The 65,756-nt window shown below is 56.5% G+C and overlaps 9 protein-coding genes across 9 annotated transcripts; 3 read left to right on the forward strand and 6 right to left on the reverse strand.

The window, feature by feature from the left end:
* Window positions 1-3,080: 3,080 nt before the first annotated feature.
* LOC128980400 (class I histocompatibility antigen, F10 alpha chain-like) lies at window positions 3,081-6,729 on the reverse strand. Its single transcript, XM_054398872.1, has 7 exons — window positions 6,615-6,729; window positions 5,951-6,214; window positions 4,856-5,131; window positions 3,971-4,243; window positions 3,773-3,877; window positions 3,491-3,534; window positions 3,081-3,249 (listed from the first exon to the last, which is right to left on the reverse strand). Exons 1-6 carry the CDS (start codon window positions 6,664-6,666, stop codon window positions 3,491-3,493), a joined length of 1,014 nt encoding a protein of 337 aa, XP_054254847.1. The 5' UTR covers window positions 6,667-6,729; the 3' UTR covers window positions 3,081-3,249.
* A 428-nt stretch (window positions 6,730-7,157) lies between these two features.
* LOC128980392 (zinc finger protein 660-like) lies at window positions 7,158-9,979 on the forward strand. The gene is given in 5 exon segments (XM_054398862.1): window positions 7,158-7,325; window positions 8,402-8,821; window positions 8,969-9,568; window positions 9,571-9,774; window positions 9,776-9,979. Coding segments are annotated over 5 exon segments (1,596 nt in total).
* Window positions 9,980-15,692: 5,713 nt separating this feature from the next.
* LOC128980393 (class I histocompatibility antigen, F10 alpha chain-like) lies at window positions 15,693-21,507 on the forward strand. Its single transcript, XM_054398863.1, has 8 exons — window positions 15,693-16,010; window positions 18,990-19,073; window positions 19,356-19,392; window positions 19,529-19,804; window positions 20,417-20,689; window positions 20,783-20,887; window positions 21,138-21,181; window positions 21,424-21,507. Exons 1-7 carry the CDS (start codon window positions 15,693-15,695, stop codon window positions 21,179-21,181), a joined length of 1,137 nt encoding a protein of 378 aa, XP_054254838.1. The 3' UTR covers window positions 21,424-21,507.
* An 8,808-nt stretch (window positions 21,508-30,315) lies between these two features.
* LOC128980394 (zinc finger protein 271-like) lies at window positions 30,316-33,859 on the reverse strand. The gene is made up of 3 exons (XM_054398865.1): window positions 33,807-33,859; window positions 33,328-33,703; window positions 30,316-33,207 (listed from the first exon to the last, which is right to left on the reverse strand). The coding sequence occupies exons 1-3, from the start codon at window positions 33,857-33,859 to the stop codon at window positions 30,316-30,318; spliced, it is 3,321 nt and encodes a 1,106-aa protein (XP_054254840.1).
* Window positions 33,860-33,891: 32 nt separating this feature from the next.
* On the reverse strand, window positions 33,892-34,948 carry LOC128980395 (mamu class II histocompatibility antigen, DR alpha chain-like). The gene is given in 4 exon segments (XM_054398866.1): window positions 33,892-34,034; window positions 34,123-34,219; window positions 34,222-34,385; window positions 34,933-34,948. Coding segments are annotated over 4 exon segments (420 nt in total).
* A 4,073-nt stretch (window positions 34,949-39,021) lies between these two features.
* Window positions 39,022-45,975, reverse strand: LOC128980396 (class I histocompatibility antigen, F10 alpha chain-like). Its single transcript, XM_054398867.1, has 4 exons — window positions 45,923-45,975; window positions 45,260-45,523; window positions 39,205-39,374; window positions 39,022-39,060 (listed from the first exon to the last, which is right to left on the reverse strand). The coding sequence occupies exons 1-4, from the start codon at window positions 45,972-45,974 to the stop codon at window positions 39,022-39,024; spliced, it is 525 nt and encodes a 174-aa protein (XP_054254842.1). The 5' UTR covers window position 45,975.
* Window positions 45,976-49,172: 3,197 nt separating this feature from the next.
* On the reverse strand, window positions 49,173-51,752 carry LOC128980397 (zinc finger protein 345-like). The gene is given in 4 exon segments (XM_054398868.1): window positions 49,173-49,782; window positions 49,864-51,056; window positions 51,257-51,596; window positions 51,700-51,752. Coding segments are annotated over 4 exon segments (2,196 nt in total).
* Window positions 51,753-51,784: 32 nt separating this feature from the next.
* On the reverse strand, window positions 51,785-53,255 carry LOC128980398 (mamu class II histocompatibility antigen, DR alpha chain-like). The gene is given in 4 exon segments (XM_054398869.1): window positions 51,785-51,927; window positions 52,016-52,112; window positions 52,115-52,278; window positions 53,240-53,255. Coding segments are annotated over 4 exon segments (420 nt in total).
* Window positions 53,256-53,824: 569 nt separating this feature from the next.
* Window positions 53,825-60,718, forward strand: LOC128980399 (class II histocompatibility antigen, B-L beta chain-like). The gene is made up of 5 exons (XM_054398870.1): window positions 53,825-53,918; window positions 54,231-54,497; window positions 55,508-55,789; window positions 55,978-56,084; window positions 60,593-60,718. The coding sequence occupies exons 1-5, from the start codon at window positions 53,825-53,827 to the stop codon at window positions 60,716-60,718; spliced, it is 876 nt and encodes a 291-aa protein (XP_054254845.1).
* The last annotated feature ends 5,038 nt before the right edge of the window (window positions 60,719-65,756 follow it).

Below are 65,756 nucleotides of genomic sequence, written 5' to 3' on the forward strand. Positions count from 1 at the left end.
TAAAAGATTTTTTCAAGCCTCTTGCAAGTTCTTCCAACTCAATCCAGACAACATTCAACTCCCAGGAACCTCTCCGAGGTTTGGCATTTGCCAAGCAGTGAACTTGGAGAGTGACTCAGGTTGGGGACAATGACCCCCGAAAATCCCTCAAAAACTTTCTAAGACCCACCCCCAACCTCTCTAAAACACCTCACAACGTCCCTAACCCCCCCCTCCAACCTCCCTAAACACCTCACAACCTCCCCAAAACCCTCCCTAAATCCCCCTAAACCCCATTCCAAACTCCCTTAAACACCTCAAACCCTCCCTAAATCCCCCAAAATTTAAGGCCCTCTGCAACCTCCCTTAAACCCCCAAAATCTCCCTGAAACCTTTCCAAACCTCCCTAAACTCCCCAAAACCTCCCTAACCCCCTCCCCAACCTACGTAAAACACCTCCCATACCTCCCTAACCCCTCACAACCTCTCTAACCCCCTCCAAATCTCCCTAAAACTCTCCCTAAACCCTCCAAAACCTCCCCCCAAACCCCTGAAGTTTCCCTTAAAGTCTCCTTAAAGCTCCTAAAAATACCCCAAAAATGTAGAGTGTGAATCTACAAGGATCCAGTGTGGATTTGCATGGATCCTGCAGGGATCATCAAGGATCCAGTGTAGAATTGCAGGGATCCTGCAGGGATCTGCAAAGATCTAGTGTGGATTTGCAAGTATGTGGTGTGAATCCTCAACCATCCAGCCTCTGAAAGCCGGTGTGGGACTGGGAAATGGGGCCCCAAACTGGGGGTTGGGGAAGAGAGGTCCCAAAACTGGGGGGAGGTGGAGAGGCTCCAAACCTGGGGAGGAAAAAGAGAGGCCCAAAACTGGGGGGGCGGCACAGGAGGAGGGATCACCTAAAAGTGGGGTGAATGAATTGATCTTAAATGACCTCAGATTAAGCTACAGGTGAGAGCCAGGTTGGTGCTCACCCAGACCTTCCCCTCTTGAACCTCTTCCCTGGGGCTGTGTTGAGGTTTCTCAACTGCACCCTCCACCAGCTCCTCCTTCACTTGGTTTTAGTCCACCAGCTCCTTCTCCTCCATTTGATTGTCCTCCTCCATGTGGGTTTCTTCCACCAGCTTCTCCTCCTCCACTTGGTTGTCCTCTACCAGCTTTTCCTCTTCCACTTGATTCTTCTCCACCAGCTTCTCCTCCTCCACTTCGTTGTTGTCCACCATCTTCTCCTCCAACTGCTTTTTCTTCCCCCAGCTTCTTCTCCTCCACTTAGTTCTCCTCCACCACCTTGTCCTCCAGCTGCTTGTTCCGTCTTTTGGGGCGGCTGGTTTTGGGGGGGTCCCCTTACCCTGACACAGGATCAGCTCAAGCTCAGCCCAGTCTCTGCCTCTGTAGGGGTCTGGTACCTGGGATCTAGGATTCAGGGATCTGGTAGCTGGGATCTAGGATTCAGAGATGTTGGATCCACTGCACGTTGTTTGATCTCCAGGGTGCTGGGAACGTCCCAGAGTGCTGGAAAGTGTTGGATCCACTTCATCTCCAGTGCAGAATGATTATGAAGAGCAATGGTTTGAAACTGGAGCAGGGCAGAGTTAGGTTGGACATTAGGAGAAGTTCCTCACTAGGAGAGTGGTGAAACACTTGAACAGGCTGCCCAGGGCCATGGTGGAGGCCACATCCCTTGAGACATTCAAGATCAGACTCGATGTGGCCCTGTGCAGCCTGCTCTAGTTGAGGGTTTCCCTGCTGCCTGCAGGGGGTTGGACAAGATGACCTTGGAGGGTCCCTTCCAACCCACTGGGATCTGTGGATCTGTATCGGTAAATCTCCCTTATCACAGGTCGCAGGATGTCAGGGGTTGGAAGGGACCTCCAGAGATCACTGAGTCCAACTCCCTGCCAGAGCAGGACCATAGAATCCAGCACAGGTCACACAGGAACACATCCCGATGGGGCTGGAGCATCAGCACCAATCACTTCCAATTCATCTCCAGCTCCCCCATGTGCTGCTGCAATTTCTGCTCCCCTCACAGTGGACTTGGCCTTGGATCCTTTGGATCCCCAACTCCCAAACCTTCAGGGATGGCCTTGGGTCTTGTGCTGGTTAGAGGCCAGACAGATCCTCTCCTGCCCCGACAGGGACAGAAGAAGGACTCTCACAAATGGATTGGAGAGTGCTGGAAAGTGTCAATGGAAAAGCAATTGGTGAGACTACAGAAACTACAAAGCACAGTGGCAAAGATATTCCAAAGTGTACAGAGTCCCTTACAGCGCTCCCAAAGGCCTCCCAACACTTCCTTTCTCCCCACCTGAGGGTCTACCCAAAACCCCCAGGGCTCTTTCTTCCCCTCCTTCCCCCACTGCTAGGCTAGTCTCAGGCTGGCCAGGTCTGAGACTGCTACCCCCCTTCTCCTCCTGGCATTAGCCCTAGACAGGCCTAAGAGCCCTTGAGATACTCCCCCCCCCCCATCACCTGATAGAGAGCACCTCCCATGAGAGCAGAGAGAGAAGAAAGAGGAAGGGAAGGACTTTGCAGATGGATTGATAGGGTGCAGGATTTGTGGGTAGAAAGATTCTAATTCCTGTGTGCACCTCCTGGGTTGGAGACTCAGGACCCCGGAGGTGTAACTTCTGTGGCAGGAGCAGGAGGCACCCAGGGTTTCTCTGCCAGAAGCTCCAGGCAGGACCTTTCTCTGTTCTTTTCATCACCATGGCAGGACCTGGAACCTTTCTCTCCTTGCTCCTCCTCAAGCTCACCCCACACATGTCCACCATGGAGAAGCCTTCCCCTCAGTGCCCAGCCCCACGGCCCCCAGCTCATGATGCCCACCACAGGGACACTGATGCCTAGCCAGGTGGGGACAAGCTGGGCAGTCCCCTCCAGCTGCCTCTTCTCATCATCACCATGACAGGACCTGGAGGCCCTCTCCTTGCTCCTCCTCAGCCCCACACTGGTCCACGCTGGAGAACATCAACTCTGCCCCCAAGCAAAACCAGTACAGCCCTCAGGCCAAGGCTGTGGGACCAGTTCAGGCACTGGGAGAGGTGACAAAGTCCACTGGGGCAGGACTGGGGACACACAGCAACATTTATTGACCAGCCAGGAGAACCCCAAGCAGAAGGCAGCAGGTGGCAGCTGGAGGTGATCCCAAAATGGAGACCAAACATATTGCTGAGGGTGGTGGAGGTGTGGTGGGACCTGGGAGAAGCTGCTGGAGGCAGGGCGAGGCTGGTCCTTGTGGCAGTGCTCAGGCAGCGGCAGCTGCAGGGCCAAGAGAAAGAGGCAGAGTCAGGCAGGGTCCTCTCCATGTCCCCGAGACACTGGGGGGGCTCTGGGTGTGCCCCTCCTGCAGTGGCTGTGGGCAGTGGGCAAGGGGCAGGAGGTGGAGTGGGAGCCACAGGCATGGGGGCGGAGGGAGGGAAGGGGAACGGGAAGGGTAAAGGAAAAAAGGAAAAGGGAAGAGGAAGTGGGGAGGGGAAGGGGGAGGAGAGGCACTACTCACCTACTCACCCGGTGCGGTCAGGTTGTAGCCCTTCAGCTGCTGCCCTGAACAGGGAAGGAGCCATCAGCCCGCACCCTGCTCCCTGCCAGGCTCGGGGGCTGCCCAGAGCACAGCGGCTCCTGCCCACAGCCCCTCCCGGTGCTGCCCCTCCCCTCCCATCCCATCCCATCCATCCATCCCATCCCATCCCATCCCATCCCATCCCATCCCATCCCCTCCCCTCTACTTCCCCTCCCAGCCTTCCTCCCACCCGCCTCTCCCTCCCCTCCCCCTCCCCGTTACCTGATCTCCGCTTCCAGACGCCGATCCCGATCCCGACGACAGCCAAGGCGGCGAACATCGCCGCGACCACCGCCAGCACCATGGACAGCGGCGGCGCCTGCGGCTCTTGGGGGGGAAGAGCAGGGCGGGGGTGAGGAGGGGAAGGGGAAACCTCCTCCCCAGTCCCTCCCAGCCCCCCTGCAGCCCCCCCAGGCTCACCCCAGGAATAGAGGCCGGGCTGGGGCAGGCTGGAGTGCTCCACTCGGCAGCGGTAGAGGTCCCGCTCCTGCGGCAGGACCTCGATGGAGGCCCAGGTGAAGAAGGTGCCGTCGCTGTTGGGGGCGATGCTGCCCCGCTGGGTGTCCTGGTCCCGCACCTCGGTGCCCTTCAGCCAGCTGACGGCGATGGGCCGCGGGTAGAAGCCATAAACGCGGCAGGACAAGGTCAGGGTCCCCTGGGTCTCCTTCCTGATCACTCGAACCGTGGGAGGCTCTGGGGACAGAGTGGGTGGCACCAAAGGGTGGTTACATGCAGCCAGCACTGTCTGCTGCTGCCAGGGTTTGGCCACCCCAGCTCAGCTCCTCAGCATCCTCACCACGCTGGGACCCCAGCCCCAGAAGCAGAGAGGGCACCTCGAGTCCTGGGAGGAGCAGCTGATGGAGCTGGGGGTGGTCAGGGTGGGGAAGAGGAGGCTGAGGGGAGACCCCAGTCACAGAGGAGGTTGGAGTGAGGTGGGTTGGTTCTTCTGGCAAGGAACAAAGGATGGGATGGGATGGGAGATGGCCTCAAGTTGAACCTTCTCAGTGTCCGTCTATATGGCCCCAGATCAGGAGAACTACTCAGTGTCCACCTACCCAGCCTAGAGTAGGAGACCTTCTCCTCGGTGCCCAGGTTTAGGTTGGATGTTGGCACCAATCAATTTCTTCACCAAAAGGCTCATTGGGCACTGGAAGAGGCTGCCCAGGGAGGTGGTGGAGTCACCACCCCTGGAGGGGGTTTGAGCTTGAGGAGCTGAGGGTCAGGGGCTCAGAGCTGAGTGCAGCCAGAGGTTGCTTCCTGGTTGGACTCCCAAGCAGGAGCTGCCTCTAGGACTCCCTCCCTCACCTTTCCTCTCCAGCTCAGCCTGCCCATAGCTCAGGTATCTCCTCAGCCACTCCATGCAGGTGTTCTCCAGGTAGTGCTTCATCTCCTCAGCCACTGTCCCATCCTCCTCCCACTTCCTCTTGGTGACCACAGCTGCCGCGTCCGCCGCGCTGAAGCTCATGGAGTCCTTGTCCAAGGCAATGAAGTCCTTCCCATCATAGGCACTCTGATAGTACCCTCTGGTGCTGCCATCCTCCAGCAGGTCACAGCCAATCATTTCCTGCAGCGTGTGAGCCCCTGGAACATCAGCAGGGCACTGGGGCTGAGCAGCTGCTGCAGCCCTGGGCCTTCAGTGGGGCAGAGACCCCCCAGCAGCACCCTGGGAGGGCAAGGGGCTGGGAGGGGTCCCAACTGCTTCTCAGATTCCACCTACCCAGCCCAGAGTAAGAGACCTTCTCCTCAGACTCCATCTACACAGCAAGGGGCTGGGAGGGGTCCCAAATGCTTTGGGCAGTGAAGGAGATAGGAGGGGCTGGGGGAAGTCTCAGTGGCTCTGTGACAGGGGGGAAAGGATCTGAGCACTATGGGGAGGGAGCAAAGGGGTCTGGGGGTCTTGACTGCCATGGGAATGGGGAGGGGATGTGATGGGGTGGCCAATCCTGGGATGGGGGACTGGACATTGGGGGCGTCAGGGGGAAGGTGGGATGCAGTGGGCTGGAGTGACAGAAACTTCACCTTGATTCAAGACAGGACCCCCCTGGGCTGGGGACAGGCTCTCTGGGAGTTTGTGACAATGACCCCAGGCATAGAAAAGCCTACAGGAGCTGGGGCAGGAGTGTGGGACAGGGCAGGAGATTGGGGTGTGGGGGGAACTCTCCTGTCCCACAGATCCCCATCCCAGTCCCACAGATCCCCGTCCCAGTCCCACAGAGCCCAGTCCCAGTCCCACAGATCCCAGTCCCACAGATCCCCATCCTAGTCCCACAGATCCCTGTCCCAGTCCCACAGATCCCAGTCCCAGTCCCACAGATCCCTGTCCCAGTCCCACAGATCCCCGTCCCAGTCCCACAGATCCCCGTCCCAGTCCCACAGAGCCCAGTCCCACCCCACACTCACTCCCACTCTGGTTGTAGCGTCCCTGCACTCTCCCCAGGCTCAGGAGGGCAATCTCTTGGTTGCTGTGCCCTAGCTGGGTTTGGCCATCCCAGTACTGCTGGTCCAGGTTGGCCTTCATCCACTGCACCAGGGGCTCCATCCTCCTCCTCTCACTGTCGTAGCGAGTGATGGGGCTCCCGTCCATGCACCCCACAGACACAAACTGGGGCAGCCCCCGGCTGGGCTCTGACACTGCCAGGTGGAAATAGCGCAGGGAGTGGAGCCCTGCAGGGACACAGAGGGGTGCTGAGAGGTGGAGGGGGGCAGTGGGGCTGGGGGAGGGGACAGGGGTGGGCAAGGAGGCTGGGTCGGGGTCCTACGGGAGTAGATTGGGAGGGTGGGAGGCAGCTTCAGAGAGGAAGTGACGAGTGGGGGGATGTTGGGGCTGGGAAGTGGGGTGCTGGGTCCAGGAAAGCAGAGGCTAGGCCCAGGAAAGGGAGTCTAGGGGGTGCTGCTGATCCTGTGGAGCAGGAAAGGGGGAGGGGAGGGTCAGGTACAGGGGTGTCGCAGTGTCAGGGGAAGGGTCCCGGTGACCAGGAAAGGCGGAGGGGGGGCGGGGAGGGGAGGAGGTTTGGAGGAGTCTCTGTGCCCGGCTGGGCCGTAGGGCTCCCGGATCCCCACTCACCACTCGTGACCCCACAGAGGAGCCCCAGCAGCAGCCCCAGCGCCAGTGTCATGGAACTGCTTCAGTCCCGCGGGCAGGCACAGTGTGCTCAGAGCCCCCCAAAGCCTCCGGAGGTGCCTTGGCTGCGCGGCAGAAGAGCGAAAGTGAAAGCAGAGAGAGGCTGCGCAGCGAGAAGCAAAAGTGAGCTGGCAAGGGGCCAGAGCTGAGCTGGGTAAGGGAGCGGAGCTGAGCTGGCAGGGGCCTGGGGCTGCTCCCCCTCGCAGCACTGCAAACCCTCGGCGAGTGGCAGCACCGTTTGGGTTCCTCTCCTAAGCCTTGTCCACAGTTGGCACCGTTTGGGTTCCTCTCCTAAGCCTTGTCCGCAGCTGGCACCGTTTGGGTTCCTGTCCTAACCCTTGTCCACAACTGGCACGGTTTGGTTCCTCTCCTAACCAGAAGAGCAGTGCAAGCTCTTCATGGATTCGATGGACATCCTGGTCTCCTGGGAAAACCTCGTAACTTCTCAACAGAACCTTTATCTCCATCTCCATCTGCTCCAGCGGCATGTTTCCACCCCCCGGGGCAATTGAGTCAGAACAATCAGGCTCATCGACTCTTTCCACCCGTCCAGGAATTCCAGAAGCCGCACGGACCTTTCCCAAGTCCAGTGCTGACCGCCCAGGCTACACGCATGCACAGCACGCCCAGGCACACCGCCCCCCGAGCCATAGCGTACCGAGGCGTAGCCGCATCCGGCTGCACAGCTCTCCCCCAGGAGAGGGAGTGGCTGCACTGCAACTCGCCGTTGCGGGAAAGACTCTCACACAAATGGATTGGAGAGTGCTGGAAAATTTAAATGGAAAAGCAATTGGTGAAACTACAGAAACTACAAAGCACAGTGGCAAAGATATTCCAAAGTGTACAGAGTCCCTTACAGCACTCCCAAAGGCCTCCCAACACTTCCTTTCTCCCCACCTGAGGGTCTACCCAAAACCCCCAGGGCTCTTTCTTCCCCTCCTTCCCCCACTGCTAGGCTAGTCTCAGGCTGGCCAGGTCTGAGACTGCTACCCCCCTTCTCCTCCTGGCATTAGCCCTAGACAGGCCTAAGAGCCCTTGAGATACTCCCCCACTGTTACCTGATAGGGAAGCACCTCCCACGGGAGCAGAGAGGGAGGAAAGAGGAAGGGAAGGACTCTGCAGATGGATTGATAGGGTGCAGGATTTGTGGGTAGAAAGATTCTAATTCCTGTGTGCACCTCCTGGGTTGGACACTCAGGACCCCGGAGGTGTAACTTCTGTGGCAGCAGCAGGAGGCACCCAGCCTGAACTGCCACAGTGGTCACTGGAGACGATGTAAGAGTCTTCCTCAAAGTGTATTTTTCACCTTTGGTCCCTTTACTTGTTTCTCATTGTGTTCCAGCTCTTCTTATCTCTTGGACTGACGATTTCTGCTTTTTTTGTCACAAGTAGGATGCAAACCTTGACCCTTTATGTTAAATGTTTAACTATGTCCTATAGGTAGCCCTGTGATGGAGAACCTGGGTCTGGTCTGGTGTAGCACAATGAGTGTGAAGCAGAGCTGCACCTCCTGTGATCAATAAGGGCTCTCTGGTACATGCTTAGAAAATTGAAGGTCCCTTCTCAAAAACAGGATTAGACAACTACAGCTCCTTCCACCAATGTTCTTTGATTTGGTATTTCTCCTTCCTCACAGTGGCACCAGTAACACCAGTAACATCAGTAAACAGTGGCACCACTAGCATAGGAGACACCAGTAAACAGTGGCACCAGTAACACCAGTACCACAGGAAACACCAGTAAACAGTGGCATCAGTAGCACCAGTAGCCCTGGTGATAGCAATAGCCTCAGTAGCACCAGTGCCACCAGTAACCCCAGTGCCACCAGCAGCCGCAGCGCTGTCCCGCCCCCGTTGCCAGGCACAGCTCCGAACGAGCCTTTGTTGCAGGAAGCAGTGGGGCCCGGAGCTGAGAGCAGGGCGGCGATCGGAACTATCGCGACAGTGCCGAGAGCTGGCGCCGGGATCTCGGCCGTGCAGCTTCCGGGCTCCGTGCTTGGGCGGTCCAAGGCTCCTGCCCGCCCTGTCCGGCCGCGGGCAGTTGGGACCTGGGGCTGGCAGCGGGCTGAGCTCTCCAGCATGGAGCCTCGGAAGGAACCGGGCGAGAGCCCCCCCGAGACCGAAATGCAGCAGGAGGACGAGAAGGAGAAAGTGGAGGAAGAGGAGCGGGAGGAAGAAAAAGAGGAGGAGGGGGAGGAGGAACTGGAGGAGGAACAGCAGGAGGAAGAGGCGGAGGAAGAGAAGAAGGATGAAGATGAGGGTGAAGCTGCCGCGGACCCCCCTGTGCCAGCCGAGCAGTGCTCCGAGTGCGGGCAGAGCCTCCCGGCCGGCTGGCAGCCAGGGACGCAGCGGTGCCCCCAGCCTGGTACCCAGCAGCGCTTCTTCTGCACCCACTGCGGCCAGAAGCTCTCCAGCTTCCCCCGGCGGCAGCGGGGAGGCACCCAGCCGGGCACCAAGCTGCGGTTGGGCTGCGCTGAGTGCGGCAAGAGCTTTGGGAGCAGCTCTGCTCTCAACTGTCACCGTCGCCTCCACACTGGGGAGAAGCCCTACAGCTGTGGTGAGTGTGGCAAGTGCTTTGCCAGCAGGTCTGCTCTCAGCTGTCACCAAGCCATCCACACCAGGGAGAAGCTGCACAGCTGCAGTGATTGCGGCAAGAGCTTCACCAGCAGTACGACTCTGATGTGTCACCGTCGCCTCCGCACTGGGGAGAAGCTGCACAGCTGTGGTGAGTGTGGCAAGAGCTTCACCAACAGTTACCACCTTAACAGGCACCGTCGCCTCCACACTGGGGAGAAGCCCTACAGCTGTGGTGAGTGTGGCAGGAACTTTGCCCGCAGCTCCACTCTCAGGGAGCACTGCCAAATGCATGGCGGTAAAAAGCAGTTCCCCTGTGAGGCGTCTGTGACAAGAGCTTCACCAAGAGCACTGCTCTAATCCAGCACTGGCACCTCCACACCAGGGAGAAGCCGTATGGCTGTGCTGAGTATGGCAAGAGCTTTGCCCGCAGGTCTACTCTCTGGCATCACCATCACATCCACAGTGAGGAGAAGCCCTACAGCTGCGGTGACTGCGGCAAGAGCTTTGCCTACAGCTGTGCTCTCAGGGGGTCACCGTCACCTCCACACTGGGGAGAAGCCCTACAGCTGCAGTGGCTGTGGCAAGAGCTTTGCCTACAGCTCTGCTCTCCGCAGTCACCATCGCCTCCACACCAGGGTGAAGCTGTTCAGTTGTGGTGATTGTGGCAAGAGCTTTGCCTACAGCTCTGGTCTCCACAGGCACAAATGCCTCCACACCAGTGAGAAGCTGTAGGGCTGCACTCACTGCCATGAGGGCTTCCAGTGCAGCAGTGACCTGGCCCAGCACCAGCCCAGCTGCAGCCACCTGAAGATTCCAAGGGTCACTGCTCCCAGTGCCACCAGGAGGTGCCCAGCAGCCATGGGCCCCTCCTGCCCTGCTGACAGTGCCACTGCCAGGGCATCCTGCTGGTAGAGCTGCCCCAACCCTAACCCTTCCACTGGGTTTTGCTGCCCTGGGATGTGGGGAGGCTGCACCAGTGGCACCAGTTGCTGCTGTGCCATCCCATTCTCAGGTAGAGTCCTTAAATATGCCTTGTCTGGGAGGAGGAGGGTCAAAGGGCAGGGCAGGGTCACAACCAGGGTGGGGTCTCCATGCCGTGCTGGGCACCAAGGTGGTCTCTGTAAGCCCTGCCCATCATCATCATCCCAAATCATCACCAACCCCAGGACTGGCTTGGTACACTCAGGGCAAAAGCAACTGTTCCATGTTGCTGCAAGTCAGGGATTCCATGGAAAATGTGCCTGGAGCAGTGAACAATCCCAATAAAAGATTTTTTCAAGCCTCTTACAAGTTCTTCCAACTCAATCCAGACAAAATTTAACTCCCAGGAACCTCTCTGAGGTTTGGCATTTGCCAAGCAGTGAACATGGAGAGTGATTCAGGTTGGGGACAATGACCCCCGAAAATCCCTCAAAAACTTTCCAAGACCACATCACAACCTCCCTAACCCCCACCCCCACCTCCCTAAACACTTCACAACCTCCCTAAACCCCTCCCAAATTTCCCTAAACCCCACTCCAACCTTTCCAAAACACTTCAAACCGTCCCCAAAACCCCTCAAAATCAAAAGCCCTCTCCAAATTCCATAAGCCCCAAAAATCTTCCTAAAGACCTCCCAAACCTTCCTAAAACCCCCAAAATCTCCCTAACCCCCTCTGCAACACCCCTAAACACCTCCAAACCTCCCTAAAATGCTCCCATACCTCCCTAACCACCCAAAATCTCTCTAAGCCCATGCAAAACTCGCTAAAACTCATCAAAATCTCCCTAAACACCCCAAATCCCCTCCCCAAGTCCCTGAAGTTTCCCTTAAAGTCTCCTTAAAGCTCCTAAAAAATACCTCAAAAATATGGAGTGTGAATCTGCAAGGATCCAGTGTGGATTTGCATGGATCCTGCAGGGATTGACAAGGATCCAGAGTGGATCTGCAAAGATCCTGCCTGGATTTGCAGGATCCTGCAGAGATCTGCAATGATCCCTTGTGAATGTGCATGGATCCTGCAGGGATCTGAAGGATCCAATGTGGATATACGTGGATCCTGCAGGGATCTGCAAGGATGTGGTGTGAAGGCTCAACCATCCAGGCAGGATCTGCAAGGACCCAGCCCAGATCTGTAAGGATCTGGCCCGGTGCTGGGGCTTTCTTGGGGGTTTTTGTGGCTCCAGGGAAGCTGTTGGGGTCCCAGGCAGGGCAGCTCTGATTAGGTTTGGGGACCCCAAGGAGATGTTGGGGGTGGCTGGGGTAGCCTTTAGGGTCCCACGTGGGTCAGTCCTGGTGGATTCTTGGTGGTCTTGGAGGCCCAAGGAGGCTGTTGGGAGGCCAAGGAAGGCTGGGTGGGGGCTTTGTGGGTGTGGCAGTTTAGGCTGGATGCCCCCTGCCACTGCTACATGAGATACACCTCTGGTGTCCTGGGTGCCCACCCAGAGGGGTGGACACAGGAAACGGCGTATTTCTACCCATAAATCCTACGCCCTATAAGGCCATCTGCAGAGTCATTCTCTTCCTCTTTCTTCCCTCTGCTCCCATGGGAGATGTCCTCTCTTATCGGGTAATGCCGGGGGAGTATCCTCAAGGCCTCTTAGGCCTGTCTAGGCCTAATGCCAGGAGGAGAATGGAGGGGGGGGCAGTCTCAGACCTGGCCAGCCTGAGACTTGCCTAGCAGTAGGAGGGGGGGAAAGGAAGAGCCCTGAGGGGTTGGGTAGACCCTCAGGTGGGAGGAAGGGAGGACTGGGAAGCTTTTGGGAATCCTGTGAGGGGATTCTGTATGCTTTAGGATGTTCTTTTCCACTATGCTTTGTAGTTTGTAGTTTTCTGTAGCTTCACCAATTCACTTTTCCATTTAAACTTTTCCATCACGCTCCAATCTGTTTGCGTGTGTCATTCTTTTGTCCCTTTCGGGGCCAGAGATGTTCTGGCTGGCCTCAAACCAGCACAGTGGGGCTGGGGTGGTGGGTGGGGAGTCAGTCACAGCCACTTGTTACTAATTAATTGATTTCTAATTAATCAGACTCCAATTCCCCCTCCCCTGGCTAGAGCCCCAAATGGAGACGTCCAAGATGGAGGTAGGAGCATGAGCTGAGGTGGAAAAGACTCCATGAGCTGAGGTGGAGATGACTCCAAGCCCTGGAGACAGAAGAGCTGAGGAGCATTTCCAACCACCATAGAGAGAGCAACCAGCACTGGGGAAGGACCCTGCTGGTGCCATCAAGCTTTGGGGGACAGTTTGATGGTGGAGAGGAGGACACAGAAGTAGGGGAAGACCTTCTCCCTGCTGAAGGAGGCCACAGGAAAGGTGAAGATGTGTTGCCGGCTGCCCATGGCGCAGAGGGAGCCTTGGCCAAGCTCATAGTCCAGGTAGACGCCGATCTCCCCATTGAGGATGGGGACTGAGGTGTTGGAAGGAGCCGTGAGGGCCACGCAGAGCTCATTGTACTTCTGCAAGCCCCAGATCTCGGTGCTGGGCTTGAAGAGGACTCCACCCTTCCTCTGAACTGACTCCAGGGCCACCCCCATGGCCCAGAAGCGTCCAGAAACCTCCAGCTCCCAGTAGTGACGACCCGAGGTGAAGCCCTGGCTGCCCAACACGCATGGATCGGTGTCAAAGCAGCCTGGTCCTGCAGGCCACCGGTGGCCAGGCCTACCCCAGGTGGCCTCTTTGAGGTTGTCAGAGAGGATCACCTCAGGACCTGCTGTGGTGGATCCAAGTGATGTCAACTGGAGAGCAGAAAGGGAGAAGGTGAAAAGTTGAGCGGCGAGGAAACAGCTCCAAAATTATCTTTGGTGGGGAAAGGGAGAGGAGTGGTGGAGTTGGAGGTGGAGGATCTCCAGGTGAGCTTGGACACAGAGAAGCTAAGAGATGAAGGATCTCCAGGTGAGCTTGGACACAGAGAAGCTAAGAGATGAAGGATCTCCAGGTGAGCTTGGACACAGAGAAGCTAAGAGATGAAGGATCTCCAGGTGAGCTTGGACACAAGCTAAGAGAAGGATCCAGGTGAGCTTGGACACAGAGAAGCTAAGAGATGAAGGATCTCCAGGTGAGCTTGGACACAGAGAAGCTAAGAGATGAAGGATCTCCAGGTGAGCTTGGACACAGAGAAGCTAAGAGATGAAGGATCTCCCGGTGAGCTTGGACACAGAGAAGCTAAGAGATGAAGGATCTCCAGGTGAGCTTGGACACAGAGAAGCTAAGAGATGAAGGATCTCCAGGTGAGCTTGGACACAGAGAAGCTAAGAGATGAAGGATCTCCCGGTGAGCTTGGACACAAAGAAGCTAAGAGATGGAGAAGCCAAGAGATAGAGGTTGGAGGTGGAGGATCTCCAGGTGAGCTTAGACACCAAGCCAAGATGGAGAAGCCAGGAGATGAAGAGTGGCATCTGGGGCATGGACCCTAACAGTGTCCAGGAGGCAATAGGCAGAGAGAGAGGCTGGAGCCCAGGGACAGCTCAGTTCTGCAGGCTCCAGTTTTATTGTAAGGACCCAGGGGGGTTATACCTTCCAGCAGCTCTAGGAATCCAGCAGAAGTGGTCCCCAGGACTTATCCGCTACCCATAACGTACTTTCTCTAAGGAAAACAATCTGCACTTCCTCACACAGAGCAAGAAGCAAAGTGAAAAGCATCAAAAGTGAGAGCCAGCAGCTGCAGACTTCTCTAGGCTGTCTGGGCTCTGCCTCCTGCTTCTCAGGCCTCCCAAGGCTTCTGAGCAATCAGTGTGTGTGGATCCTTATCAGGGAGGAGAGCCTCGAGCACTCTTAACTCTTTTCCTTCAGACCTGACAATGGAGGATCTCCAGGTGAGGTTGGACATGGAGAAGCCAAGAGATTGGGATTGGAGGTGGAAGAGCTCCAGGTGAAGTTGGACATGGAGAAGCCCGGAGCTGGAGGACCTCCAGCTGAGGTGGGACACACAGATTCCGAGAGGTGGAGGCTGGAGATGGAAGTGGCCTGGAGACAGAAGGTGGAGCTGGAGGATCTCCATCTCTGATGGACATCCAGACTTGATGCAGCACAGAAAACCTCAGGAAGAGGAACTTGGTTCCTCTCCACCTTTGGTTACCTTCAACTGCTTCACCGTGTGGTAGTCCAGGGCCAGATGTCAGGTGGGCAGCTGAGGTTGGAGGCAAAAGGTCATGGTGCCCCTAACGTCCTCCCCTCAGAGCTGGAGCTGCGAGGAAGGAGAGAGACCAAAACATCGGATGAGTGTCCTCCTGGTGGAGGCATCTCAGCTCTTCACTCCTTTTTGGGTGGGAAAAATGAGGCTCAACCACCACATTCCATCATCAAAGATGTCCACTGGCAGCTGTGAAGGAGCTTCCTGGGTCTGGGAGAAGATCCAAGGAGATGTGGATTGAGTTCCATGAGGACCATGAGGAGCACTTTGGGATGGACTTATTAAAGCTCATAAATACACCCTCCAAATCCTCAGGGATGAATCCCAAAGCTCAGCTTAAATCCATCCCTGGTCCCACCACTCATCTTCTTGGATCCAACCATGTTTGGTTGAGGAGAGAAGCCCCTAAACTGAGCCCAACTCGGACTAATTTGAGCCCAACTCAGGCCCAAACCGAGCTTAGGCTGAGTCCAAACTCAGCTAAGGCTGAGTCCAAACAGGGCTAATCTGAGCCCAACCTGAGCTAATTTGAGGCCAGCTCAAGTCCAAACCAGGCCAATCTGAGCCCAAGCTGAGGTAATTTGAGTCCATCTCCACCTGATTTGTGCCCAAACCAGGTTAATTTGAGGCCAAACCAGGCCAATGTGAGGAGAGTGCTGAGCGACTTGACGGCCTTGGGCCGGTTGGTGAGGATGTCTCGGCCACAGGCATTTTGTCTTCTGTACTTCCAGTACCCAGCCAGAATACAGAAGGCAATAGAAGAATCCAGTCTGTAAATACCTGGCTCGCAGGCTGGTGCTGCAGGCAGGGCTGTGAGTTCTTTGCCAGTGCCTGCTTTTACAGGAGCCCAGGATGGATGGTTGCACGTGGGAGAGGCTTCTGTCACAGGGGGAAAAGGATTCTGGGGCAAGGACTGGCAGGGCTCAGTCACAGAGCTTTAAACTCAACTGGAAGGGGGAGGGCGTTGGTGCTGGGCTTGCAGCCCTGGGGCAGTGCTCAGTAATAAGAGCAGAAGGCTTCCCGCCTGGCCAGGGTAGAATCTGCGTGCCCAGCTCGCTCCCTGAAGTGCCTGCACACCAAGGCAGGCAGCAAGGGGAACAAACAGGAGGAGTCAGACATCCACGTGCGGCCAGGGGTTGTGACCTGGTTGCGATTAGAGCCGTGGTGGCACAGCTGCCATGGCTGGAGTGTGGCCATGGCTGGCTCTGTTCTTTTCAGGACAGACAGAGCAGCTGAGCGAGGTGGTGGAGTTGCTCTCTATGTGAGGGAGCCACTAGAACGTGTTGAGTTCAGCTCAGGGGTGGCTGAGGGGCACCATGAGAGTTTGTGGGTACGGATGAAGGGGCAGGCTGGCATGGGTGACACTGTGGTGGGTGTTTATTACAGACCACCTGATCGGGAGGAGGAAGCTGATGAGGCCTTCTACAGGTGGCTTACAGCAGCCTCACAATCACAGGCCCTGGATCTCATGGGGGACTTTAACTCCCCAGATATTTGCTGGAAGGCCTCCTCAGGCAGCCATCCACAGTCCAGGAGGTTCCTCCAGTGCCATGATGATAACTTCATGATGCAAATGGTGGAGGAACCAACTGGGAGAGGAACGTTACTGGACCTGATCTTCACCAACAAGGAGGGACTGGTTGAAGCGGTGAAGGTTGAGGGCAGCCTTGGCTGCAGCGACCAGGAGGTGGTGGAGTTCAGGATCTTGTGTGGTAGGAACCGAGTACCAAGCAAGATGACAAGTCTGGATTTCAGCAGGGCCAACTTTCTAGCAATTGCTAGGGGAAATCTCATGGGACAGGGTACTAGAAGGCAGAGGGGCCCAAGACAGTTGGTTAACATTCAAGGACCTCCTCCAAGCTCAAGATCAGAGCATCCCAAAGAGTAGGAAGTCAAGAAGGGGAGCCAGGAGACCTGCATGGTTAAGTGGGGAACTGCTAAGCAAACTCAGGTGGAAGAAGAGAGTGTACAGATCATGGAAGGGGAGGTCTGGCCACTTGGGAGGAGTAAGACTGTTGTTAGAGGATGTAGGGAGGCAACTAGGAAGGCTCAGGCCTCAGTGGAATTCAACCTTGCGAGGGAGGTCAGGGACAACAGAAAAGGCTTCTTCAAGTATGTTGCAAGAAAAGCTAACAGCAGAGGCAACGTAGGCCCAGGGCTGAGTGAGATGGTGCCTTGCTGAGGGAGGACACAAAGAAGGCAGAGTTACTAAATGCCTTCTTTGTCTCTGTCTGTTCTGCTGGAGGCTGTCCTCAGGAGCCCCAAGTCCCTGAGGCCCCAGAGGGGGACAGCACAAGGGAGGTATTCTCCGTGGTTGATGAGGACTGGGTTAGGGAACAATTAAGCAATCTGGACAGCCACAAATCCATGGTCCTGACGGGATGCACCCAAGGGTGCTGAGCGAGCTGGCAGAGGTCATTGCCAGACCACTCTCCATCATCCCTGGTAGGTCATGGCAGACAGGAGAGGTGCCTGGGGACCGGAGGAAGGCAAATGTCACTCCAATCTTCAAAAAGGGTAAGAAGGAGGACCCAGGTAACTCTAGACCACTCAGGTTGCTCTCCATTCCCGAACTGGTCCTTTTACTCACGAAACATGCGTCCACCCTTTTTCCAGGGTTTGAATGGCAATATCTGTTGCTAATAAAACAAGAAAAGGTCCCTCCCAAAGGGAAAACAGTGATTCCATGCTTTTATTAACACTTTATCCCCAGCTTTAATTTTATGTATAGCAAATCCCAAAGGTGGGGTTGAGACAACATACCCATTTCCTGTAACTCATTCAGTCCTTTCCCAGTTTATCCTAACCCTAACTTGTCTTTCATATTCTTATGACCCTTATCTTAAAACTTTTGTGAACACAAAGACCAAACCAACACTCTATAATATCCCTAAAATAAACTCCTTGATCATACTAATACCAAAAATTCCTAAAAACTTAAAGAACTATGTGAAAATTAAACCATCAAGGTAATGTACAGGAAAAGAACAAAAAAAGAAGATGGTTTATTACATAAAGCATGCTTTTCAAAATGAGAACTTATTTACCACATATACAGAGCTCTTTTTAAGATTGCTGTCACACTCAAAAAAGAAAGGCTCGAACCAAAAAAACAACTTAACCTACAAACTTATAAAACAACTTTCACTTGCTTATTACTTACCATACCTTATTACAAATACCACATTTGTCTTATAAGTACTTATTGATCATTATCGTTAGTGTAAAAATGCAATGATTACAAACATCAAAAGAATAAGTGTCCAAAATTTCATACAAACAAAAATAATGCCAAAAACACTACCCATATCAGGTTTACTTTTACAAAATGCTAAAATACCTTTCTTTTCAAACTTAGCACTTATTTTTAATCTTGCAGCTTGAAGCTTCTGTAAAACTGCAAGCCTGCAAGTGGGGGAGAGAGAACAGAGAGTAAAAAGGGGGGGATGAAGGAGGGGGAAGGTGCAGAGTAGAAAAAGCTCTTGTCCCATCATTTATGAGCTGTTGTCATCAGGCTATCTATCACTGGCTTATGTCCCTTTTTCCACTTTTGGTGATTTCTAATGGTTGATTTTTCTGGTCCAGTATCTACCAAAATTTGCACTTCTTCCTTCTGGGGACCTACTAACAACTTTATCAAGGGCTCATTTGATGTTCGGGTCCCCAAAATATACAGCCCCTGACACCCCTAGTCTTCCTTAAACATTTTCTTGTCTCTTTCCTTTTCTCTACAGTTTCTCTGGATATGTCTCTTCTTATTCCAGTAATAGCAGATGGGGGCTTCTTTCCTCTGAACCCTGTCACCCTGTTTCTACTCCTGGCAGTTCTTTACTCATGTTTCCTGTGGTTTCTGACTCTCCCTTACGGCAGTTACAAACAGTTTAGCCTTCACCTTTTGTTTCTCCTCATCCCTTCTTACATATACCTTCTGAGCCTCTCGTAGTAAACCTTCTAACCCTCTGTCTTGCCAATCTTTGATCTTTTCCAACTTCCTTCTAATATCTCCCCATGATTTCGCTACAAACTGCGTCCTGAGAAGTGTCACTCCAGCTGCAGAATTGGGGTCTATTGCAGAATACATCTGCAAGCTTTTCTTCAATCTTTCCATCCATTCTGTGGGGGACTCATCCTTCCTCTGTTGCTCCTGAAAGCTTTATCGGTATTTTGTCCCCTGGGTACAGCTTCCCTGATTCCTTGTATTAATATAGTCCTCAGGTCTCCCATATTCTGTCTCCCCTGAGGCTGTTGATGGTCCCACCCGGGATCTTGATTAGACCACTTCTGATCTCCTGGTGGCCCCCCCTGATTCTCTCTCTCCCATATTCTCATCCCACCCTGTCTAATCAAATTTCCTTCCTCTATGGTGAATAAAATACTCAAAGTAGACTGCACCTCTCTCCAGGTGCATGTATTGGGGCCCAAAAATTGGTCCAATCTCTCAGCTACACCTAAGGGGTCATCCAACAAGGCACCCATCTCTTTCTTGAAATTGTGCACATCTGATGTATTAAGAAGTACAGTCACAAATCCTATTCCTGCCTGGTTCCCACCCATGGGCACTTCCCTTAGTGGATATAATCCCACAGAGCTTCCCCCTTGCTCATTCCTAACCCTGTCTTGCTTCTTGTTCGAGGGCGTGAGTGAGGAGAGTTCGGTTGAGGAGCTGTTGGATTTGGGGGACCTCAAACTCGACTCCGGTCCTGATGATAAGGTGGTGGTAGGTTATCCAAGGGTTCCCATTTTTCCTTTTCCTTGTCTTTGTCCTCTTGTCTTTGTCCTTATCCTCAGTTTTTAATGGTAATATTGGAACATGAGGCCCTAACCCAACTAGCAGCATATTCACTCTCTTCCTGATTAAAACGCTTTTTAGAGTTCACATGAAAGTTCAGGGCTTGGCAAACCCAGTCCTCAAAAGATCCAAAACCAGGCCAATATGCACATAATCTAATGGTTCTTGTGGCCATACATCTGGGACCCCTCCCAGCCCCTTGCTGTGTAGATGGAGTCTGAGGAGAAGGTCTCTTACTCTGGGCTGGGTAGGTGGAATCTGAGAAGCAGTTGGGACCCCTCCCAGCCCCTTGCCCTCCCAGGGTGCTGCTGGGGGGTCTCTGCCCCACTGAAGGCCCAGGGCTGCAGCAGCTGCTCAGCCCCAGTGCCCTGCTGATGTTCCAGGGGCTCACACGCTGCAGGAAATGATTGGCTGTGACCTGCTGGAGGATGGCAGCATCAGAGGGTACTATCAGAGTGCCTATGATGGGAAGGACTTCATTGCCTTGGACAAGGACTCCATGAGCTTCAGCGCGGCAGACGCGGCAGCTGTGGTCACCAAGAGGAAGTGGGAGGAGGATGGGACAGTGGCTGAGGAGATGAAGCACTACCTGGAGAACACCTGCATGGAGTGGCTGAGGAGATACCTGAGCTATGGGCAGGCTGAGCTGGAGAGGAAAGGTGAGGGAGGGAGTCCTAGAGGCAGCTCCTGCTTGGGAGTCCAACCAGGAAGCAACCTCTGGCTGCACTCAGCTCTGAGCCCCTGACCCTCAGCTCCTCAAGCTCAAACCCTCTCCAGGGGTGGTGACTCCACCACCTCCCTGGGCAGCCTCTTCCAGTGCCCAATGAGCCTTTTGGTGAAGAAATTGATTGGTGCCAACATCCAACCTAAACCTGGGCACCGAGGAGAAGGTCTCCTACTCTAGGCTGGGTAGGTGGACACTGAGTAGTTCTCCTGATCTGGGGCCATATAGACGGACACTGAGAAGGTTCAACTTGAGGCCATCTCCCATCCCATCCCATCCTTTGTTCCTTGCCAGAAGAACCAACCCACCTCACTCCAACCTCCTCTGTGACTGGGGTCTCCCCTCAGCCTCCTCTTCCCCACCCTGACCACCCCCAGCTCCATCAGCTGCTCCTCCCAGGACTCGAGGTGCCCTCTCTGCTTCTGGGGCTGGGGTCCCAGCGTGGTGAGGATGCTGAGGAGCTGAGCTGGGGTGGCCAAACCCTGGCAGCAGCAGACAGTGCTGGCTGCATGTAACCACCCTTTGGTGCCACCCACTCTGTCCCCAGAGCCTCCCACGGTTCGAGTGATCAGGAAGGAGACCCAGGGGACCCTGACCTTGTCCTGCCGCGTTTATGGCTTCTACCCGCGGCCCATCGCCGTCAGCTGGCTGAAGGGCACCGAGGTGCGGGACCAGGACACCCAGCGGGGCAGCATCGCCCCCAACAGCGACGGCACCTTCTTCACCTGGGCCTCCATCGAGGTCCTGCCGCAGGAGCGGGACCTCTACCGCTGCCGAGTGGAGCACTCCAGCCTGCCCCAGCCCGGCCTCTATTCCTGGGGTGAGCCTGGGGGGGCTGCAGGGGGGCTGGGAGGGACTGGGGAGGAGGTTTCCCCTTCCCCTCCTCACCCCCGCCCTGCTCTTCCCCCCCAAGAGCCGCAGGCGCCGCCGCTGTCCATGGTGCTGGCGGTGGTCGCGGCGATGTTCGCCGCCTTGGCTGTCGTCGGGATCGGGATCGGCGTCTGGAAGCGGAGATCAGGTAACGGGGAGGGGGAGGGGAGGGAGAGGCGGGTGGGAGGAAGGCTGGGAGGGGAAGTAGAGGGGAGGGGATGGGATGGGATGGGATGGGATGGGATGGGATGGGATGGGATGGGATAGGATAGGATGGGATGGGATGGGAGGGGAGGGGCAGCACCGGGAGGGGCTGTGGGCAGGAGCCGCTGTGCTCTGGGCAGCCCCCGAGCCTGGCAGGGAGCAGGGTGCGGGCTGATGGCTCCTTCCCTGTTCAGGGCAGCAGCTGAAGGGCTACAACCTGACCGCACCGGGTGAGTAGGTGAGTAGTGCCTCTCCTCCCCCTTCCCCTCCCCACTTCCTCTTCCCTTTTCCTTTTTTCCTTTACCCTTCCCGTTCCCCTTCCCTCCCTCCGCCCCCATGCCTGTGGCTCCCACTCCACCTCCTGCCCCTTGCCCACTGCCCACAGCCACTGCAGGAGGGGCACACCCAGAGCCCCCCTCAGTGTCTCGGGGACATGGAGAGGACCCTGCCTGACTCTGCCTCTTCCTCTTGGCCCTGCAGCTGCCGCTGCCTGAGCACTGCCACAAGGACCAGCCTCGCCCTGCCTCCAGCAGCTTCTCCCAGGTCCCACCACACCTCCACCACCCTCAGCAATATGTTTGGTCTCCATTTTGGGGTCACCTCCAGCTGCCACCTGCTGCCTTCTGCTTGGGGTTCTCCTGGCTGGTCAATAAATGTTGCTGTGTGTCCCCAGTCCTGCCCCAGTGGACTTTGTCACCTCTCCCAGTGCCTGAACTGGTCCCACAGCCTTGGCCTGAGGGCTGTACTGGTTTTGCTTGGGGGCAGAGTTGATGTTCTCCAGCGTGGACCAGTGTGGGGCTGAGGAGGAGCAAGGAGAGGGCCTCCAGGTCCTGTCATGGTGATGATGAGAAGAGGCAGCTGGAGGGGACTGCCCAGCTTGTCCCCACCTGGCTAGGCATCAGTGTCCCTGTGGTGGGCATCATGAGCTGGGGGCCGTGGGGCTGGGCACTGAGGGGAAGGCTTCTCCATGGTGGACATGTGTGGGGTGGGCTTGAGGAGGAGCAAGGAGAGAAAGGTTCCAGGTCCTGCCATGGTGATGAAAAGAACAGAGAAAGGTCCTGCCTGGAGCTTCTGGCAGAGAAACCCTGGGTGCCTCCTGCTCCTGCCACAGAAGTTACACCTCCGGGGTCCTGAGTCTCCAACCCAGGAGGTGCACACAGGAATTAGAATCTTTCTACCCACAAATCCTGCACCCTATCAATCCATCTGCAAAGTCCTTCCCTTCCTCTTTCTTCTCTCTCTGCTCTCATGGGAGGTGCTCTCTATCAGGTGATGGGGGGGGGGAGTATCTCAAGGGCTCTTAGGCCTGTCTAGGGCTAATGCCAGGAGGAGAAGGGGGGTAGCAGTCTCAGACCTGGCCAGCCTGAGACTAGCCTAGCAGTGGGGGAAGGAGGGGAAGAAAGAGCCCTGGGGGTTTTGGGTAGACCCTCAGGTGGGGAGAAAGGAAGTGTTGGGAGGCCTTTGGGAGCGCTGTAAGGGACTCTGTACACTTTGGAATATCTTTGCCACTGTGCTTTGTAGTTTCTGTAGTCTCACCAATTGCTTTTCCATTGACACTTTCCAGCACTCTCCAATCCATTTGTGAGAGTCCTTCTTCTGTCCCTGTCGGGGCAGGAGAGGATCTGTCTGGCCTCTAACCAGCACAAGACCCAAGGCCATCCCTGAAGGTTTGGGAGTTGGGGATCCAAAGGATCCAAGGCCAAGTCCACTGTGAGGGGAGCAGAAATTGCAGCAGCACATGGGGGAGCTGGAGATGAATTGGAAGTGATTGGTGCTGATGCTCCAGCCCCATCTGGATGTGTTCCTGTGTGACCTGTGCTGGATTCTATGGTCCTGCTCTGGCAGGGAGTTGGACTCAGTGATCTCTGGAGGTCCCTTCCAACCCCTGACATCCTGCGACCTGTGATAAGGGAGATTTACCGATACAGATCCACAGATCCCAGTGGGTTGGAAGGGACCCTCCAAGGTCATCTTGTCCAACCCCCTGCAGGCAGCAGGGAAACCCTCAACTAGAGCAGGCTGCACAGGGCCACATCGAGTCTGATCTTGAATGTCTCAAGGGATGTGGCCTCCACCATGGCCCTGGGCAGCCTGTTCAAGTGTTTCACCACTCTCCTAGTGAGGAACTTCTCCTAATGTCCAACCTAACTCTGCCCTGCTCCAGTTTCAAACCATTGCTCTTCATAATCATTCTGCACTTGCAGCCCAGAGAGCCAACCAGAGCCTGGGCTGCATCAGGAGGAGAAGTGTGGCCAGCAGGGCAAGGGAAGAGATTCTCCCCCTTGATTCCACTCTGCTGAGACCCCACCTGGAGCACTGTGTCCAGTTCTGGAGCCTCCATTACAGGAAGGATCTGGAGGTGCTGGAAGGTGTCCAGAGAAGGGCAATGAGGATGAGCAGAGGGCTGGAGCTCCTTCCCCCCTCCCCCTTTTCATTCCTCCCCTGGTGGAAAACAGCTGAGACAATCCAGCCAGGTTCTGGGGCCTCTCTTTCCCACCTCCTAGTTTTATTTAGTGTCTTCCACCCCCCCACCCCCCCCTCACCCCCTCCAGTTTGGGGCCTTTTTCTCCCCCAGTTTTGTGGCCTCTCTTTCTCACTCCCCAGTTTTAGGTGATCTCTTCTCCCACCCCCCTACTCCCGCCCCTCCCCAGTTTGGGCCTCTTTTTTCTCCCCAGGTTTGGAGCCTCTCCTCCTCCCCACAGTTTTGGGACCTCTCTTCCCCCACCCCCAGTTTGAGGCCCCATTTCCCAGCTCCATGCTGACTTTCAGAGGCTGGACTGGAAGTCCTTTGATCCCAGCTCTTATCTCCCCTCTGCACATTATCCCTGTCAAGTGGGAGGGGAGGAGGGGGAGCAACAGCAAATTTCTCCTCCTCCTCCTGCAGGATTTCTCTGGCTGTGAGAGATCTGGGCTCAGATTAGCCCAGTTTGGACTCAGATTAGCCTGGTTTGGGCTCAAATTAGTGTCAGCTGCTTTTACAATATAGAAGCTCAGTTGTCTACTAAAAAAACCTCTTCCATCGGCAACTCAGAGTCTGTGCCTCAATCTGCCACAGCCTGGAGATCAAGCAGTGTGGAGTGGATCCAACATTCCCTGGAGATCAAACAGCATGGAGTTGATTCAGCAATCCTTGGAGATCAGGCAACATGGAGACGAAGTGGATCCAACACTTTCCAGCATTCTGGGACATTCCCAGCGCCCTGGAGATCAAACAACGTGCAGCGGATCCGACATCTCTGAATCCTAGATCCCAGCTACCAGATCCCTGAATCCCTGAATTCCAGATCCTTGAATCCCAGGTCTGAGATACCTGAATCATTGAATCCCAGGACCTGAATCCTAGATCCCAGGCACTTGAATCCTTGAATCCCAGGTCCCAGATACCTGAATCCTAGATCCCAGGTACCAGACCCCTGCAGAGGCAGAGACTGGGATGAGCTTGGGCTGAGCCTGTGCCCCCCCAAAAAAAACCAAACCACCCCAAGAGAAGGGAAAAAGCAGCAGGAGGAGAAGGTGGTGCAGCAAAGAGGAGAAGCTGGTGGAGAAGAATCAAGTGGAAGAGGAGAAGCTGGTAGAGGACAACCAAGTGGAGGAGGAGAAGGTGGTGGTGGAGGAAAAGCAGCTGGAGGAGAAGCTATTGGATGACAACCAAGTGGAGGAGGAGAATCAAGGGGAAGAAAAGGAGCTGGTGGACTACAACCAAGTGGAGGAGGAGCAGGTGGAGAGAGCAGTTGAGGAACCTCAACACAGCCCCAAGGAAGAGGTTCAAGAGGGGAAGGTCTGGGTGAGCACCTACCTGGCTCTCACCTGTAGCTTAATCCGAAGTCATTTAAGATCAATTCATTAAAGATTTTTAACCCTTTTCACCCTCTTCCCACTTCCCTCCCCTCCCCCTTTTCATTTCCCCACCTGGTGGAAAACAGCTGGGAAAACCCAGCCAGGTTTTGGGGCCTCTCTTTCCCACCTCCCAGTTTTATCTAATCTCTTCCATCCCCACCTCACCCTCCCCCCCAGTCTGGAGCCTTTTTCTCCCCCAGTTTTGGGCCTCTCTTCCTCCCCCTCCCCTCCAATTTTGGGGCCTCTTCCTCCCCCCACTTTGGGGCCTCTCTTTCTCACCCCCCAGTTTTAGATCATCCCACCCCCCATCCCCCCTCCCCAGTTTGGGCCTCTCCTCCTCCCCACAGTTTTGGGACCTCTCTTCCCCCACCCCCAGTTTGAGGCCCCATTTCCCAGCCCCATGCTGGCTTTCAGAGGCTGGACTGGAGACTCTTTGATCCCAGCTCTTATCTACTCTCTGCACATTTTCTCGAGGGGGGATGGGGTGGAGCAGCAAATTTCTCCTCCCCCTCCTGCAGGATTTCTCTGGCTGTGAGAGATCTGGGTTCAGAATAGCCCAGTTTGGGCTCAGATTAGCCTGGTTTGGGCTCAAATTAGCTGGAGCTAGACTCAAATTACCTCACGTTGGGCTCAGATTGGCCTGGTTTGGGCTCATATTCGCCTGGTTTGGACTTGAGCTGGGCTCAAATTAGCCAGAGGGAGTTGGGCTCAGATTAGCTAAGGTTGGGCTCAGAGTATCCCTGTTTGGACTCAGACTAGCTGTGTTTGGACTCAGTCTTGGCTGAGTTTGGGCTCAGCCTAAGCTCGGTTTGGGCCTGAGTTGGGCTCAAATTAGTCCGAGTTGGGCTCAGTTTAGGGGCTTCTCTCCTCAACCAAACATGGTTGGATCCAAGAAGATGAGTGGTGGGACCAGGGATGGATTTAAGCTGAGCTTTGGGATTCATCCCTGAGGATTTGGAGGGTGTATTTATGAGCTTTAATAAGTCCATCCCAAAGTGCTCCTCATGGTCCTCATGGAACTCAATCCACATCTCCTTGGATCTTCTCCCAGACCCAGGAAGCTCCTTCACAGCTGCCAGTGGACATCTTTGATGATGGAATGTGGTGGTTGAGCCTCATTTTTCCCACCCAAAAAGGAGTGAAGAGCTGAGATGCCTCCACCAGGAGGACACTCATCCGATGTTTTGGTCTCTCTCCTTCCTCGCAGCTCCAGCTCTGAGGGGAGGACGTTAGGGGCACCATGACCTTTTGCCTCCAACCTCAGCTGCCCACCTGACATCTGGCCCTGGACTACCACACGGTGAAGCAGTTGAAGGTAACCAAAGGTGGAGAGGAACCAAGTTCCTCTTCCTGAGGTTTTCTGTGCTGCATCAAGTCTGGACGTCCATCAGAGATGGAGATCCTCAAGCTCCACCTTCTGTCTCCAGGCCACTTCCATCTCCAGCCTCCACCTCTCGGAATCTGTGTGTCCCACCTCAGCTGGAGGTCCTCCAGCTCCGGGCTTCTCCATGTCCAACTTCACCTGGAGCTCTTCCACCTCCAATCCCAATCTCTTGGCTTCTCCATGTCCAACCTCACCTGGAGATCCTCCATTGTCAGGTCTGAAGGAAAAGAGTTAAGAGTGCTCGAGGCTCTCCTCCCTGATAAGGATCCACACACTGATTGCTCAGAAGCCTTGGGAGGCCTGAGAAGCAGGAGGCAGAGCCCAGACAGCCTAGAGAAGTCTGCAGCTGCTGGCTCTCACTTTTGATGCTTTTCACTTTGCTTCTTGCTCTGTGTGAGGAAGTGCAGATTGTTTTCCTTAGAGAAAGTACGTTATGGGTAGTGGATAAGTCCTGGGGACCACTTCTGCTGGATTCCTAGAGCTGCTGGAAGGTATAACCCCCCTGGGTCCTTACAATAAAACTGGAGCCTGCAGAACTGAGCTGTCCCTGGGCTCCAGCCTCTCTCTCTGCCTATTGCCTCCTGGACACTGTTAGGGTCCATGCCACAGATGCCACTCTTCATCTCCTGGCTTCTCCATCTTGGCTTGGTGTCTAAGCTCACCTGGAGATCCTCCACCTCCAACCTCTGTCTCTTGGCTTCTCCATCTCTTAGCTTCTCTGTGTCCAAGCTCACCTGGAGATCCTTCACCTCTTAGCTTCTTTGTGTCCAAGCTCACCTGGAGATCCTTCATCTCTTAGCTTCTCTGTGTCCAAGCTCACCTGGAGATCCTTCATCTCTTAGCTTCTCTGTGTCCAAGCTCACCGGGAGATCCTTCATCTCTTAGCTTCTCTGTGTCCAAGCTCACCTGGAGATCCTTCATCTCTTAGCTTCTCTGTGTCCAAGCTCACCGGGAGATCCTTCATCTCTTAGCTTCTCTGTGTCCAAGCTCACCTGGAGATCCTTCATCTCTTAGCTTCTCTGTGTCCAAGCTCACCTGGAGATCCTTCATCTCTTAGCTTCTCTGTGTCCAAGCTCACCTGGAGATCCTTCATCTCTTAGCTTGTGTCCAAGCTCACCTGGAGATCCTTCATCTCTTAGCTTCTCTGTGTCCAAGCTCACCTGGAGATCCTTCATCTCTTAGCTTCTCTGTGTCCAAGCTCACCTGGAGATCCTTCATCTCTTAGCTTCTCTGTGTCCAAGCTCACCTGGAGATCCTTCATCTCTTAGCTTCTCTGTGTCCAAGCTCACCTGGAGATCCTCCACCTCCAACTCCACCACTCCTCTCCCTTTCCCCACCAAAGATAATTTTGGAGCTGTTTCCTCGCCGCTCAACTTTTCACCTTCTCCCTTTCTGCTCTCCAGTTGACATCACTTGGATCCACCACAGCAGGTCCTGAGGTGATCCTCTCTGACAACCTCAAAGAGGCCACCTGGGGTAGGCCTGGCCACCGGTGGCCTGCAGGACCAGGCTGCTTTGACACCGATCCATGCGTGTTGGGCAGCCAGGGCTTCACCTCGGGTCGTCACTACTGGGAGCTGGAGGTTTCTGGACGCTTCTAGGCCATGGGGGTGGCCCTGGAGTCAGTTCAGAGGAAGGGTGGAGTCCTCTTCAAGCCCAGCACCGAGATCTGGGGCTTGCAGAAGTACAATGAGCTCTGCGTGGCCCTCACGGCTCCTTCCAACACCTCAGTCCCCATCCTCAATGGGGAGATCGGCGTCTACCTGGACTATGAGCTTGGCCAAGGCTCCCTCTGCGCCATGGGCAGCCGGCAACACATCTTCACCTTTCCTGTGGCCTCCTTCAGCAGGGAGAAGGTCTTCCCCTACTTCTGTGTCCTCCTCTCTACCATCAAACTGTCCCCCAAAGCTTGATGGCACCAGCAGGGTCCTTCCCCAGTGCTGGTTGCTCTCTCTATGGTGGTTGGAAATGCTCCTCAGCTCTTCTGTCTCCAGGGCTTGGAGTCATCTCCACCTCAGCTCATGGAGTCTTTTCCACCTCAGCTCATGCTCCTACCTCCATCTTGGACGTCTCCATTTGGGGCTCTAGCCAGGGGAGGGGGAATTGGAGTCTGATTAATTAGAAATCAATTAATTAGTAACAAGTGGCTGTGACTGACTCCCCACCCACCACCCCAGCCCCACAAAGCCCCCACCCAGCCTTCCTTGGCCTCCCAACAGCCTCCTTGGGCCTCCAAGACCACCAAGAATCCACCAGGACTGACCCACGTGGGACCCTAAAGGCTACCCCAGCCACCCCCAACATCTCCTTGGGGTCCCCAAACCTAATCAGAGCTGCCCTGCCTGGGACCCCAACAGCTTCCCTGGAGCCACAAAAAGCCCCAGCACCGGGCCAGATCCTTACAGATCTGGGCTGGGTCCTTGCAGATCCTGCCTGGATGGTTGAGCCTTCACACCACATGCTTGCAGATCCACACTAGATCCTTGCAGATCACTGCAGGATCTATGCAGTTCTACGCTGGATCCTTGCAGATTCCTGCAGGATCCATGCAGTTCTATGCTGGATCCTTGCAGATCACTGCAGGATCCACACAAGTCCACACTGGATCCTTAAAGATGCCTGCAGAACCCTCACAGATCCACACAGGATCCTTGTTGATCCCTGCAACATCCTTGGAAATCCAGGCAGGATCAATGCAAATCCACACTGGATCCTTGCAGATTTACACTCTATATTTTGGGGGCATTTTTTAGGGGTTTTAAGGAGACATTTAGGGAAACTTCAGGGGTTTGGGGGGAGGTTTTGCGGGGTTTAGGGAGATTTTGAGAAGTTTTAGGAGATTTGGAGTGGGTTAAAGAGATTTTCGGGGGTTAGGGAGGTATAGGAGTATTTAAGGGAGGTTTGGGAGGGCTTTAGGTAGATTTTGAGGAGTTTAGGGAGGTAGGAGAGTGCCCTAGATATTGGGGCATTTTAGGGAGGGTTTGAGTGGGGTTTAGGGAGATTTGGAGAATTTAGGGAGATTTGGGAGGGTTTTGGGGAGGTTTTGAGCTGTTTAGGGAGGTTTTAGGGGGGTTAGGGAGGTTGTGAGGAGTTTTAGGAAAATTTAGAAAGTTTTTGAGGGATTTTCCCCATTGTCCCCAACCTGTGTCACTCTCCATGTTCAGTGCTTGGCAAATGCCAAACCTCAGAGTGGTTCCTGGAAGTTAAATTTTGTCTGAATCAAGTTGGAAGAACTTGCAAGAGGCTTGGAAAAGTATTTTATTGGGATTGTCCCCTGCTCCAGGCACATTTTCCATGGCCTACAAGAAAGCTGAAGAGGGACTTTTTAGGGTGACAGGTAATGATAGGACTGGGAGCAATGGAAAAAAAATATAAATGGGGAGATTCAGATTGGATGTTAGGAAGAAGTTTTTTACCATAAGGGTGGTGAGACACTGGGATAGGTTGCCAGGGGAGGTGGTGGAAGCCTCATCCCTAGAGGTGTTTAATGCCAGGCTGGATGTAGCTCTGAGCAACCTTATCTGGTGTGAGGTATCCCTGCCCATGGCAGGGAGGTTGGATGTCCATGATCCTCAAAGTCCCTTCCAACCCAAACAATTCTATGATTCTATGAGTTCCTGACTTGCAGCAACATGGAACAGTTCCTTTTGCCCTGAGTGTACCAAGCCAGTCCTGGGGTTGGTGATGATTGCGGATGATGATGATGGTGACATCACCTAGCAGGGCTTATGAAGACCACCTTGGTGCCCAGCATGGCATGGAGACCCCACCCTGGTTGTGACACTGCCTTGCCCTGCCCTCTGACCCTCCTCCCCCCAGACAAGGCACATTTAAGGACTCTAACTGAGGATGGAATGGCACAGCAGCAACTGGTGCCACTGGTGCTACTGGTGCAGCCATCCCACATCCCAGAAGAGCAAAACCCAGCAGAAGGGTTCGGGTTGGGGCAGCTCTACCAGCAGGATACCCTGGCAGTGGCACTGTCAGCAGGGCAGGAGGGGCCTATGGCTGCTGGGCACCTCCTGGTGGCACTGGGAGCAGCAACCCTTGGAAGCTTTGCTGCCACTCTTCATCTTCAGGTGGCTGCAGCTGGGCTGGTGCTGGGCCAGGTCACTGCTGCACCAGAAGCCCTCATGGCAGTGAGTGCAGCTCTACAGCTTCTCACTGGTGTGGAGGCGACGGTGCCTGCGGAGACCAGAGCTGTAGGCAAAGCTCTTGCCACAGACACCACAGTTGTAGGGTGTCTCCCCAGTGTGGAGGCAACGGTGACTACTGAGGGAAGAGCTGTAGGGAAAGCTCTTGCCGCAGTCAGCACAGCGGAATGGCTTCTCCCTAGTATGGACACGGCAGTGACTGTGGAGAGTAGAGCTGCGGGCAAAGCTCTTGCCACAGTCACCACAGTGGAATGGCTTCTCCCCAGTGTGGAAGCGACGGTGACGTTTGAGAGAAGTGATCTGGGTGAAGCTCTTGCCGCAGTCACCGCAGCTGTAGGGCTTCTCCCCAGTGTGAACACGACGGTGACTGCGGAGAGCACAGCTGTGGGCAAAACTCTTGCCACAGTCACCACAGCTGTAGGGCTTCTCCCCAGTGTGGAGGCGACGGTGACTCCTGAGAGCAGAGCTATAAGCAAAGCTCTTGCCGCAATCACCACAGCTGTAGGGCTTCTCCCCAGTGTGGAGGCGACGGTGACTCCTGAGAGCAGAGCTCTGGGTGAAGCTCTTGCTGCAGTCACCACAGCTATAGGGCTTCTCCCCAGTGTGGAGGCGACGGTGACAGCTGAGAGCAGAGCTGCTGGCAAAGCTCTTGCCACACTCACCACAGCCATAGGGCTTCTCCCCAGTGTGGAGGTGCCAGTGCTGGATTAGAGCAGTGCTGTTGGTGAAGCTCTTGTCACAGTCACCACAGGGGAACTGCTTCTTCCTGCCATGTGTTTGGCAGTGTTGCCTGAGAGCAGAGCTCTGGGCAAAGCTCTTGCCACACTCACCACAGCTGTAGGGCTTCTCCCCAGTGTGGAGACGCCGGTGACAGTTAAGGTAGTAACTGCTGGTGAAGCTCTTGCCACACTCACCACAGCTGTAGGGCTTCTCCCCCGTGTGGAGGCGACGGTGACTGCTGAGATCAGAGCTGTAGGCAAAGCTCTTGCCGCAGTCATCACAGCTGTAGGGCTTCTCCCCAGTGTGGATGCGACAGTGACGTTTCAGAGCATAGCTCTGGGTGAAGCTCTTGCCACACTCACCACAGCTGTAGGGCTTCTCCCCAGAGTGGACACAACGGTGATAGCTGAGATCACAGCTGTGGGCAAAGCTCTTGCCGCAGTCACCACAGCTGTAGGGCTTCTCCCCAGTATGGAGGCGACAGTGACTGCTGAGAGCAGAGCTGCTGGCAAAGCTCTTGCCGCAGTCACCACAGCTGTAGGGCTTCTCCCCGGTGTGGAGGCGACGGTGATAGCTGAGAGAAGAGAAGTTGGCAAAGCTCTTGCTGCAGTCACTGCAGCTGTAGGGCTTCTCCCCGGTGTGTTGGCGATGGTGACTGCTGAAAGCAGATCTGCGGGCAAAGCTCTTGCCGCACTCACCACAGCTGTAGGGCTTCTCACCAGTGTGGAGGCGATGGTGCCCCTTAAGTTGGGAACTGGTGGTGAAGCTCTTGCCACACTCACCACAGCTGTAGGGCTTCTCCCCGCTGTGGAGGCGATAGTGCCTGTTAAGGTGGGAACTGCTGTTGAAGCTCTTGCCACACTCACCACAGCTGTAGGGCTTCTCCCCAGTGTGCAGACGATGGTGACAGCAGAGAGTAGAGCTGCTGGCAAAGCTCTTGCCACAGTCACTGCAGCTGTAGGGCTTCTCCCCAGTGTGGAGGCGACGGTGACAGTCAAGGCGGTAACTGCTGATGAAGCTCTTGCCACACTCACCACAGCTGTGCAGCTTCTCCCCAGTGTGGAGGCGACGGTGAGAGTTAAGGTAGTAACTGCTAGTGAAGCTCTTGCCACACTCACCACACCTGTAGGGCTTCTCCCTGGTGTGGAGAGGACGGTGACACATCAGAGTTCTACTGCTGGTGAAGCTCTTGACACAGTCACCACCACTGTGCAGCTTCTCCCCAGTGTGGAGGTGACAATGACAGTTGAGAGCAGAGCTGCTCGCAAAGCTCTTGCTGCACCCAGCGCAGCCCAGCCGTGGCTTGGTGCCTGGCTGGGTGCCTCCCCGATGCTGCTGGGGGAGGCCGGAGCGCTTCTGGCCGCAGTGGGTGCAGATGAAGCACTGCTGGGTGCCAAGCTGGGGGCACCGCTGCTTCCCTGGGTGCCAGCTGGCCGGGAGGCTCTGCCTGCACTCCGAACACTGCTCGGCTGGCACAGAGGGGTCTGCAGCAGCTTTACCTTCACCTTCATCCTGCTGCTCTTGCTCTTCCTCCTGCTGCCCTTCCTCCTGATGGTACTGGGAGCAGTGATCCTTGGAAGCTTTGCTGTTGTTCTTCGTCTTCTGGTGGCTGCAGCTGTGCAGGTGCTTGGTCAAGTTGCTTTGGTACCGGAAGCTCTTGCCGCAGACCCGGCAGCCATAGGGCTTCTCCCCGGTGTGGACGTTCCAGTGCTCACGGAGAGCACTGCTGGTGGTGAAGCTCTTGCTGCAATCGCTGCAGGGGAACTGCTTCTTGCCAGCATGGTTTTGGCGGTGCCGCCATAGGGTAGACCTGTAGGCAAAGCTCTTGCCGCAGACACCGCAGCAGAATGGCTTCTCCCCGGTATGGACGTTCCAGTGCTCAAGGAGAGAAGAGGTCTTGGCGAAGCTCTTGCCGCAGTCACTGCAAAGGAACTGCTTCTTGCCAGCATGCGTTTGGCAGTGCTGGCTGAGAGCAGAGCTGCTGGCAGAGCTCTTGCAGCCCAGCCGCAGCTTGGTGCCCGGCTGGGTGCCTCCCCGCTGCCGACGGGGGAAGCTGGAGAGCTTCTGGCCGCAGTGGGTGCAGAAGAAGCGCTGCTGGGTACCAGGCTGGGGGCACCGCTGCGTCCCTGGCTGCCAGCCGGCCGGGAGGCTCTGCCCGCACTCGGGGCACTGCTCGGCTGGCACAGAGGGGTCTGCGGCAGCTTCACCCTCATCTTCATCCTTCTTCTCTTCCTCCGCCTCTTCCTCCTGCTGCTCCTCCTTCTCTTTTTCTTCCTCCTCTTCCTCCACTTTCTCCTTCTCGTCCTCCTGCTGCATTTCGGTCTCGGGGGGGCTCTCGCCCGGCTCCTTCCGAGGCTCCATGCTGGGGAGCTCAGCCCGCTGCCAGCCCCAGGTCCCAACTGCCCGCGGCCAGCCCCAGCGGGCAGGAGCCTTGGACCGCCCAAGCACGGAGCCCGGAAGCTGCACGGCCGAGATCCCGGCGCCAGCTCTCGGCACTGTCGCGATAGTTCCGATCGCCGCCCTGCTCTCAGCTCCGGGCCCCACTGCTTCCTGCAACAAAGGCTCGTTCGGAGCTGTGCCTGGCAACGGGGGCGGGACAGCGCTGCGGCTGCTGGTGGCACTGGGGTTACTGGTGACACGGAGGTTACTGGTGGCACTGGGGTTACTGGTGACACGGAGGTTACTGGTGGCGCTGAGCCTACTGCTATCACCAGGGTGCTGGTGTTACTGATGCCATTGTTCACTGGTGCCACTGGTGCTACTGGTACCACTGTTCACTGGTGTTTCCTGTGCTACTGGTGTTACTGGTACCACTGTTCATTGGTGCCACTGGTGCTACTGGTGCCACTGGTGTTACTCATCTGTCACCTCCTGCCCTTTCCTCAGCCAGCTGATGAAGACCAGGGGTGGCCAGAACTTGTCCACGTAGCAGGTCAAGACCTTGGGGTCCCCCAGCTCCACTCGGTGCTTGGGGAGCACCTTCACCTTGGGTGGCACTGGGGACCTGGGGAGGAGGGAAGGGTTGGTGGTGCTGCCACCCAAGCCTGGGCCATGCTAAGGCTCCCTTGAGACCAAAGGGCTCACCCAAAGGGCTCTGGGAGATGTTGGGTTGCTGCTCTGGGAAGTCCATCCAGGACTTGCCCAAGATGCTGCTCTGCAGAGCTCCCTGGGCCTCGAAGGAAAGGTGGCCAAGGCCCCATACTCAGGCGGGTGCCAGATGGTCTCCTGCTTCTGCAGGTCCACATGGAAGATCTCATCAGGACTGATGGCCACCAGGAACTGCCCCTCCCCCTGCTGCTGTGGCCCAAACCACTGCTGGAACTCAGCCTGGTGGATCGTGACCCCCACTGCCAGGAAATGGGGATCAGGGGCAGTGACCCCCACATATCCGTGGGGCTGCCCCAGCATCTTCTCATCACTGGCCAGGCTGTGGGACCCTGTCCTGCTCCCAGACACGCTGCAGAGTGGGCTGGGAGGTCCCAGGTCTGTTGGACACCAGCACTGCTGCCCCACACCTCAGCACCTCTTGGCTCAGGCTGTTGGAGCTCTTAGCAAGAGACTCTCCTGGTCCCTGGGTGCTGCTGGGACCTGAGGCTGCTCTGCTGGGGGCTACCGGGGTCCATCTGGCTGAGAAGAAGAGCCACAGAGCCAGGGCACGGGGGGAGGATTAGTGAATTGGGCTTGAAGAGGAGGGGGTCAAAGTAGCCCTGGGGAGGGATCCCTCCTTCCTGCACCCACACTCATGGGGTGCTTGTGACACCTCCCCAGTCAGGGGTAACCCACAGCTGGGGGTACAAAGATCCCCCATGCCCCAAGGCACTGCCCCAAGCCTGCCACCATCCCCACCACAACCACCCATGGCTCCAGCTGTGTCCTCCCTGCCCCATCACTCACCTCTCCCAGCCCCCATTCCAGCGGGATCAGCAGAGCCAGCAGTGCCAGCTGGATTCCCCATCCCCCACCCATCACTGCTGCAGGCACCGAGCAGTGCCAGCAGCACCAGGTGAGGCCTGAGGGTGGATCTGGGGACTCAGTGCCCCTCAGTGCCCGGCCGATGGGAGGCAGCCCTGCTGCTGACTCGGCTGTGCCCAGGCAGAGCAGCAGCCCAGGGCACCCCGCAGAGCAGACGGACGGACGGACGCCCAGCCAGGGTGCCAAGGGGGCAGCGATGGCCTTGGGCCGGGCACGGCCCTGCAGAGGGCTGTGGGCAGGGGGCAGCTGGGGGCTGCCGAGGGGAAAGAGCCCCAAAGCTGGCTGGGGCCAGCAGCCCCCTCCCTGGGGCCACTGCTCCAGCCAGGGGCCAAGTGGCGCTGGGAGCCCTGCGGGGCTCGGCTCTGCCTGGGGACTGCTGACGCTGCCCAGCCCCGCTCCTTACTGGGCCGTGCTGGGGCTCCCAGTGCCGCTCCTGGGGGGGCTGGGTCGAGAGCTCAGCTTGCTCAGGGGGTGCCAGCAGCACTGCAGCCTCTGCTGCGTCAGCCATGGAGCCTGGTGCTGTGCTGGGAGCTGTGGCCGTGCTGCTGGCACTGGTGGTGCCGGGAGCCCAGCCGGCTGGTGCTGAGGAGCTCTCAGGTGGGCTCAGAGCTGGGGCACGGGGAGGGGCTGCTGGGCTTGGGTGCTACAGGTGCCCTGCATAGTGGGGGTGGGAAGGGACTCTGGAGATCATCCAGCCCAGCCCTCATGTTCCAGCAGGAGCCCCCACAGCAGCTTGCCCAGTTTGCACATGCTTAACAAATGTGGATGTTAAGTCTGTGCAATTAATGAGCAGAAATACTTCATGAGGTGTGGACATCTATTTGAGAACTGAGATCTTAACAGCCAATGACATCAGATGAAAGGTGTTGCCAGCCAGCAGAGAACTGAGGGAAACTCTGGAGGTGAGGAGGTGAATTAAGCTTTACAATTACAGTATCACAGCATATCAGAGGCTGGAAGGGACCTCAAGAGATCCAGGGGAGTCCAACCCCCCTGCCAGAGCAGGATCACTTAGGGTAGTCTGCACAGGAATGCATCCAGGTGGGATTTGAAAGTCTCCAGAGAAGGAGACTCCACAACCCCCCTGGGTAGCCTGCTCCAGGGCTCTGTCACCCTCACTGTAAAGAAGTTTCTCCTCATGTTGAGCTGAAATCTTCTCTGTTCAAGTTTGAACCTGGTGTTCCTGTTCTTATTGCTGTGAACCACCCAAAAGAGCCTGGCCCCCTTCACTTGACCCCCACCCCTCAGCTATTGATAGACATGGATCAGATCCCTCTCAGCCTTCTCTTCTCCAGACTAAACAGCCCCAGGGCTCTCAGGCTCTCTTCACAGGGGAGATGCTCAAGTCCCCCAAGCATCCTCCTGGCTCTCCCTTGGGCTGTCTCCAGTAGGTCTCTGTCTCTCTTCAACTGGGGAGCCCCAAACTGGACACAGGATTGCAGCTGTGGTCTCAGCAGGGCAGAGTGGAGAGGTAGAAGAACTTCCCTAGCCCTGCTGGACACCTTTCTTGCTGCACCCCAGGATCCCATTGGCTCTCTTGGCCACAAGAGCACATTGTTGTTCCATGGAGAACTTGCTGTCCACCAGCACTCTGTGGAGCTGCTTTCCAGCAGGGCAGCCTCTAACCAGTCCTGGTGCATTAGTTTAATTGCTGTTGATTGCAAAGCTTGTTGCAGTCTGTATTGCTAAGCCAAATATTGATCCATCAGATGCAGAGAGCACCTGATTGGACAGAACTGGACACATGTCCTAGTAAGAAGGAAAAGAAATACAGGATAAGGGATACTCTCCAGACTGGTGTGAGAGGAGCATGATTTGAGGCTCCATGTTGAGTGACCACAGTCACAGGGTGGATGATGTCATGAACTGCCCAGCTGGCAGGCAGTTGATTTACCACACTTCCAGGCCAAGGTTGCTCCTAAAGATCTGCCAAGCTGCTGCCAAAGAGCTGAAGGAGGGAGCCTTGTGAAGATCAGACAGCCCTGTCTTGGCTGACTCTGATGAAGCAGAGCTCAGGTAACAGCAACACCCAACTCCAAAGCAGATTCCAAGGGCCAGGGTGCCCAAACAACCTCCTTGGCCTGGTTAACTGTAATTTTAACATGAAAGTTGCCAGCCCTCAACATGCTAATGAGCAAAATCCAGTCCATGCTAACCAGCTCTGGCTGTTACTCAGCTGTCCTCCCCAGTCATGCTAAGCATCACCTAGAAGGAGTGCAACAAGGGTCAGCACCATAAACATTCACCATCACCATCATTAACCTCAAGACACCCAAAACATTGCCTGCCATCCAGGGCCATGCCACCACCTCTCCTTCCTTGCCTGTCCCTTCTGAAGAGTTTGTAGCCACTGGTGGTGGCACTCCAGCCATGGGAGACATCCCACCACGTTCCTGTGATGGCCACTAGGTCACACTTTTTCCTGACACCCAATGGCTTCCAGCTCCTCCTGCTTGTTTCCAGTGCTGCACGCATTGGTGTTGATGCTCTTCAGTCGGTCTGCAGGTCAGGACACCTTTTTCTAGTGACAAGTCCCAGCTCCTGCCTGGCTGTTCTCAGGTGCCCCTGTGGTTGCCAGTTCATCAGTGCCCCTTGTGTCCTTGCTGCCACATGGGTCTCCAGATACAGGGCACTGACAGCCCTCACTAGCACTCCACCCTTCAAACACCAGTGTGCTGCCCTCAGGCTTGTTTGCAGGCAGCCTGGTTTTGTGCCCTTCCCCCATTCAATCCAGCTGCAAGCTCCTTCAGCAAGCCCTGCCAGCTCCTGGGCTGGGATCCTTTTCCCACTCTGAGGCAGGATTATCCCATCTGTTGCCAGTAGACCTGGTGTCCTGTAAATCAAGCCTCTTCCTGTTCATTCCCTCATCACACCCCACAACTAGGGAGACAGAGGATACCACCACCTGCACTCCCATCTCTTACCCAGCTGTCCTAAGGCCCTGAAGTCTCCTCACTGCCCTTGGAGTTCTTGTCATTCCTTCCTCACTGCCTACCTGAAAGATCAGCAGTGGGAAGCAGCCTGAGAGCTACACAAGGGAAGGAAGCTCTCCTCACATCACAGACCCAGGCCCTCAGGAGGCAGCAGACTTCCCCAAGCCATGGGTCTGACCCTCTCTGGGGCCTTCCACTGCCTTCAGAAGTGAGTGGCCCATGACAAAGGCCCTTCTCCTAGTCTTAACTGAAGAGGTTCTGATGCGGGGTCTAGACTGATGAAATCTGGGCAACTGCTCCAGTCTGGGGGACATGCCACCTTGTCATGGTCTGCTTCCCTCTGCAGAGATCTGTACCTTTTGTGCAAAGGCACAAACATCTCTTGGGTGTCATAACCTGCACCTTGCTCCTGCAGAGCACTCAATGAAGCTACGTTCCTGACCCACAAGGAGCTGGGCAGGTAGCCCACAGCAGGTGATTGTGGCATTGCAAAAGGTAAGGCAGGATCAGCCAACATGCCATGGCCATTCCATGCCCACAGCAGAAAACCAGCTATATACACATTTGGAAGAAGGAAGAGGAGTTCTGGAGTGGTTCCAGGAGGAGAAAGGAACCAGCTCCATGCACAGCCTGAGGGCTCAGCCCAGGCAGGCACACATCAGCTCTCAGGACAACTCTGCCTGCAGGCTGAGCTCCCCTAGAGCTGGCAGGAGTCTGTGCTGAGAGCAGGAGCAAGGCAGAGCAGCAGTTGAGGGAAGGACATCCCTGTGCTGGTGGAAGAGGGGAAGCTGCAGCACACAGAAGGTCCTTTCCCCATCAGCTCTGGCACATCCCAGCTTGGGGCTTGCTGCAGAGGTATGGCTGTTGCTGGGGGCAGCTGGCACTCACCACGCCATAACCATTCCAATACACACACTCTGCTTGGCCACCCACCTCAAACCTGCCACAGGAAGCAAAGATACCTCTGACACCATCCCCTTCCTAGCTGTCCCCATCCCCTCCAGCTCCAGCACTCACCTCTGGTTGAAGCTGCTGCCATCCATGCACTCAGCTGCTCCCTGCATCTCTGCAGCCCAAATCAAGATTCTTCAGCACCCTTGAGGCTCTGCAGAAACTCCTGGGGAGGAAAGAGAGAAGTCAACAGTCAGGAGCTGCTGCCAGCCCCAGGGGCCCAAGGGCTCAGCCCAACCCAGGAACACCCCCCAGAACACCAGCTTTGTCACCCTGCATCCCAACACAGTTGCAGCAGCCTCTCACTCACCATTTCCCACTCCCTCCTGAGCACAGCCAGCGAGGCCCCGAGCGAGCAGCACTGCTGCTGGATCCAGTCCCAGCTGCCCTCCTCCCCTGTCAGGTAGTAGCAGAGCTGGCAGTAGCCAACCCAGTCGTCAGGACAGCCCAACACCAGAACTGGACTCACTTCCTGTCTTGCTGCTGGAGAAGGCCAAGGGGAGAATAGGAGAAGGGCAGAGGTTTCCCCTCTGCAGGCACCAGGGGACACAGCTCCATGGGGTAAGGAGGAGCCAGCCCTGGGTGCCTCTCAGTGGGATCCCAGTTTGCTGCCAGGAACCTACAGGGAGCAGAGACTCCAGGGGATCACAGCCTGAGCCATGGCACACAGAGCATGTCCCTGCACCTCTCCAGGACAGTCTCTTGCATCTTACCTTGTAGAAGAGCCATGGTCACAGCCACAAGCAGAACCAGCAGCTGAACCCACACAGGATGGGGTGGGGGACACAAGCCTGGGGGAGGAAAAAGCTGCTGGCACTGGGGATGGAGCTGTCCCAGAGCAGGCACAGCCCTCACATCCCCACCACCCCCAGCATGAGCTGCCCAGGGGATGTGAGGGGGCCCCCTGAGCCTCTCCCCAGGCCCTTTTCCTGGCCCTACACACACACCAGCTGGCAGCAAGTGACCCAAGGGACAGGCTCAGTGCAGGGACCAGGCTATCCTGCCACAGATGCTGGGGGACAGCCTGCAGCAGGAGAGTGGCCAAAGAGATGGGGAGGGGGATTCTGCTCACACTTGCCTGCATGCACCCACACATCTTCTGTGTCTTCTTTTGTTTCTGTCCCCAGGCACCCCTGGGATGGGGGATGTCCCTCTGCCCTAGGCCCTCAGGGACTCCTCCACATCCCCATCTCTGGAGCAGGATCTCTTCCACTCCCCACATCCCGTGGGACACCAAAAAGTGAAATCTCTTTGCTTGAGACAAGCAGGAGCTTGCAGGCAAGGGATCAGATCTGCTGGAAAAGCCTTTCCCAAGCCAGGCATGGTTATGGTTTGGTTGTTCACTTTTGGTCCTGAAGTGGAACATTTGGTTGAAGTTTAAGCCATAGCAGTATGGTCACACCTCGGTGCTCACCTCCCTGCTCAGGAAGAAGAGGCCAGCACAGTCCTGCCCTGGCCCAGCCCTACTGGGACACTGCAGCTGCCCTCCAGCAAGTAGCCATCACCTAGGGGGACGATGGAAGGCTTGGGAAGTTCAGAGACTGGCCCTCAGATCCCAGCAGAGCCAACTGCCTGCCCAGCACTCAGTCCCCCCTGCTCCGCCTCCAGCCTAGGTCAGGTATAGCAATGGTGGTGCCAGGCTCCCCCAGCCCCTCTGCTGAGCTCTCCTCTGCTCACCACAGCTGCTGGACACCTTGGCTGGGGCCAAGGCCAGACCTTAGGAGCCACCAAGGGGTTGAGAACCGCATTCTGCTGAGGACAATGGAGTGAAGGGGCCTGAGCAAAGCAGCCGAGGGGAGGCTTAGGGCTGTTGCCCCTCATGTATCTAAATATGTCCAGTAGAGCATCTTTCACAGTACCAGAAATAACACTTAATAGTTCAGTATGAATACTTCTAGACTGAAGCCAGAAAGGATTTCAAAGTATATGTAAAGAAAAAAAGAAAATAACCACAATAAGAAATTAATTAAAAGCTCAGCCAAATTAAAATAAGAATCCCAGAATCTGTGTCCAGGTAGGTTTGGAATCTCTCCAGAGAAGGAGACTCCACAACCTCTCTGGGCAGCCTGCTCCAGGGCTCTGTCACCCTCACTGTAAAGAAGTTTCTCCTCATGTTGAGCTGAAATCTTCTCTGTTCAAGTTTGAACCTGGTGTTCCTTGGCTTATTGCTGTGAACCACCCAAAAGAGCCTGGCCCCCTTCACTTGACCCCCACCCCTCAGCTATTGATAGACATGGATCAGATCCCTCTCTGCCTTCTCTTCTCCAGACTAAACAGCCCCAGGGCTCTCAGGCTCTCTTCACAGGGGAGATGCTCAAGTCCCCCAAGCATCTTCCTGGCTCTCCCTTGGGCTGTCTCCAGCAGGTCTCTGTCTCTCTTCAACTGGGGAGCCCCAAACTGGACACAGGATTGCAGCTGTGGTCTCAGCAGGGCAGAGTGGAGAGGTAGAAGAACTTCCCTAGCCCTGCTGGACACCTTTCCTGATACATCCCAGGATCCCATCGTCTCTCTTGGCCACAAGGGCACTTGTTGTTCCATGGAGAACTTGCTGTCCACCAGCACTCTGAGGTCTTTCTCTGTGGAGCTGCTTTCCAGCAGGGCAGCCTCTAACCTGTCCTGGTGCCTGTTGGTATTTCTCCCCAGATGTAGGACCTTGCACTTGTCCTCATAATACTCCATGAGGTTTGCCTGCACCCAGCTCTCAGCCTGTCCAGGTCACATTGGATGGCTGCACAGCCTGAGGGGTGTCAGCTGTGACAAGTGGAGCGATAATTCGTGTCAATTAGGTGATTTTGATTAAAGTAAAATTTAAAGCAAAAACATGGATGGACTAAATAAGATTATGAAACTAAGAAGTGAGACAGGGAACCAGACACTGGAAACTGTGGTCTATGTTTGTGTAATTTGTGTAAAGTGTTCTTTATTATATTGTTTGCCTTTGCTATTAATTGTTTATATTCTGTTTGCTTCAATGCATTTATTTAGCAGCCTGGGTAGCAGAGGGAAATATCAGCATCCCTGAGGGAAGCTGACAGCTCACAGCTGGTGTGAAAAATCACCTGTGTAGCAAAGTAGAGAGAGAACAGCAACAAGTTGCTCAAGGCAGAGTCGGCTGCTGGCAAGAAACATGGGAACAGGAGCTGGGAGTAAGGCTTATGCCAAGAGAGACATCATAATGGCAATCAGAAGGAGCTTGGATGGAACCAGCCAGGGTGAGACATGCTGCTGCCCAACTGAAGGATCACATCACTAAACTACCACCTGCAGGACCACTCACTACGCCTGGGCAATACCAAAATGCTAATGCCTATAACTAATGTGATTAAACACACCTTTTTGTATGAATGAATATGTATTAGGAATAGAATATTTAAAGAGAAATTCGATCATGTAGTGTGTGCCTGTTGGTGGAGTGCTGACTCCACAGCATACCCAGTGCTGTTTGCTTGCCTTTTAGTGCCTTAAATTGCCCTTTTCAAAATAAACCTTTTTAAATTTAAAGCTCATTTGGCTCTGGCATTTATAACACAAGGCACACAAGGGACATGTCCCTCACTGGAGCACAGCCTCAGCCTGCTGGTCAGCAGCACCAGCTGCCTGGCCTGGCACGCATAAGGGAAGGCGTTCCCCAGAGAGAGCTACTGCAGCCCAACTCGAGAGAGAAAGGACCTGAGAAGGAGCTGATGGAGGGAGAAGTATAAGGCAGGAACTCAAAGAATGTATTGCCTTGAAGTTTCTAACACTTTCACAAACACAGCCCCTCCCCCACCTTGTAAATCCAGAGGGTCACATTCCTGAGAGGTAGGGAGGCAGAACAGAGTATCCCTGATAAGGAGGGATAGGAAGGCTCCTCCATGTCCTTGGAGATAACAGAACAGGAGGCCCCTGGGTTTGTACTAATCTCATGAGCAGAAGGCCTGGGTTAGTTTACTTAAGGGGGGGCTACTCAGATCAGGAGTTCAGGAGGAGGAAGGCAACTCTTCATCAAGTCAAGAGTTCATTACAAGGAAGACAATTGGCCTTCATCAAGAAGACCCCTGCAGACCAGCACCACATCTGAATGGGGCAGGTGTGACTGGGGCCAGGTACTATGGACAATGTTTCTGGAATGACCCTTTCCAAGCAATGTACTGAATGTGCCTTGCATCCTGTTGATAGAATCTTGCTGATCCTGAAATCTGCTACAGCAGTGCCAGCTGCCCAGAGAAGCCCCCGGTGGAAACGATCTTCCTTGCAACGCATGCCGGGGGGGACAGCCTGGAGAAGCAAAGCTACAAACCCAGGAAACTTTTCCCTGGCCACAGCGCCCCCACGTGGTGCAGGCTCCATCGCTGCTTTGTTTTGCCTGTGTGAATTCAGCCTCGTCCCTGGTAGAGCGAAGCTGTGAGCAAACCGTCAGCAAATCTGATTTTAGAAGCCTCTGCCGCCCCCAGCTGCTCCCTTGGGCACACCTAGAGCGCCCCCTTGTGGGCAAGGCTGGGGTCTGAGCCCTGTAAACTCTTTCCAGTTGGAATTGTTGTTTGCACCTTTGGGATTTTCCTAAGTGGTTTACATCATTGCCATGTTCCTGCTTCTGAGGTAACCTTTCCACAGTTGATTATTTCCAATCACTAAAATAAGTTTTATTAATATTTATCCATAGGATGTCAGGTTAATCAATTAATACTTTTTATTAATCCTTCTGCATCCTATTAAATGATTCTGCAACACTCATAGTGAGGACAGGGAGCAACCTGAAGACTAAAATGGCAGTGAATTAGGCAAAGGTCTTCGTTCAGGCACCAGAGCCTCCAAACTCTGGGTTGGATCTGTATGTTTCTGTTGGTTCAGCCTTGCTGCAGGAGTTTCAGCTGAACCAGGGACATCTGATCTTCCCCAGACTTCCTCCTTCAGCCATTTGCAGCCCAGCTTCACAGCTCTGCATTTAACACAAACACCTCTGGACTGTGAACACCCTTGGCTCCTGCAGAGCACTCAAGGAAGCTGCATCCCTGTCCCACAGGGAGCTGGGCAGGTAGCCCACAGCAGGTGACTGTGGCCTGGCCAGGGCAGTGGTGGGGCAGGAAGAGGAGGGCAGGTCAGGCCATATTGGTCAGTGCTGGGTTTGGGTCCCTCCTTTCTCCACCTTTTTATCAGTGGCATTGCTCTCCCTGCTGGCTGTCATCTCTCTGTGCTGTTCTGTTGAGCTCTCCTTATCTCAGCCCTAGGGCCTTTGCCTTTTTCTCTCAATTTCCTTTCCCACACCCCCTGGGGAGAGCTGAGTGAGCAGCTGCAGGGCACTTGGCTTCAGCTGGGCCTGAACCACAACCCCACAGGTAATAAAAACTACCTTTGTAGGAGGATGCTGACTTCTGTCTGGGATTTCATCAACTCTGCAAACTATAAACCATAACTAACATATAGAGCACAATTTATAGAGCACAACTCAACTTCTAGGAAGAAAGAGGAGTTCTGGAGTGGTCACAGGAGGAGAAAGGAACCAGCTCCATGCACAGGCTGAGGGCTCAGCCCAGGCAGGCACACATCAGCTCTCAGGACATCTCCTCTGCCTGCTGGTGGAAGAGGGGAAGCTGCAGCACACAGAAGGTCCTTTCCCCATCAGCTCTGGCACATCCCAGCTTGGGGCTTGCTGCAGAGGTATGGCTGTTGCTGGGGGCAGCTGGCACTCACCATGCCATAACCATTCCAATACACACACTCTGCTTGGCCACCCACCTCAAACCTGCCACAGGAAGCAAAGATACCTCTGACACCATCCCCTTCCTAGCTGTCCCCATCCCCTCCAGCTCCAGCACTCACCTCTGGTTGAAGCTGCTGCCATCCATGCACTCAGCTGCTCCCTGCATCTCTGCAGCCCAAATCAAGATTCTTCAGCACCCTTGAGGCTCTGCAGAAACTCCTGGGGAGGAAAGAGAGAAGTCAACAGTCAGGAGCTGCTGCCAGCCCCAGGGGCCCAAGGGCTCAGCCCAACCCAGGAACACCCCCCAGAACACCAGCTTTGTCACCCTGCATCCCAACACAGTTGCAGCAGCCTCTCACTCACCAGCCAGTCCTGGGATGGGGGCCTGGGCACTGGGAAGTGAGGAGGGAGGTGGGATGCAGTGGGCTGCGGTGACAGAAACTCCACCTTGATTCAAGGCAGGACCCCCTGGGCTGGGGACAGGGTCTCTGGGAGCCTGTGACAACGACCCCAGGCATGGAAAAGCATAGAGTAGCTGGGGCAGTAGTGTGGGACAGGGCAAGAGATTGGGGTGTGGGGGAACTCTCCTGTCCCGCAGATCCACATCCCAGTCCCACAGATCCCCGTCCCAGTCCCACAGAGCCCAGTCCCAGTCCCACAGAGCCCAGTCCCACCCCACACTCACTCCCACTCTGGTTGTAGCGTCCCTGCTCTCTCCCCAGGCTCAGGAGGGCAATCTCTTGGTTGCTGTGCCCTAGCTGGGTTTGGCCATCCCAGTACTGCTGGTCCAGGTTGGCCTTCATCCACTGCACCAGGGCCTCCATCCTCCTCCTCTCACTGTCGTAGCGAGTGATGGGGCTCCCGTCCATGCACCCCACAGACACAAACTGGGGCAGCCCCCGGCTGGGCTCTGACACTGCCAGGTGGAAATAGCGCAGGGAGTGGAGCCCTGCAGGGACACAGAGGGGTGCTGAGAGGTGGAGGGGGGCAGTGGGGCTGGGGGAGGGGACAGGGGTGGGCAAGGAGGCTGGGTCGGGGTCCTACGGGAGTAGATTGGGAGGGTGGGAGGCAGCTTCAGAGAGGAAGTGACGAGTGGGGGGATGTTGGGGCTGGGAAGTGGGGTGCTGGGTCCAGGAAGCAGAGGCTGGGCCCAGGAAAGGGAGTCTAGGGGGTGCTGCTGATCCTGTGGAGCAGGAAAGGGGGAGGGGAGGGTCAGGTACAGGGGTGTCGCAGTGTCAGGGGAAGGGTCCCGGTGACCAGGAAAGGCGGAGGGGGGGCGGGGAGGGGAGGAGGTTTGGAGGAGTCTCTGTGCCCGGCTGGGCCGTAGGGCTCCCGGATCCCCACTCACCACTCGTGACCCCACAGAGGAGCCCCAGCAGCAGCCCCAGCGCCAGTGTCATGGAACTGCTTCAGTCCCGCGGGCACTGAGCCACTCCCACAGCTGCTGTCGACTTGTTCCAAGCCGACTCGGCGAGGAGCAAAAGGCCCTGGGGCGGCCCCGGGGGCCAAGAAGACCAATGGGATCCTGGGCTACATTCCGAGCCTGCCCAGCAGATCCAGGGAGGTTCTCCTCCCCCCCTGCTCTGCCCTGCCTCCCACACCTGGAAGATTGCATCCAGCTCTGGGCTCCCCAGTTCAGAGGGACAGAGATCTGCTGCAGAGAGTTCAAGAGAGGGCTCCAAGGATGATTGAGGGACTGGAGCTCTGCCCTATGGGTAGAGGCTGAGAGCCCTGGGGCTGTTTAGTCTGGAGAAGGGAAGGCTGAGAGGGGATTTAATAAATGTCTATAAACATCTGAGGGCTGGGGGTCAGGAGGGAGGGGCCAGGCTCTGCTCGGTTGTACCCTGGGATAGGACAAGGGGCAGTGGATAGAAACTCCAGCACAGGAGGTTCCACCTCAACATGAGGAGGAACTTCTGCACTGTGAGGCTCACAGAGCACTGGAGCAGGCTACCCAGAGAGGTTGTGGAGTTTCCTTCTCTGGAGACTTTCCAGCCCCATCTGGATGTGTTCCTGTGTGACCTGTGCTGGATTCTATGGTCCTGCTCTGGCAGGGAGTTGGACTCAGTGATCTCTGGAGGTCCCTTCCAACCCCTGACATCCTGCGACCTGTGATAAGGGAGATTTACCGATACAGATCCACAGATCCCAGTGGGTTGGAAGGGACCCTCCAAGGTCATCTTGTCCAACTCCCTGCAGGCAGCAGGGAAACCCTCAACTAGAGCAGGCTGCACAGGGCCACATCGAGTCTGATCTTGAATGTCTCAAGGGATGTGGCCTCCACCATGGCCCTGGGCAGCCTGTTCAAGTGTTTCACCACTCTCCTAGTGAGGAACTTCTCCTAATGTCCAACCTAACTCTGCCCTGCTCCAGTTTCAAACCATTGCTCTTCATAATCATTCTGCACTGGAGATGAAGTGGATCCAACACTTTCCAGCACTCTGGGACGTTCCCAGCACCCTGGAGATCAAACAACGTGCAGTGGATCCAACATCTCTGAATCCTAGATCCCAGCTACCAGATCCCTGAATCCTAGATTCCAGGTACCAGACCCCTACAGAGGCAGAGACTGGGCTGAGCTTGAGCTGATCCTGTGTCAGGGCAAGGGGACCCCCCCAAAACCAGCCGCCCCAAAAGACGGAACAAGCAGCTGGAGGACAAGGTGGTGGAGGAGAACTAAGTGGGGGAGAAGAAGCTGGGGGAAGAAAAAGCAGTTGGAGGAGAAGATGGTGGACAACAACGAAGTGGAGGAGGAGAAGCTGGTGGAGAAGAATCAAGTGGAAGAGGAAAAGCTGGTAGAGGACAACCAAGTGGAGGAGGAGAAGCTGGTGGAAGAAACCCACATGGAGGAGGACAATCAAATGGAGGAGAAGGAGCTGGTGGACTACAACCAAGTGAAGGAGGAGCTGGTGGAGGGTGCAGTTGAGAAACCTCAACACAGCCCCAGGGAAGAGGTTCAAGAGGGGAAGGTCTGGGTGAGCACCAACCTGGCTCTCACCTGTAGCTTAATCTGAGGTCATTTAAGATCAATTCATTCACCCCACTTTTAGGTCATCCCTCCTCCTGTGCCGCCCCCCCCAGTTTTGGGCCTCTCTTTTTCCTCCCCAGGTTTGGAGCCTCTCCACCTCCCCCCAGTTTTGGGACCTCTCTTCCCCAACCCCCAGTTTGGGGCCCCATTTCCCAGTCCCACACCGGCTTTCAGAGGCTGGATGGTTGAGGATTCACACCACATACTTGCAAATCCACACTAGATCTTTGCAGATCCCTGCAGGATCCCTGCAATTCTACACTGGATCCTTGATGATCCCTGCAGGATCCATGCAAATCCACACTGGATCCTTGTAGATTCACACTCTACATTTTTGGGGTATTTTTAGGAGCTTTAAGGAGACTTTAAGGGAAACTTCAGGGGTTTGGGGGGAGGTTTTGGAGGGTTTAGGGAGAGTTTTAGGGAGATTTGGAGGGGGTTAGAGAGGTTGTGAGGGGTTAGGGAGGTATGGGAGGTGTTTTACGTAGGTTGGGGAGGGGGTTAGGGAGGTTTTGGGGAGTTTAGGGAGGTTTGGAAAGGTTTTAGGGAGATTTTGGGGGTTTAAGCTAGGTTGCAGAGGGCCTTAAATTTTGGGGGATTTAGGGAGGGTTTGAGGTGCTTAAGGGAGTTTGGAATGGGGTTTAGGGGGATTTAGGGAGGGTTTTGGGGAGGTTGTGAGGTGTTTAGGGAGGTTGGAGGGGGGGGTTAGGGACGTTGTGAGGTGTTTTAGAGAGGTTGGGGGTGGGTCTTAGAAAGTTTTTGAGGGATTTTCGGGGGTCATTGTCCCCAACCTGAGTCACTCTCCAAGTTCACTGCTTGGCAAATGCCAAACCTCAGAGAGGTTCCTGGGAGTTGAATGTTGTCTGGATTGAGTTGGAAGAACTTGCAAGAGGCTTGAAAAAATCTTTTATTGGGATTGTTCCCTGCTCCAGGCACATTTTCCATGGAATCCCTGACTTGCAGCAACATGGAACAGTTGCTTTTGCCCTGAGTGTACCAAGCCAGTCCTGGGGTTGGTGATGATTGCGGATGATGATGATGGTGACATCACCTAGCAGGGTTTATGAAGACCACCTTGGTGCCCAGCATGGCATGGAGACCCCACCCTGGTTGTGACACTGCCTTGCCCTGCCCTCTGACCCTCCTCCCCCCAGACAAGGCATATTTAAGGACTCTACCTGAGGATGGGATGGCACAGCAGCAACTGGTGCCACTGGTGCTACTGGTGCAGCCACCCCACATCCCAGAAGAGCAAAACCCAGCAGAAGGGTTCGGGTTGGGGCAGCTCTACCAGCAGGATACCCTGGCAGTGGCACTGTCAGCAGGGCAGGAGGGGCCTATGGCTGCTGGGCACCTCCTGGTGGCACTGGGAGCAGCAACCCTTGGAAGCTTTGCTGCCACTCTTCATCTTCAGGTGGCTGCAGCTGGGCTGGTGCTGGGCCAGGTCACTGCTGCACCAGAAGCCCTCATGGCAGTGAGTGCAGCTCTACAGCTTCTCACTGGTGTGGAGGCGACGGTGCCTGCGGAGACCAGAGCTGTAGGCAAAGCTCTTGCCACAGACACCACAGATCTATGGCTTCTCCCCAGTGTGGAAGTGACAGTGACTCTGGAGAGCATAGCTCTGGCTGAAGCTCTTGCCACAGTCACCGCAGCTGTAGGGCTTCTCCCCAGTGTGGAGGTGCCAGTGCTGGATTAGTGCAGTGCTGTTGGTGAAGCTTTTGTCACAGTCACTGCAGGGGAACTGCTTCTTCCTGCCATGCATTTGGCAGTGCTGCTTGAGAGTAGAGCTGTGGGCAAAGCTCTTGCCACACTCAGCACAGCTGTATGCCTTCTCCCTGGTGTGGAGGTGACGGCGACACATCAGAGTCCTACTGCTGGTGAAGCTCTTGCCGCAGTCACCGCAGCTGTGCAGCTTCTCCCCAGTGTGGATGGCTTGGTGACAGCTGAGAGCAGAGCTGCTGGCAAAGCTCTTGCCACACTCACCACAGCTGTAGGGCTTCTCCCCCGTGTGGAGGTGATGGCTGAGAGCAGACCTGCGGGCAAAGCTCTTGTCGCAGTCACCACAGTGGAATGGCTTCTCCCCAGTGTGGAGGCGACGGTGACATTTAAGAGCATAGCTCTGGGTGAAGCTCTTGCCACACTCACCACAGCTGTAGGGCTTCTCCCCAGTGTGGATGCGACGGTGACATTTGAGAGAAGAGCTCTGGGTGAAGCTCTTGCCACAGTCACTGCAGACATAGGACTTCCCAGTGTGGGTTTGGTGGTGATATCTGAGAGCAGAGCTGTAGGTGAAGCTCTTGCCACACTCACCACAGCTGTAGGGCTTCTCTCCAGTGTGGAGGCGACGGTGACTGCTTAGAGCAGAGCACTTGGTGAAGCTCTTGCCGCAGTCACCGCAGCTGTAGGGCTTCTCCCCAGTGTGGATGCCACGGTGATGACAGAGAGAAGACCTGAGGGCAAAACTCTTGCCACAGTCACCACAGCTGTAGGGTTTCTCCCCAGTGTGGAGGCGACAGTGATTGCAGAGTGCAGAGATGCGGGCAAAGCTCTTGCCGCAGTCACCACAGCTGTAGGGCTTCTCCCCAGTGTGTATGTGACGGTGACTGCTGAGAGCAGAGATGTGGGCAAAGCTCTTGCCGCAGTCACCACAGCTGTAGGGCTTCTCCTTGGTGTGGAGGAGATGGTGACTGTGGAGTCCAGAGATCTGGGTGAAGCTCTTGCCGCAGTCACCGCAGCTGTAGGGCTTCTCCCCAGTGTGGAGTCGATGGTGACTGCTGAGAGCAGAGCTGTAGGCAAAGCTCTTGCTACAGTCTCCGCAGCTGTAGGGCTTCTCCCTGGTGTGGAGGCGACGGTGACTCCTGAGAGCAGAGCTGTAGGCAAAGCTCTTGCCACAGTCACCACAGCTGTAGGGCTTCTCCCCGGTGTGGAGGCGACGGTGACAGCTGAGAGCAGAGCTGCTGGCAAAGCTCTTGCCACACTCACCACAGCCATAGGGCTTCTCCCCAGTGTGGAGGTGCCAGTGCTGGATTAGAGCAGTGCTCTTGGTGAAGCTCTTGCCACAGTCACTGCAGGGGAACTGCTTCTTCCTGCCATGTGTTTGCAAGTGCTGCCTGAGAGTAGAGCTGCGGGCAAAGCTCTTGCCACACTCACTGCAGCTGTAGGGCTTCTCCCCAGTGTGGAAGCGATGGTGCCTGTTAAGGTAGGAACTGCTGATGAAGCTCTTGCCACACTCACCACAGCTGTGCAGCCTCTACCCAGTGTGGAGGCGACGGTGACAGTTGAGAGCAGAGCTGCTCCCAAAGCTCTTGCCGCACTCAGCGCAGCCCAACCGCAGCTTGGTGCCCGGCTGGGTGCCTCCCCGCTGCCGCCGGGGGAAGCTGGAGAGCTTCTGGCCGCAGTGGGTGCAGAAGAAGCGCTGCTGGGTACCAGGCTGGGGGCACCGCTGCGTCCCTGGCTGCCAGCCACCGGGAGGCTCTGCCCGCACTCGGGGCACTGCTCGGCTGGCACAGGGGGGTCCGCGGCAGCTTCACCCTCCTCTTCATCCTTCTTCTCTTCCTCCGCCTCTTCCTCCTGCTGTTCCTCCTCCAGTTCCTCCTCCAGCTCCTCCTCTTCCTCCTCCTCCTCCTTCTCTTTTTCTTCCTCCTCTTCCTCCACTTTCTCCTTCTCGTCCTCCTGCTGCATTTCGGTCTCGGGGGGGCTCTCGCCCGGCTCCTTCCGAGGCTCCATGCTGGGGAGCTCAGCCCGCTGCCAGCCCCAGGTCCCAACTGCCCGCGGCCAGCCCCAGCGGGCAGGAGCCTTGGACCGCCCAAGCACGGAGCCCGGAAGCTGCACGGCCGAGATCCCGGCGCCAGCTCTCGGCACTGTCGCGATAGTTCCGATCGTCGCCCTGCTCTCAGCTCCGGGCCCCACTGCTTCTTGCAACAAAGGCTCGTTCGGAGCTGTGCCTGGCAACGGGGGCGGGACAGCGCTGCGGCTGCTGGTGGCACTGGGGTTACTGGTGACACGGAGGTTACTGGTGGCGCTGAGCCTACTGCTATCACCAGGGTGCTGGTGTTACTGATGCCACTGTTCACTGGTGCCACTGGTGCTACTGGTACCACTGTTCACTGGTGTTTCCTGTGCTACTGGTGTTACTGGTACCACTGTTCATTGGTGCCACTGGTGCTACTGGTGCCACTGGTGTTACTCATCTGTCACCTCCTGCCCTTTCCTCAGCCAGCTGATGAAGACCAGGGGTGGCCAGAACTTGTCCACGTAGCAGGTTAAGATCTTGGGGTCCCCCAGCTCCACTCGGTGCTTGGGGAGCACCTTCACCTTGGGTGGCACTGGGGACCTGGGGAGGAGGGAAGGGTTGGTGGTGCTGCCACCCAAGCCTGGGCCATGCTAAGGCTCCCTTGAGACCAAAGGGCTCACCCAAAGGGCTCTGGGAGATGTTGGGTTGCTGCTCTGGGAAGTCCATCCAGGACTTGCCCAAGATGCTGCTCTGCAGAGCTCCCTGGGCCTCGAAGGAAAGGTGGCCAAGGCCCCATACTCAGGCGGGTGCCAGATGGTCTCCTGCTTCTGCAGGTCCACATGGAAGATCTCATCAGGACTGATGGCCACCAGGAACTGCCCCTCCCCCTGCTGCTGTGGCCCAAACCACTGCTGGAACTCAGCTTGGTGGATCTTGACCCCCACTGCCAGGAAATGGGGATCAGGGGCAGTGACCCCCACATCTCCGTGGGGCTGCCCCAGCATCTTCTCATCACCCCCCCCCCTCCCCCCCCTGCTCCCACCAGGGACCCTGCTTTAGGTCAGAGAGGCAGGGGACAGGAGCCCAGCTTCAAGACACGTTGGTGGCCACTGGAACTTCTTGGTGGTCAGTGTTGGCCTCCAGGAGGTTCTTCGATCTGATGAGGTCCATCAGGGCCAGAGAGGGGCACTGGGGACCATCATGATTGGTATGGGACTGGTGGTGCCCACTGGTGGTGCCCAGTTGGTGGCCCATAGTGGACAATGAGGATATTTTGGAGCCAGTTAGTGGCCATTGGAGCCATCTGGTGGCCTTAATGCTCTCTGGTAGTCTTCTCCCCACCACCACAGCCTCATGGAACTGAGACACAGAGGTCCTGGGGAAGAGTTCTCCTGGGCCCCACTTCACCCTGTCTCCACCAGTGTCATCTGCAGGGCCTTTTGTCACCCAGAGGCTGGGACCAGTGAAGGTCTTGCCAGGCTGTGGGACCCTGGCCTGTTCCCAGACACGCTGCAGAGTGGGCTGGGAGGTCCCAGGTCTGTTGGACACCAGCACTGCTGCCCCACACCTCAGCACCTCTTGGCTCAGGCTGTTGGAGCTCTTAGCAAGAGACTCTCCTGGTCCCTGGGTGCTGCTGGGACCTGAGGCTGCTCTGCTGGGGGCTACTGGGGTCCATCTGGCTGAGAAGAAGAGCCACAGAGCCAGGGCACTGGGGGGGATTGGTGAGGGGGTGTAAATAGACTTGGGGAGTGGTCCCCCCTTCCTACATGCCTCCCCACACAAGGGTTACCCACAGTTGGGGGGACAAAGATCCCCCATGCCCCAGGGCACCGCCCGAAGCTTGCCACCATCCCCACCACACCCACCCATGGCTCCAGCTGTGTCCCCCCTGCCCCATCACTCACCTCTCCCAGCCCCCATTCCGGTGGGATCAGCAGAGCCAGCAGTGCCAGCTGGATTCCCCATCCCCCACCCATCACTGCTGCAGGCACCGAGCCGTGCCAGCAGCACCAGATGAGGCGTGGGGGTGGCTCTGGGGACTCAGTGCCCCTCAGTGCCCGGCCGATGGGAGGCAGCCCTGCTGCTGACTCGGCTGTGCCCAGGCAGAGCAGCAGCCCAGGGCACCCCGCAGAGCAGACGGACGGACGGACGCCCAGCCAGGGTGCCAAGGGGGCAGCGATGGCCTTGGGCCGGGCACGGCCCTGCGGAGGGCTGTGGGCAGGGGGCAGCTGGGGGCTGCCGAGGGGAAAGAGCCCCAAAGCTGGCTGGGGCCAGCAGCCCCCTCCCTGGGGCCACTGCTCCAGCCAGGGGCCAAGTGGCGCTGGGAGCCCTGCGGGGCTCGGCTCTGCCTGGGGACTGCTGACGCTGCCCAGCCCCGCTCCTTACTGGGCCGTGCTGGGGCTCCCAGTGCCGCTCCTGGGGGGGGCTGGGCCGAGAGCTCAGCTTGCTCAGGGGGTGCCAGCAGCACTGCAGCCTCTGCTGCGTCAGCCATGGAGCCTGGTGCTGTGCTGGGAGCTGTGGCCGTGCTGCTGGCACTGGTGGTGCCGGGAGCCCAGCCGGCTGGTGCTGAGGAGCTCTCAGGTGGGCTCAGAGCTGGGGCACGGGGAGGGGCTGCTGGGCTTGGGTGGTGCCCTCCCAGGTGCTGGGGGGCTGCTGTCCCCTCCTGCTCCCCACTGCTGGGTGCCAGTCCCTCCTGCCCTGGCCTCCCCTGGCTGCTCCCTGGTTGTGCCCAGTGCCCAGGCTGAGCCACGGAGTCCTCTCGGGGTCAGGATCCCCCCAGCAGCGCTGTGGCAGCTGCGTGGCACTGGGGGAGGCTGGGAGGGGAGTGACGATGGGGAGGGGGCTCCATGGTGTCTCGCTGCCCTCCCCTGACCTGGCCTCTGCACCCCCAGGGTTTTTTCCTGGAGGTGAATAAGTTTGAGTGCCACTTCCTCAACGGCACCGAGAGGGTCAGGTTTGTGCACAGGACCATCCACAACCGGGAGCAGTTTGCTCACTTCGACAGCGATGTGGGGATCTATGTGGCCGACACCCCCCTTGGTGAGCCCCAAGCGCAGTGCTGGAACAGCCAACAGGACTATATGGAGCAGAGAAGGGCTGAGGTGGACACCTACTGCCGGCACAACTACAAGGTGGCGACTCCATTCCCCGTGGAGAGGAGAGGTGAGAGCATGGCAGAGCCTTTCCCTGGGCAATGGGCACCAGCCAAGCCCCTGGCACTCCCCAAATCCCCCAAGCCCAGCATGGCTCAGGGTGGGAAGGGAGCTGTGGGGATCCGGATGGGAGCCTCATGGCACTTCAGCAGCCAGGCAGGAGCTGCTGGTCCCTTGTGCCCATCCCCCATCACTAAGGTGGTCCCTGCCTGGCTCAAGCCCAGCCCAGCCCCGTGCAGGGTTCCCTCTTTGCCTTCGTGAGAGCTGGGGGCAGGGGGAGACCAGAAAGGGGAAATGGGTGGGAAGGCTGCCAGGGGGTGTCCAAGAGAAACTTCCCCCCATGGCCAGGGCTGTCAGCAGTGCCCAGGGGAGAGCTGGGGAGGGAAGAGCTGAGCCTGGAGACTGCTGGAGCTGAGCCAGCAGGATAGTGCCCCACAACATAGCCCTTTGGAGAGGTTGCTGGCAGCAGGCAGCACTGCAACGACCCCCACCCAGGGCTGGTGCCATGGAATCCCTGCAGGGTAGGGCTGGGAAGGGACCTCTGGAGCTCTCCCAGCCCAAGCCCCCTGCTCCAGCAGGGCACCCACAGCAGCTTGCCCAGGATGCCAATGGCCAGGGGGGGTTGGAAGCTCTCCAGAGATGCATTGTCCACAAGCTCTCTTGGGCAGCCTGCTCTGGGGCTCAGAACCCTGCCAGCCAAGAAGGTTCTTGTGATGGAAGCTCCTGGGAGGCAACTCTGTGCCCAGGGCCCTTTGTCCTGCGTGTGGCAGCAGGGAGAAGAGCCTGGCCCCAGCCTCTTGCCCTGCAGCCCTTGGCTCTTGCTGAGCACAGAGAAGATGCCCTGGGCTGGCAGGAGGGCAGAGTGTGGCTGTGCCAGGTGCAGAGAGGACCTGGGGAGTCCCTGGGCATGTCCTGTGCTGCTTGGGGACCCCAGAGGCAAAGGTGTGTGAGATTCGGGGCAGGGTGGTGGCTGCCTGGGCTGTGTCAGCCCCTTGGCAGCTGTCTGTGGCTGTCCCCCAGTGCCACCCCAGGTGCAGATCCACGCTGTGCAGTCGAGCTCCCTGCCCCAGAGCACCAGGCTGGTTTGTGCCGTGATGGATTTCTACCCCGCGGAGGTGGAGGTGAAGTGGTTCAGGAACGGGCAGGAGGAGACGGAGAGCGTGGTGTCCACGGAGGTGCTGCAGAACGGGGACTGGACCTACCAGGTGCTGGTGCTGCTGGAAAGCAGCCCGCAGCGTGGGGACACCTACCTGTGCCAGGTGGAGCACAGCAGCCTGCAGCACCCCATCAGGCAGCACTGGGGTAAGGCCCTGCCCTGGCCCTGGGGCAGCCTGGGGCAGCTGGGGGAGCACAAGGTGCTTGTGGGGTCCCCATCTGCCATGGAGTCCTGCTGGGGAAGCTTGGGAGCTGTGGGGCTGGAGAGGGAGGGTGGTGGCTGGGGTCTGCCTTGACTTCAGCCCTCAGCCCCCTCCCCACTCTCGTCCCCACAGAGCTGCCGTCGGCCCCCGGCCGCAGCAAGATGCTGACAGGGGTGGGGGGCTTGGTGCTGGGGCTCCTCTTCCTGGGCCTGGGGCTCTGCCTCCACCTGCGCAGCAAGGTGAGCTGGGGGGGGCACAGCGGCTGGGGGCCTCTCTCTGCCCAGAGAGGTGCTGGAGGCTCCAGCTCTGGAGGCTTTCCAACCCCCCCTGGCCATGGTGCCCCTGAGGAGGGGCTCTGGGTGCCTCTGGGGGAGGGGCTCTGGGTGCCTCTGGGGGAGGGACTCTGGGTGCCCCTGAAGAGGGACTCTGGGTGCCCCTGGGGGAGGGACTCTGGGTGCCTCTGGGGGAGGGGCTCTGGGTACCCCTGTTGGAGGGGCTCTGGGTGCCCCTGGGGGAGGGGCTCTGGGTGCCTCTGCTCCAGCAGGGGTAGGACTCGATGCTCTGCAGAGGTCCCTGCTGCCCCCCAGCACTCTGTGCCTCTGGGATTCTTCTCTCCCCACTGGGCTCCTGAAGCAGCTCCTGCCTCTGCCCCTCTGCTTGGCCACCAGCCAGGCCCTGCACAGAGGGCACTGTCAGCAAGTTTGCTGGTGGCACCAAGCTGGCAGGACAGGCTGCCACAGGAGGGTTGTGCTGCCCTTCAGCCAGCCCTGGACAGGCTGAGAGCTGGGCAGGGAGAAATGGAATGAGGTCCAACAAGGGCAAGGGGAGAGTCTTGCACCTGGCAAAGAACAACCTCAGGGAGCAGGAGAGGTTGGGACCTGAGCTGCTGGAGAGCAGGGAAGGGGAAGAGGCCCTGGGGGTGCTGGTGGGTGGAAGGGTGACCAGGAGCCAGCGATGTGCTCTGGTGGCCAAGAAGGCCAAGGGCACCCTGGGGTGCATTGGAAGGGCTGTGGTCAGTAGTCAAGAGAGGTTCTCCTTGTCCTCTACTCTGCCCTGCTGAGGCCACATCTGGAGTATTGTGTCCAGTTCTGGGCCCCTCAGGTCAAGAAGGACCTCAGGGATCTGCTTGAAAGAGTCCAGCACAGAGCCAGGAAAATGCTGCAGGCAGTGGAAGGTCTTCCTGAGGAGGAGAGCCTGAGGGAGCTGAGGGCTCTGGAGCTTGGCGAGGAGGAGCCTGAGGGTGAGCTCAGTGCTGGGGATAAAGATGTGCAGGGGGAGTGCCCAGAGGCTGGAGCCAGGCTCTGCTGGGGGATGCCCAATGCCAGCACAAGGGGCAGTGCTGGAAGCTGAGGCAGAGGAAGTTCCATGGGAACAGGAGGAAGAATTTTTGCCCTGTGAAGGTGACAGAGCCCTGGAGCAGGCTGTCCAGGGGGGTTGTGGAGTCTCCCTCTCTGGAGAGATTCAAGAGCTGCCTGGATGTGTTCCTGTGTGCCCTGCTCTAGGTGGCCCTGCCCTGGCAGGGGCCTGGACTGGATGAGCCTTGGAGGTCCCTTCCAGCCCCTAAAATTCTGTGAGTCTGTGACAGCCCCACCGAGGGTGCTTGGACCTCCTCAGCTTGGCTTTGGTGGTTGCTGTCCCACAGGAGAAGGCAGAGTCCCTACAGCCTGCCCTGTGCTCCCCTCCCCCCACATCCCTTTGCTGCTGGCTCCCTCCTTGCCCAAATTCTCCCAATTGCACAGCAAAATCACTTCCCCCTCCTCAGCTTCTGCTTCAGGCTCTCTGCTCAGATTATCACAGCATGGAAGGGACCTCTGGAGGTCATCCAGCCCAAGCCCCCCTGCCAGGACAGGACCACGCAGGGCAGGGCACACAGGAACACATCCAGGGGGGTCTGGAAGCTCTCCAGAGAAGGAGACTCCACAACCTCTCTGGGCAGCCTGCTCCAGGCCTCCAGCAGCCTCACACCACAGAAGTTTCTCCTCCAGCAGCCTCACACCTCAGAGGTTTCTCCTCCAACAGCCTCACACCTCAGAAGTTTCTCCTCCAGCAGCCTCACACCTCAGAAGTTTCTCCTCCAACAGCCTCACACCTCAGAAGTTTCTCCTCCAACAGCCTCACACCTCAGAAGTTTCTCCTCCAGCAGCCTCACACCTCAGAAGTTTCTCCTCCAGCAGCCTCACACCTCAGAAGTTTCTCCTCCAGCAGCCTCACACCTCAGAAGTTTCTCCTCCAGCAGCCTCACACCTCAGAAGTTTCTCCTCCAGCAGCCTCACACCTCAGAAGTTTCTCCTCCAACAGCCTCACACCTCAGAAGTTTCTCCTCCAACAGCCTCACACCTCAGAAGTTTCTCCTCCAACAGCCTCACACCTCAGAAGTTTCTCCTCCAACAGCCTCACACCTCAGAAGTTTCTCCTCCAACATCCTCACACCTCAGAAGTTTCTCCTCCTGGGGTCCACTTTGTGCCCCTTGCCCCTTGCCCTGTCCCTGGGCACTACTGAGCAGAGCCTGGCCCCAGCCTCTTGCCCCCCACCCTTCAGTTATTGATCAGCAATGATCAGCTCCCCCTCTGGGGCTGCTCCTCCTCAGGCCAATCAGCCCCCAGGGCTCTCAGCCCTTCCTCCTCCCCAGAGTGGCTTCCAGGTCCTTCCTCATCCTCACAGCCCCCACTGGACTCTTCCCCCAGCGCTTCCCTGGCTCTCTGGAACTGGGGAGCCCAGAAGTGGGCAGAGGGCTCCAGGTGTGGCCTCAGCAGGGCAGAGCAGAGGGGGCAGGAGGACCTCCCTGGACCTGCTGGCGCCCAGCAGACCTTTAATGACCAGAAATAGTCATTAATAGCAAATTATATCAATTGACAGTGAATAATAGACTTGTGAATAGCAATTGATATCAATTATTGCCCATTATTGGCCATCAGTGCTCATTAATAGCAAATATAAAGGCATTAATAGTAAATAACACTAATTAATGCCCATTAATAGCCACAAGCACCCATTATTAATGCCCTTTAATAGGCACAAGCACCCATTAATATCAATTATCATCATTAATAGCAAATAACACCAAATAATGCCCAGTAAGAGCCATAAGCATCTATCAGTAGCAATTAGTATAGTTATTAATAGCAAATCACACCAATTAATGTCTATTAATAGCCACAAATACTGGTTAATCAGAAATTATTTAGTCATTGGTAGCAATGTCAATTATTGCCTATTAATACCCATAAATATCCATTAATAGCAAATGACAAATTCATTAATAGTAAATAATACAGTCATTAATAGCCAACAATAGAGTCATTAATAGCAAATATAATCCATAAATTACCACTAATAGCAATTAATAGCCACAAATGCATACTCATAGCAAACAATTCCTTCATTAATGCACATTTATGTGAATTAATACAGCCACTAATAGCAAATAATTCCCATTAGTAGCAATTAATAGCAACAAATATCCATGAATAGCAATTAACATCTTCATTAATAGCAAATATAATCAATTAATACAAATTAATAGCACATAGTAAGGATAATTACCCATTAATGGCAATTAATAAAGTCATTGCTAGCAAATAACATCAATTTATATTTATTAATATCCATAAATACCATCTAGAAGTAATTGATATGCCCATTAATAGCAATTAATAAAGTTAATAATTTCATAAAATTGCCAATTAGTAGCAATTAATAACCACAGATACCCATAAATAGCAATTAATATACGCATTAATAGCAATTAGTGGGATATAAATGCTCATTATAGCCACAAATACCCAATAATAGCAATTAATTAAGTCATTAATAGCAATTCATATCAATTAATATAGCCATTAATCGCAATCAATAACCACTAATACAAATTAATTTCCATTAATAGCAATCAATGCACCATAAATACTCATTGACAGCAATTATTAGCCCTAGGCAGCCATTAATGAAATTAACACTTATCAATAGCAATTAATAACCACTAACAGCAATTAATAACCACTGATACCAATTAATAATCATTAATAGCAATTAATAACCAATAATAGCAATTAATTCTTGTTAATAGCAATTAACTATCATTAATAGCAATTAATAACATCCATAAGAATTGATAACCACTAATAGCAAGTAATAACTAGTGATACCAATTAATAACCATTAATAGCAACTAAACCATTAATTGCAATTAATATACATTAATAGCAACCATTAATACTCGATAGCAATTAATAGCCACCAATTACAATGAATGACCACTAGTAGCAATGAATAACCATTAATAGCAATTCTCATTAATGGCAATTACTCTCCATTAATAGCGATTAATAACTATCCATAGGAATTAATAGCCACTAATAGCAATTGATAACCATTTATAGCAACTGAGAGCCATTAATAATCATTGATAGCAATTAATAGTCACCCAATCAATTAATGACCACTAGTAGCAATCAATAACCACTAATAGCAATTAATAACCATTAATTATAAGTCATTAAGCAGCAGCTGGAGTTGAATTGGGGCCGAAAAGCACGAATTAGGTCAATGTCTGGGGAGGTTCCTCTGGAGCCTCCTTGTCCCCAGGGCCTTGGGGACATCCCCAGGGGGCCTGAGGTCACTGCTGCCCCCCTGGGAACATCCCTGGGGGTGAGGACACTTCCACCCACCCTGGTGCCACCCTTGTGCCCATCATGGGCTGGGGACATGGTGCCACCCACCCTGATGCCATCCTTGTGCCCATCACAGGTTGGGGACACCCAACCTGGTGCCATCCTTGTCCCCACCATGGCTTGGGGACACGGTGACAGCCACCCTGGTGCCACCATTGTCCCCATCATGGGGTTGGGGACACTCAACCTGTTGCCACCCTGAAGCCATCCTTGTGCCCATCATGGCTTGGGGACACAGTGACAGCCACCCTGGGGCCATCCCTGGTGCTGGGGGCACTGTGCCACCCCCCCTGGTGCCACCCACCCTGGCGCCACCCTTGCCCCCACCCCCGACCCTCACTGGGCTGGTGGCCTCCGCTCCCTGTCCCCAGGCTCCGGGGCCCCCAGGGCAGCGCCGGGGGCCAGGTCCCGGCCCTGGGTGAGCTCCTGTAGGCTGAGAGGAGCTGCAGGGCCGGCAGCGGCCTGGGGGTGGCGCTGCAGCAGCACCTGGCACAGCCATGCCAGCAGTGCCCAGAACTCGGGGAAGGACAGGAGCCCATCCCCGTCCGCGTCCAGCGCCGAGAAGAGAGCAGCCACGGCCCGGGGCTGGGCGGTGCCCTGCGGGGACAGCGTGGGGACAGTGTGGGGACAGTGTGGGGAGAGCTTGGGGACAGTGTGGGAACAGCGTGGGGATAGAGTGGGGAGAGCTTGGGGACAGTGTGGGGACAGTGTGGGGACAGCGTGGGGACAGCATGGGGACAGTGTGGGGAGAGCTTGGGGACAGTGTGGGGACAGCGTTGGGACAGTGTGGGGAGAGCTTGGGGACAGTGTGGGGACAGCTTGGGGAGAGCTTGGGGACAGCATGGGGACAGTGTGGGGAGAGCTTGGGGACAGTGTGGGGACAGCTTGGGGAGAGCTTGGGGACAGCATGGGGACAGTGTGGGGAGAGCTTGGGGACAGCTTGGGGACAGTGTGGGGACAGTGTGGGGACAGTGTGGGGATAGAGTGGGGAGAGCTTGGGGACAGTGTGGGGACAGTGTGGGGAGAGCTTGGGGACAGTGTGGGGACAGCTTGGGGACAGCTTGGGGAGAGCTTGGGGACAGTGTGGGGACAGTGTGGGGACAGCTTGGGGACAGTGTGGGGACAGCTTGGGGACACCCTGGGAAAACCCTGGGGACACCTTGAGTACAGCTTGGGGAGAGCTTGGGGACCCTTGGGGACAGCTGGGGCCACTTGGGGACATCTTGGGGACCCTTGGGGACAGCTGGGGCCCCTCACCTGCAGCTGGTGTCCCAGCTCGCGCTGCAGCAGGCGCTGGAAGCTGGGGGGGTCCAGGCTGGGCACCCCCCCGGGGGGGCACTGGCAGTACTTGGAGAAGGTCCACACCAGGGCATGGAGCCCCTGCTCCAGGGGGGACCCCTCCCACCCCCAGGGGTCATCTGGGGACACGGAGGTGGGGAGGGAGGAGAGGGGAGAGGGGAGAGAGGAGAGAGAGTGGAGAGGGGAAAGGGAAGAAAGGAGAGGGGAGAGGAGAGAGGAGGGGGAGGGAGGGAAGAGAGGAGAGGGGAGAGGAAGAGAGCGGGGAGAGGGGAGAGAAGGGGGGAAGGGAAGAGAGAGGGGAGAGGGGAGAGAAGGGGGGAAGGGAAGAGAGAGGGGAGAGGGGAAAGGGAAGAAAGGAGAGGGGAGAGGAGAGAGGAGGGGGAGGGAGGGAAGAGAGGAGAGGGGAGAGGAAGAGAGCAGGGAGAGGGGAGAGAAGGGGGGAAGGGAAGAGAGAGGGGAGAGGGGAGAGAAGGGGGGAAGGGAAGAGAGAGGGGAGAGGGCCACAGGGCCACAGAGTGGGACAAGGCCGTGGGACACGGGGGACCCTGGGGACATGTCCTGATCCCCCTCCCCCCACGGCCCTGCTCACCACCCCCCTGCCAGCCCAGTCCCTCCCAGTTCCCTCCCAGTCCCTCCATCCCCCCATTCCAGTCCATCCCAGTCACTCCCAGTCCCCCAATTCCAGTGCTCCAATCCTAGTCCCTCCCAGTCCTTCCCAGTGCCTTCCAGTCCTTCCCAGTCCCCCATCTTCCCATCCCAGTCCCTCCCAGTCCCTCCTAGTCCTTCCCAGTCCCCCATGCCCCCATCCCAGTCCCTCCCAGTCCCCTCCATACCCAATCCCAGTCCCTTCCAGTTCCTCCCAGTCCCTCGCAGTGCCCCATGCCCCCATCCCAGTCCCCCTCATGCTCCCTTCCCAGTCCCAGCCCCCCAATCCCAGTCCCCTCCCAGTCCCTCCCAGTCCTGTACCCTGGTCCCAGTTCCTCCTGCGGGTAGCAGCTGCCAGCCTCTGCCCCATGCCCCTCCCAGTGCCGAGGGGTCCCTGAAACCAGTTAACCCAGTACAGACCAGTAAGGCCCTGAACTGGTCCCAGTAAGCCCTGAACTACTCCCAGTATCCCTCCTGAAATGGTCCCAGTCCCCACTCCCCCCTCATCCACTCCCATCCCCCTCCCCCCAAGCTGGTCCCAGCAGCCTTTCAGTGCCCTGCTCCCAGCATCCCTCCCGGACTGGTTCCAGTACCCCTCCTGAACGGGTCCCAGTAAGCCCTGGAACTGGTCCCAGTAAGCCTCCAGCTGGTCCCAGTAAGCCCTGAACTGGTCCCAGTCTCGCTCCCGACCTGGGCGGTGCCGCTGCCAGGCTCCGGCCGCGCTGGGCATGGACCTGGAGCCGCTGATTCACCAACCCCCCCCGACCCCCCCGCCGCACCCAGACCTCCCCTCCCCCACCTCAGCAGCATCCAGACCCCCCCTGCCCCACCCTGACCCCCTCTGAAGCACCCAGACCTCCCCTCCCCCACCTTGGGGGGGGACTCCAGATTTGGGGGGGAATTATTTTTGGGGGGGAGGCATTGGACTGGGGGGGGAACCTTTAGGGGGGGACCTGTGGGTGGGTACTGGGTTGAGGGCGGAACCTTTTGCGGGGGAGCGCCTGGATCTGGGGGGGGATACAGCCGAGGGGGAATCTTGGGGGGGGGAAACCTTTGCAGGGGACCCATTGGGAGGGAAACTTTTGGGCCCGCTTTTTGGGTGGGTAGTGCATCATAGTGGCGCTCTACAGGTAGCATCTACTATTGCCTGCTTGTCCATGGATCCACCTCCCCGTCATGTGCGACCTTAAGTTGGCGCAGCCGGCCGGCAGGAGGCACTATATGTTTCTAGAACGCGTTCGGTCCTCAGAGACTGACAGCTTATACTGACTGTCATTCGGCTTGGGCCCCGGGGGACCCCACCACTTAAACAGGTTAAGTTCGCCCGTACCTATCCGTACGCACGTGGGGTAAGCACCTGTGGATGTCGAGCCCCGCCACCTGCGCATTCGCCGGGAGCGGCCTCCCACGGACTCCACCACCCCGGGGTCTCTTGCGCTCCTGGTTGTAAAGGTACGTCGATCGGCGTCCTCCAATGCCTGCGCGTCTCGCCCACGATTGGTCAAAAGGGTCAGCGTTTAGTTTTCCGTAATAGCACTCCACGGGATTGCGGTCACGATGGAACCGTCCCGGCGCGTGAGTCCCTAGTCAATGGCCCAGTGTCCTACGTCACGAGGCGAGTCTGAGGTGATAGCCCGCGGAACTCTAACGTCCTCGATGGGATCCCGCTAATCAGCATCAGGCCTCCGAGCGTACCGCGGGGCCCCGTTCTGCCCACTGCTTTGTGCGGGAAGCTCCGGTGCGATCGTGGGGCCCCGATGGCTCAATCGGTTATTGTCGGGCTGTAAATCGGCCTGACCACGGTTGCAGGTCGTCGGAGGTTTCGGTCGTCCTGTGGCGGAGGGTGCTTGGTCCCACCACCACCGGGATTGAGTCGCGCCGATGGCCTGAGGGTGGGGGGCCAGTCCAGGGAGTGGCGGAGTGGGTGTCGGTCCCTTACCGAATATTGCTAATATTGGTGCTCTGCGATGGTTCTGGTGAACGCCGCGCGCCCATGCTCTACTCACAGATGCGTTTCGGGCGGCTGGCCCCGCTTTGTTAGTGGGAAAAACTAGACTCCGCATCGTTGTTACGCCGATAGGGCGGGCCTAGTGATCAGCGTGGGGGTAACGCACTGTTTTCGCTGTGGCTGAGAGTCGCTTGTGGTTGTGCGCCGCCTGCTAACACCAGTAGTGAGGATGATATTTCTCGGGTGGCATCCGAGTTGTCTAGGCAACCGGACGCCGTCGAGATTGGGCCATGCCCATAAGACCACCTTCCAGATGGTATAGCGCCGGCGCGCGAGGCTACTAGACTGGGAATGCCCGCACGGAGTGGTACAGGGGGGGCTTGCTCCCAGGGGATCGCAGAGTGGTCGTCCTCTGGGGTGAGCGGCGCGAACGAATACAGTGGCTTAGCCCGAGAGTTTCGATGCTAGTGAGCACCCGCGGATCTCGTCTTCTGGGGCGGGGGGGTGCATGGGGCGCATGTGTGCGTGGACGGGTGTGAGTGAGAATTGCTTGGGACGCTGCCTAGGTCCTTCGGGCCGTGAGTGCACGTTAGGGGGGCAGGACGTGTCGGGAGCGGCCTTCCGCCGTTCTGTCAGCGTACTATTTTTAAGATAGACGTGGGAGTCAGGTTCGTGAGGTGCCGTCGGGGCGGCGAGTGCTCTTGCGGTCTCGGTAGGTGCACGTCTGAGTGCAAGTTGGATCTACTGTCCCGCTACAGGGTGGGTTCGGGGTTATAGTGGTAGATAAACCGGTTCGCGTGTTCTTGACTTCGTTGGTGTCTCCGCGGCGGCCGGTCGTCATCGGCGCATCGTCCTGGCGTTGAATTAGGGCTCTCCCCGGGCCAGTGCTTGTGCCTACAGTGGGGTTCGGGGATAATGGGTTTATGTATGCCGGTCGAGCATGTGAGCCAGTACAGGGTGTGGTTCTTTGGGCTTGCATACCTGCTCCTGCCCGGGGGGACCGCAGTTGCCGGTTGCGCCGGCTAGACTTTGAATAGCGACCCGGCCGGCCGCTGGTTAGGGCCCCATGTTGAGGCTCCTGGGAGTCGCCGGTTTTGGTGCAGTGATCTCGGACTGCTCCTCTGGGGCATGCAGCGTGGGAGCCGTTGGCCGGGGCGACGGCGTGTGGGCGTATGGTTGCGTGCCCGCAGCGCGAGGGGGCGGCGGTGGGCGGGGTGCGGTCTGCTTCTGCCCGTCGGGTATCCGCTCACGCCGAAGGTCGCGTCCCGGCGGCCTGCCCGTGTGGGGACGCAGTTGGCGCGAGTTTGGTGAGAATTCTCGTCCTATGCGGGCGGATGACCGCTTTCGC

The sequence above is a fragment of the Indicator indicator genome, unplaced genomic scaffold (assembly GCF_027791375.1).
Source record: "Indicator indicator isolate 239-I01 unplaced genomic scaffold, UM_Iind_1.1 iindUn_scaffold_154, whole genome shotgun sequence".
In the NCBI taxonomy this organism is placed as follows: domain Eukaryota; kingdom Metazoa; phylum Chordata; class Aves; order Piciformes; family Indicatoridae; genus Indicator; species Indicator indicator.

Excerpts from the sequence above, each read along its gene's own strand:
- LOC128980400 (XM_054398872.1), bottom strand. The coding sequence starts at position 6,666 with ATGACACTGGCGCTGGGGCTGCTGCTGGGGCTCCTCTGTGGGGTCACG. Across the intron at positions 5,132-5,950 it reads ACGCTACAACCAGAGTGGGA|GGGCTCACACGCTGCAGGAA; the intron begins GTGAGTGTGGGG and ends CTGATGTTCCAG. Across the intron at positions 4,244-4,855 it reads GGCTGAGCTGGAGAGGAAAG|AGCCTCCCACGGTTCGAGTG; the intron begins GTGAGGGAGGGA and ends CTCTGTCCCCAG.
- LOC128980393 (XM_054398863.1), top strand. The coding sequence starts at position 15,693 with ATGAAGGGGCAGGCTGGCATGGGTGACACTGTGGTGGGTGTTTATTAC. Across the intron at positions 16,011-18,989 it reads GACTGGTTGAAGCGGTGAAG|GGCGTGAGTGAGGAGAGTTC; the intron begins GTTGAGGGCAGC and ends TTCTTGTTCGAG. Across the intron at positions 19,393-19,528 it reads GGTCTCTTACTCTGGGCTGG|GGGCTCACACGCTGCAGGAA; the intron begins GTAGGTGGAATC and ends CTGATGTTCCAG.
- LOC128980394 (XM_054398865.1), bottom strand. The coding sequence starts at position 33,859 with ATGAACAGTGGTACCAGTAACACCAGTAGCACAGGAAACACCAGTGAA. Across the intron at positions 33,704-33,806 it reads GGAAACACCAGTGAACAGTG|TAACCCCAGTGCCACCAGTA; the intron begins GTACCAGTAGCA and ends CCGTGTCACCAG. Across the intron at positions 33,208-33,327 it reads AGGAGGACGAGAAGGAGAAA|TGCCCCGAGTGCGGGCAGAG; the intron begins GTGGAGGAAGAG and ends CCAGCCGAGCAG.
- LOC128980396 (XM_054398867.1), bottom strand. The coding sequence starts at position 45,974 with ATGACACTGGCGCTGGGGCTGCTGCTGGGGCTCCTCTGTGGGGTCACG. Across the intron at positions 45,524-45,922 it reads CCTCTGTGGGGTCACGAGTG|GGCTCCACTCCCTGCGCTAT; the intron begins GTGAGTGGGGAT and ends GTGTCCCTGCAG. Across the intron at positions 39,375-45,259 it reads ACGCTACAACCAGAGTGGGA|CAAGACAGGAAGTGAGTCCA; the intron begins GTGAGTGTGGGG and ends CTTCTCCAGCAG.
- LOC128980399 (XM_054398870.1), top strand. The coding sequence starts at position 53,825 with ATGGAGCCTGGTGCTGTGCTGGGAGCTGTGGCCGTGCTGCTGGCACTG. Across the intron at positions 54,498-55,507 it reads ATTCCCCGTGGAGAGGAGAG|TGCCACCCCAGGTGCAGATC; the intron begins GTGAGAGCATGG and ends GCTGTCCCCCAG. Across the intron at positions 56,085-60,592 it reads GCCTCCACCTGCGCAGCAAG|GTTGGGGACACCCAACCTGG; the intron begins GTGAGCTGGGGG and ends TGCCCATCACAG.